This window comes from Pezoporus occidentalis, unplaced genomic scaffold (genome assembly GCF_034315485.1).
Source record: "Pezoporus occidentalis ecotype Australia unplaced genomic scaffold, CSIRO_AGI_Poc_V1 ctg153, whole genome shotgun sequence".
Classification (NCBI taxonomy): domain Eukaryota; kingdom Metazoa; phylum Chordata; class Aves; order Psittaciformes; family Psittacidae; genus Pezoporus; species Pezoporus occidentalis.
The window spans coordinates 1,158,235-1,229,095 of record NW_026913350.1 but is presented as its reverse complement, the minus strand read 5'-3'; the positions used below and the strand labels follow the sequence as shown (position 1 = coordinate 1,229,095).

The following is a 70,861-nucleotide window of genomic DNA, read 5'->3' as shown; positions in this document are numbered from 1 at the left end:
TGTTCATCGAGTAAACTCCTGTCAGCTCCAAACCAGGGACCTGTTGCATCTAAATGCCTTGCTTAAGTGGGTGGATAGGCTGAAATGCACTCCAAATCATTCCTCCTTTTAGCAGGAATTGCTGCTTCTGTCCTCAGTGTCTGGGGGTGGTAGGGTAAGGTGGACAGGACATGCTGTCCTCTGCTCTGTTTGCTTCCATTGTGACTGGTGGTGCCTGGTTGTTAGATCTCATATGGCACTGCCAGGAAGTGGCTTTCTCTAAACACCCCCCAGCATCTTCACCAGTGAGCAGCAAACACCTTGAGGTCCGTCCTCATCCAGGGGAGCAACATTTTCAGTGTTGTGATGGAGCAACAGAACACAAGAGTTCAAACTGGATCACTCCAAAGCTCATGTAACCTACATCATCCATGGAGCAAAATCCCAAGAGCTCCAAAGCACACAGCTCAAATCTGGGGAAGGCTGAATGCTGAAGCCATAGCTTCTCCCCAGCTCTAGAGCATCACCACCACTGTAGAGATGGCTGCAGGCCATGGATCCAAGCACAGCATGGGATAATTCATTAGCCAAGGTTCCCAGTTTGGACAGACACACTTCATGCCTGGCTTCTCACATAAGGCAGGGCCACATCATCACAGCTTTTGGCCAGTGTCTCCTGTTCACTCACTGGAGCAGAGCTAAACAAAACATTGTCAAAAAACAAGGGCCCAGGTGATGCTGGCAAACATCAATTGTCTCTAACATAATGTAAAGCAGCCCAGCATCCCCAGGATGCTTGCTTCTATGTTTTGGCGCTCGCACAGTGACTGAGGGAGAGTAGACAGTATACTAGGAGGTGTAGCTGTTGCTATGGCTCCCTAATTGCCTTCTGGAGGTTACCATAGAGAAAAGCCCAGAGCTGTCTTTAGAAACAATAGTGCTCCAACTTTGTTTACACAGACTTTCCAGTTTCTAAATCAAACTTTACAAGAGCCAGAAATTGAGCCTTCAGCCCACTGCAGAGCAGGGAGGATTTTATCACTGCAGAAACGAAACAAATAGCTCAACATTTGTTTCTCTATTTCATACTGCACTGAAGCAACAGGACTTGGGGGGAGGTTGTTTGGCTGCTGGCTAGTGAATTGGTTTATGGGTTTTATTTTTTCCCATTGAGAAACCAGAGAAGTTGAGAGTTGCATCTAGGAAGAGACAGTAACAGTTTGGGTGATGGGCAGAGACAGTCTCGGCTGCAAGGCTCAGTTATAGAAATGGGAAAGCTCCAATAGAAGTGCATGAGCAAGGTCACACATCCAGAGCAGGTGACATGCTGGCAGCAAGTGCAATTTCCTGGACCACAGAAGATACAAGTGCCATATATATACTGTGTAGAGTCATGACACTGCAGGGTGGCTTTTTTAGTGGAAATAACTTACATTTACTGCATTAAAAATCCTTTTGTACTGCAGAAGGGGCATAAAGAGTTGTAGCACTTCGAAGAGAGAGCCAGGTCCCGTCTCTTAGCAATGGGTGGTTTCATTGTGCAGGTTGTTAGGTTGGAAGGGAATTGAAGTTGCCACTTGGGACCAGATGGCTGTGGAATTCTCCAAAAGGCATGTTGGGATCACTAAGCACCTCATCACCATAGAGGCTGCATCCCCACATCACTGTACCTGTGGGCTGATGCATGTAGGTTTTGAGACTCGCCTTGTCCAAAACCTGGCTGTCTTAAAGGGTTGGCACCAGGATAAGCTAGTCATGCTGTCTCCCCTCACTTCCACACCTCACCCACTGCATGAGAAGGTAGAATGGGTGACCTTCTGAAAGTACTGAGGTTGCACAGCAAGGGGCCTTTCTCCAGTTCCATGTAGATATTTGCAGTGCAGGCTGCTCTGATGCAGATCCGGTTGGGTAGAGTCAGTGCTGCCTGGGGTGTGTTTTATCTTGTCTTGCAATAGATATCTATACTGGTTAGAAGAATTGCTCCTCACAGTGCCTGTCTCTCTTCACTGACTTTGAAAGGAGTCTGTAGGGTCTCTTTCAGCTGGAGCAGCACACTTACAGTGATTTTTGTCTGAGTGAGATGAATCCTATCCTGAAGTGCTACCTTGAATTAATTTGAAGATCTAAAGTGACAGTTCATGTTAGCGATGAGGCAAACATGGAAACCCCACCATTCGACCTCATTATTTGACCTCAGCACTACCACTGACACTGGAAACTGAGGGGTGTACATAGGTTTCAGCGTTCTGAGAACAGCCAGATGGGGGTGGCCACAGAGCTAGTAATGAGCTAAGAATTAAGGACTGATTCCCACAGAGCATCACCTCGTACAAGAGGAAATCCACAAGAACTCCTCCTGCTGGTGCAATGGTCTCTAGAACTTTCACGACGCTGTCAGAAAGACAGAGTCCCATTCCCATTTTTGTTGGCATCAATAATATAATAGTTTATTAATTCTGCAGCAGCACAAGTTAATTGGCTGGGAATGAATTATGACTGTAGCAGGAGGCAGGGAAGGTCTGTATTCCTCTCACAATATTAATACATAGCAAGATAAAAGCAATTGCCATCTGATTCATGGCTCCTGCTTTCCCTGAAGACAAGTGAGGTGGACAAAATTGTCACTTTCTGCTTCAAGACTCAAGTGTTTCCATTAATTCTGCACTTGCTTTCTGTCCTAATGAAGAGAGGACCAACCGTTTCTGCTACCACCCAAACCCAGCCGTAGGTGCTCAGAAAAGCAAGAATCCACTTAGCAATCATGGCATTGCTTTGGGAAAACTTGCTGTAGCATTTTATCTTAGTGGATCCTGTTAGAACAAAGTACAAAATAGTCAGTTAAAATTTCTCTTGTTGGCTTTTTGTATAATCTACATGTTAAAAAAGATGTAAAAAGAGGAGTAAAGCCCTTGGGACACATGGAGCTGACTTAAGGACTGCTGGTGAATAAAAGAGCACCGGCGCTGTTTTAGGCAGTGTGCTGGCATTGAAATGCTAAATAACCTGCAGACAAGTGACACTTGCAAGATGCCCTAATCAGAGAGGCCATTAGCCCTTTTCAGAAATCAAAGGAGCAATTCAATTTGCAAACAAGCTGGAAAAGTTGGAAAGCAGAAGACCAAGGAGATCACAAGGGAAAACCAACAAGCAAGCAGAGTCCTCTCTGCCCAAAGGAATGCATCCTATGGGAGGCACCTTCTTTAAAATGGGGCAGAGATGACAGCAGAAGAGAAGGGATCATTTTCCAGCACTGGAAAAATGAAAAGCTATTCAGGCTTCCCAGAATGGTTTCCAGAGCAGTGGAGGCAGTGCAGGATCACCTGCAGATGGAAGCAGATGTGAGGATATTGGGGGCTGCTGGTGATTCAGCTAGGTCAGGGGTCCTTTTCACCTGGGTTTGATAATAATGCATTCATTTTGCTCATTATTTGAGAGATATGGACCCAAATTAGGTGGTGCTGGCTTACAGTGTGGTAGTATCTGCCTCTGGTAACTGCCCCTGGCAATGAGAATTGCCTCCAAGCTGCTCTGTTCTATTAAGTGAATGTTCCATTTCCCCGTAAGTAGAGAACACTGGCTTTCACCCTGAGAATATTTGCTTTGATTCATACTGTCTATACATCTCCTGTATGCCTCACTGCACCAATGTATCCCTGACTGCAGTGCATAATGATGTGTAGCAGTAGTCCTGGCCACTGAAGGAAAAACGTACGTTGGATGGGAGCAAGAAGGCTCCAGCTCCATCTGTCCTGAGCTCGCTGTTGTAGTTTACACAAGTAAACATGAGAACAAGGGAAACGTGAGTCATTCCCCTCTGATTCAGAAGGGTTTTACACCCTGCCTGCATGAATGGAAATGCCCCCAAAGAGCATCAGACTTAAGGTCTACCAACCAGCCTGCCAGCTATATAAATGCTGGTGTCAGGTTTCTCTCCGTGTGGCTTTTTTTTTGTAATACTTCATCCCAATTTCCTTTTCATAGCTCTGCAATGACCAGTGCTCAAAAGCTAGTCATTTTTTCTCCTAAATGATACCAATTGTTCTAATAGAAGCAATTACTGCTCCCTGCAAACCTTGTCTCTATGGAATCCCTAGACCATCACGGTCAAAGCACCACTACCATTTTCTCCTCTTGCACATCCTTCTTATTAGCACTTTTCCATCATACAGGTGCCTCACCACATTGTCCTCCAGGAGACTTCCAACAGCCCTTATCTGCAGACCTGCCTGCCCCCACTTTCTGCTGGCTCATAGTGTCTCATTCCCTGTCACATTTCTCTCCTGTATAGCCTATGAAAGAGTATGACCTTTTGTACAATATTGCAGACAAAGGCTGCTCCTGTACCTGCACTGTTCCCTCTGTGGAATCCCAGACTGATTAAGGTTCAAAGGGACCATAAAGCTCATTCAGCTCCAGCCCCTGCCATGGGCAGGGACCCCTTCCACTAGAGCAGCTTGCTCCAAGCCCCTGTGTCCAACCTGGCCTTGAACAGTGCCAGGGATGGGGCAGCCACAGCTTCTCTGGGCACCCTGTGCCAGCGCCTCAGCACCCTCACAGGGAAGAGCTTCTGCCTAAGAGCTCATCTCAGTCTCCCCTCGGGCAGGTTAAAGTCATTCTCCTTGGCCTGGCCCTACAGGCCCTTGTCCAAAGCCCCTCTCCAGGTTTCCTGCAGCCCCTTCAGGCACTGGAGCTGCTCTCAGGTCTCCCCTTCAGGAGCCTTCTCTTCTCCAGGCTGACCCAGCCCAGCTCTCTCAGCCTGGCTCCAGAGCAGAGCTGCTCCAGCCCTCGCAGCATCTCCATGGTCTCCTCTGGCCTTGCTCCAACAGCTCCATGTCCCTCTTGTGCTGCTGCCCCAGAGCTGGACCAAGACTGCAGGGGGGCTCTCCCCACAGTGCAGCAGAGGGGCAGGATCCCCTCCCTGAGCTGCTGCTCACGCTCTTGGGGTGCTGCCACTGCTACATTCCCCTCTGGAATTCACAAAGTCCCTTGGTGCCCAGAGGTAAGTGGGCAGCTGCAGTCTCTGCACCAAGGCCACCCAGGGGCAGCAGCATTTGTCTGATTTTACACTTTTCTTTAATCTCATACCAGCAAAGAATGTGCTTTTAGACACAAGATCCCAGCTGCAGCTACTGACACTGGCAGAGGCATTGTTACAATCAAATTCAAAGACATCTGCCCATGCTCACCACATGAGTTTGTTTTATTTTCTTCTAAAACCAGGAATCAGAGCAGTCAATGTTTCTCTGCGGAGCTGTAAATTGGACCTAAAGGGTAGATTGAAAAGGAGCCGCTTGTACTGTATAAACCAGTGACCTTCCTGAAGAACTTTAATGTTGGAAACATCCTAAAATTTGTTTTGAATCAATTCAATATCACCTCAGCACAAGGCAATCTCGAGATGTGGAAAAGGCTGCAAGGAGGAACAAGCTTGTCTAAGCCAGACTGGCAGTGTTGCGGGTTGGATTTTGATTACAGGACTGTAGATACCACTTCTGCTTAATGGGATTGATTAAAAGCTTCAAATGTATTATCCCTTATGTGGGGTCACTTTTAGCTAAGGCTGTGCTTCCCCCGCCCCCCTTCACAGGTGCAGGTTCATCACTTCTGCTGATGCTAATGGAAATCAGACGTTCCTTTTGGCAACAGGGCCACTGAAAGTTACACAAATCCTTTTACCCTCAGGTTGGAAATGGCTTTGTCCAGGATTACAGAATGCATGTATCAGAAAGTGCCTTCATCTAAAGAGGCTCTTGTGGTATGTTGGAGAGAATCCTGTGCTGAAAGAGGCCCGTGGTGATTTAGGGTGAGTCATTTAGCCTTTGCACTGCAGGGGTTTTTACCTGCAAAACTGAACAACCCCTTTTTTTCCCTGCCCCTCTTTTCCTTTTAGCCATTTGTACTGTTCACCACAGGAGTCAGCTCTTTCAAGTGATTTGAATTGTACCTGATGCAAATCTGGGTCTTCCAGCATCTCCACCCTCCAAGAACAAGCAGGACCTGCGCTATTTAGAGTTTTACAGCACAGACTAGTGCTCAGGTATGATTCCTCAGGCATGACACCAGTCCTGAATGGAAAGCTCTGCCTGTCATGCTAATGCCCAGACTAAACTTCCCAATACACAGACAGCAACAGGGGTTTCTGCAGGCCTGTACCAGTGGCTACAGGATGCCATGATGTACATAAACCCTAAACTTGCACTGACACCAGTGAAATGAGCTGATGGCCTGAAGTCACCAGGGCTGTTGCAGATGGACACTGTCCATGTCCCAGATGTCACTTATCCCAGTCACTGGTGAGCTAGCACTGTTTGCAGACCCGGGTGACAACTGTTAAGAGTGGCTGTGCTCCTGTAATTCCCCTCTGCAAAGACAACTTCATGTTTTCCATTTTGCTTGCAGTAAACTGGAGCTGGTTCTCCTCGTCTGCCACGGAACAGTTGGAGATCTTTGATTTCTGACCCTTGCCCATACCTGTATGATTTGTTCTCCCCTTGTACTTCCTGACAGCTTCCTCTTTTTGAGTCTGCTTCTGCTCTAGGCTACATCATTCTCCCCTTGGGCATCTCGGTGCAGAGGTGATGGGGTAGGAATCAGTGATGATTAAACAGATCAGTATGAGCAGTTCTCTCCTTGTTCTTACTCTAGGTACCCCTATAGCTACCACCCTCATGAGCCAGGCATCTTCCATTCCCAGTCAGGCCTGAACTCTGGATGATGGATCACCCCTCCAGGCAGCTAAACAAAGTCCTCCATTAGCTGCCAGAGCCATGGTAGTGGAAGAACTGTCAAACTGAGTCTGTGGTCCCTGAGGCTGCTCTACAGCTAGACTTCACAAGCAGCAAGGCAAGGGATGCCCTTGTGCTTGGAGGATGCTCTCCAGGATGGCAGATGGGGGGGGGGGGGGGTGTTGATTAATTAAAGAAGCAATTCTCACTCCCCCGCTCTCCTCTCATTACTGGCATTTGAAAGCCAGGATTCACATTTCTTCTGAGCTCTGGTGCTGTGTACAGATGTGAAGCTGTGTGTCTCGGGAGTGCTTCTGCCAGCAGAATTCAGATGGGAGGAAATGGGCTGGCGACACCCAGCAGACAATAATCTATTGGAAAGTATCCTCTGCAGATGTGCTTCCTCTTCATCAGCACTTACTACTATCAATAAGATTCCTTCCCTTCTGCCCCACGCTAAAAACTGAATTTTTTTTTTTCTTTTTTTTCCTCTTTTCCCAGGAGGATGAAACAAATGAACAAAAGGAAAGAAAGAAAAAGTATTGTGGGTGGGACTGACTCCCATGCAGTGAAGATGAATGCAGAGACTTCTGGGTCACCCTAGTTCCACTGAAGCCTAGGCCCTAGCTTTGCTAGGAGACATCTCTGTCTCTTCTTGCACTGATCGCAGCTGACTCCTCTCCTTTGCATTTTGTAGCTGCTCTTCTACCACCACCCCTATTTCCAGAGGGATCACCCCAACCTCCTCAAGATGGAGACGATGGCAGAAGGTGCTGGTGAGTGGTTGGGAGCGGCCGCTGCAGCTCTCTAAGGCCCCAACGTGAAGGACACCCATGGGAGAAGACCCCAACGTGGTGCTGATCCTGTGCAGAGGAGCAGAACAGCACCCAGCCCTCTGCAGCCACCTGCTCCACACGCACCAGGCCGGGAGGATGCTGCAGCCACCCCAATAGACAGTAATGGTCCATCCCCACCAAAAAGCAGGCATAGGTAGAAAGAGCCAGAAAGCAGAAATAGGTTATAGCTTAGTATAGGAGTTAGTAGCTATGTTGTTGTAAGTATTGAAATAGGTTATAGGTTAGTATAGGAGTAACTATTTTGTTCTAGGTGTTGGAATAGCTGAGGTCCTGCAGCACAAGACCTGAATTCAGGAGCAATTCACGGTGCTAATCTTTGTAACCAGCTCTCCTTTAGTGTCTGTAAGAAACCTTTACCCTGATAGAGTTGTGGGGAGGATGATGGGCAGAAGGTGGGAAAGGCAGAGCTCTGCTGCCCACGGAGATGCTTGGGCCGTGATAGAGCTCCTCTGCAAACTACCACCTTTCCCACAGAAACCTTTTGTTGGAGATGTTTGAGGTGAGAGGGGTTGTTTTGTTGGACTCTATTTCATTTTATGAAGTGGGAGGAACATGAAACTTTGAGGAAAAAAAAAGAAAAACAAAACTAAAACTGCAAATGGAAACATTTGGCTGTTTTGACACATGGAAATGATGCTTTTTGTTTCTTTCACCCTAATCTGAGAATCTTGAGATGTATTTTTAAAGCAAACCCCATTTTTCTGGGCTAATGTTTGTGCCTGGGGCCTTCCTCCCCACTGTCCTGTATTTACTGTATTTTTGTCTGCAGAAAACTCTGTTTTTCCCATTCCATAATCCCAAAGAAACCAGAATGTTACATTCATTTCAGTCCAGAATTGTTTTCTGATGGTCCTTTTTAGGAAGTGGGGTTTTTGTTTTGTAAAAGAGTTCAAATATTTTCAGGGAAAAAAAATGGCAAAAATTCTTTTTTAATAGAGAGATCTTTTATAGAAATACTTCATTGAAGAAACGTGTCTGGTGTGGTTTTATTTCACTGCATCTAATTTAATGGATTAAACCTCCTGAGCACTGTCTTTCATTTAAATGACCTTTTTTCTTTATTTGATTCAAGGAGGATTAGTGGAAAAAAACCTCCAGATTCTTTTTTGAGGGAAAAACTGCAGGAAAAGGTTTCTTTTTTGAGCAGAAGGAGATTTTGAATGTTCTTCCCCACCCAGGGAGTTCTGGAAAAGCTTTAAAAAGAACCCCAAAACAAAACAGGGAAAGAGCCAATCTCAGCCAGTTGTTTCTGTTTGAAATGGTTTGGTTTGGTTTGGTTTCTTTTGGTTTGGTTTGGTTTGGTTCTCCCCTGAAACAATACCAGGGCTCTGGCTGCCCAGACTACCAGGGCAATCCTCATGTTTACAAATCAGCGCTGTCTCTGACTTTTGGGAGCTCCAGGAACTTGAGGAGGCCACGAAGACATGGAGAGATCCTGGAGGGGAGTGAAGGGATACACTGGCTCCAGCTTTGAGAAGCTGGAAACCCTGGGGGTGCTGCCCAACTGCATCTCCCTTAGGTACCGCATCCCCTTAGGTACCGCAATCCCTTGGGTACCACATCCCCTTGGGTAGCACATTCCTTTGGGTTCTATGCTTCATGCTGGGGAGAGGTAGGGCTTTAAACAGGACCCCACAGTTCTGGGTCCACAGCCCCAGCCTTTCTCCAGGGTTCTTACCTCTGGTACATTCAGCTGAGAGCTGCTCTGCACTTGAGCTCTGGGCCGTTACTTGTTTCACATGGGCCAACAGACATGAACCATGTGCATGAGACCCTGCTTCAAGTGGCCAAGTTACCTGAGACAGCAAATCTGGATTTTCTTCTCCAGTCTTTGTCCTCCTCTAAACCTCTTTACTCCCCTCCTCATCCACCTCAGCTTAAGGCACTTACTTTGGTGCTTCTACCCAAGACCGAGCAGACGATCTCCAGCAAGCTGAGCTCTAGCCTCACCACCATGTAATCCCTAGATGTGAGCCAGACACAGCTGGGTGACCTGGAGGTGAATGAGTTTGAATGCAACCTACGGTGCCAAGGAGCTCTCTCCTGCCTATTGATATTTTCCTACTTCTCATGCTGCTCGGGACGAAACAAAACAAACCAAAATGAGCCAAGCTGCTTGATTCTGCAATCTCCATAGATGTTGGAGGCAGAGACGGACGCAGAATAAAGATATCCTGTTCAGAGGAAATAAATAAGATGTTGATTGGCAAGCTAAATCCTCCACAGTGTCACTGCCTGTATGACTGGAATCCCAAATGAGCCAAACTGCAACATGCTCGATGCTGTTTCTGCACTCCAAATGCGTTTTTCAATCTATTTCCTTAAGCCGGCAGGACCACTGTCTCAACTTCCACATCCCATTTCTCCACTTGGACAGAAACACTAAATACAAGCTCTCCTTAGCGACAGCACCTTTCATTTCATTTCTCAGATTTCTAAGCACATCAGAAGGGTTAGCATGTGTTAACAGAACCATTGTCATGAGATAATGGCCTGCTATTAGAGCATCTTCCCCCCCCCCCCTTCTGATGGCTGTGGGCGATTTTCCTGTGATGTGAGAAATGATGTCTTGCAGTTCCTGGACATATTAGGGGATGAGCCTTGTCACACAGCCCAGTCACTTCTGTGATCTCTCTTTTGAGAGCCAAAGAGGAAAAATGTCCCCCTGGGACATTGTGTGCTAGCATGACAAAACCAGGCCGCTGAGGAGGGAATAGCTGATCCCAGGCTGAATAAACCCCAGGCCTACAGACCAGCATCTGCAAGCAGAGCACTCGGCAAGAGAAGTGGGAAGTCTGCCATGGAGTCACCCTCTGCTTTTAAACAAGAGCCCACGTCCAAGGGATATAAAGCCACTTGCCCTCCTTTGCACAGCCTGGATAAACAGAGCATCAGCCTCTGGTCAAAGTCAAAGGATGAGAACAGGGAAGGAGCTTGTCCCTATGGAGAAAAGAGTCTGTCCAGCAAGAATCCAATCTCTTCCCTTGAGGTCTTTCTTGTGCACTGCCATGAGGGTGCAGACAGGGAGATGAGGAGCCCTCCTGAAGCCTGGGAGGAGAGAATCTGGTTTGGGACCAAAAGCCTGCTGGCCCTGGTTTAGGTCAAGATGCAGTGCCTGCAGGGGATGCTGTAATGCCATTTGTCTTGTGAGGACACGTTGCAGAGTGGTGGCAGCCACTGGGTAACACCAGAATCAGGAACAGAGCCAGGAAGGGGTCTGGAGGAGGGATGCAGGACACAGTGGTTTGGATGCAAGGGCACCTCTGGAGGTCTCTGGGTCTGCACTTTTCTCAGAGCAGGACAAGCACAGAACGGGTTCAAGGCTGTGTCCAGCTGAGCTCTGAAGTGTCCCTCCCCTGGCTCCTGCTGCTGAGCCTCTGAGGACTGAAAACCTCGCATCCATCCTTTACCCACAGCCACCTCATGCTGTTTAGTTTCAGTCCCTCCTTCCCTGATGCAGGCTACATCTCCCTCTGGCCATCTTTGTTTCCTACCTCCAAAACACCTGTGGGGAATTCACACCACTTCTGCTCCTTCCTTTCCCTCACCTGGAGCTAAGATAACCCTGATTAACCCCAGGGTTCATTAACGCCCCTGTAGCATAAAAGGTGGGATGGGAGCTGGTGGTTTGGTTCAGTGCTGTGCTTTTTCAGCAAGGAAACAGCATCTTTTCCTTCCTGTTCCCCCAGGAAGGCAGCAAAGGTAAGAGTCCCATCGGCCTGGTGGTGCACAGAGGGTGTGGGATAGAACAGGGTGCATCAAACCAAAGGAGTAAGGACAACCTCGGTGCAACCTTCCTGTATCCCCACGTTACCCAGAGCTGCTGTGGATTCCTCCTTGGGTGCTGCAGAGGTGCTCGTTTGTTTATTTAGCTGCTCTTTGACGCAAAGGTTAACCAAATCAAACAGCACTGATGCGGTGCAAATGACAGAGGGATAGGTGGTGTCCTCTTTAATCACTGTCGGTGTCAAGGAGAGCACCCGGGTAGCGGGGGTGCGGGTCTGGTTCGATGGGGGATGCCAGCTTGTCATTCATGTTCAGATGGGGCCATCTAGTGGCCGCGAGGGAGTATTGCAAGGGTATGGAGCATCAGCTTGAGCAGATAAATGTTGGGGTCAAAGTCTTAAGGATTTATCAGCTCCGGTTATGGCCTGCACTTGCCTCTCCTTAAGGAAATAAGGCAGCTTAAATGACCTGGAAATATTAAGTGGGAGATAAGCAGCCAGGTAAAACAAGACAGAGGAGGTGGAAAGAGGCTCATGGACACTGAGCATCCCTGCATGGTGTGATGGTTCTCTGGAGACTGGGAAGAAATGGGCTTGCTCCTGGTTCAGTGCAATTGCTATCAGCCCTTGCACCCTAGCGCAGCACTTAGAGGGCTCAGGTAGTCCATTTTAAGCAGATGGAGTTTTGTTGGTTTAATGCCAGTCTCCCCCTTTCTTCCCCTTAATTCTGATTTTGGGGACCCTGAGACATGCAAACCCCCATCTTCCTCTCTGTACTTTTTTATCTGTGAGTTTTCTCACTTATTTCAGTTATTGCTAGAAGGAAATGATGTGTGGGTTTGGGAAGTTTTCATCACTCTCTTACATGGTAAAATGATTGCACTTCAGTTCTGAATAGGCTTCCACTTCTGCTATTGCATCTCACTTCCCACCATCTACCTTAACTTTTCTTTCCCCTTACACCTGCTGCTATCAAGATCTCCTTCATATACGTTTGAAATGAATCCTTTATTTCCCAAAGCAGCCCTTGCCATCGGCTCTAGTGGCGGTGCCAGTAATTGCTTCCTTCCTATTGCTATTAGTTGGTGAGACACCGTGGCTAATTTGTGGGTGCGCTGATATAAACCAGAAGTGTCAGGTGATTGCATTGAAGTTGATGCATGAAAGGTCAGGAAGTGATTTATCCCCCATGGAGGTGCTTTATTAATTGTATGCCTTTCTGATAACATAGCAATAGTCTCTGAGGCTCCTGGATCCCTGACCCATCACCCCAGTGCAACTACTGCCATACCCAGTCGTGTTCCTTGCTGTCTGCAGGTATCCTGTATGCATTAATTCACCAGGAGCTCTGGTGCAGGGCATGCTCATGTTACCTGTTCACAACCATGTAAGGTTGACCTGTGGTGCCAAAGACCCCGTTTCCAGCTGACTGGTGGATGGATGGGGAGAAGTTGCCCCAAACTCCTATACCCATTATACCTGGGGCTTCTTCCCTTGCTGTGCCTGCTTGCAAGGCAGTGGGAAGACCTTGGGCATCCCAAGGCAGGATGGAGAATCAAAGGTGTGTGAGGAGGAAGTAATGCACCTCAGTGCTCAGCTGTAAAATCATTCCTATGCCTTGTCCTTCATGTGCCTCAGGTCAGCCCTGGAGAGCAAGGACTCTCCCTCCCCGTCCCTGAGCACCTTCTACCATGGCCCAAGCATTTCATGATGCTGCCTGTTCTACATCATGAGCATTCACTTTCTCCATCCAGATGAGAGGGAGAGCAATCTGATCCCCACCAAAGAACACACCACCACCTGGTAACAGGTAACCTGATGATAACAGGTAACCTGATGAGCATTTATAGTTATCAGGTTATCTCTAGTCTCATCTACACAGGGTGTAACAGTAGGGATAGGTCACAGAGCAGTAAAACACCACAACAACCGTAAAACGTGCAAACCGCTTCCTGCTGTGATGGGTGATTAAAAGATAAGTAAATCCCAATGACTAGCTGAAGTATAAAACCACTTACAATTTATTGCCAGAGCTCTGATCCTAAGCAAGTCCATCACTAAGGCGATCGCAGGGGGTGGTGTGCTCTGCCTTGGTGAAGCCTCTTCCCAAGTTGAATGTAAAATGACAAATAATAACATGCACACCATCAATTTACCAGCACTTTAAACCTGTCTGTTCGCGGAATTACCTGAGAGCGAGGGGGCTTTTCACAGGGAACAGTAAATTCATAAAGCCCAAGACAGGTTTTGCTGCCTGATGTTGCTTGGAGAAAGATCATAATAATAACTGGTCTGCTACCTACCCATTCATTAGCAGCGATTACGCTGTATTAGTGGTACAATTTGCTATTGGAAGCTGTTACCAAGCCAGAAGCCCTCAGTTTAATTGAAAGCACTTTTTTATTTGATTACTAATGGCCCTGTGTTATAATATCAATGACCTGCATGAGGAAATTGCTTCCCCAGAGGGATCTGCTGCAAGACGGAGCTTCCCTCCTGCCCTTAGGAGCAGTGGAGGTTTTGATCTCCTCATGGAAGCCTCTCAGTACCCAAGGGGAGGCAAGGAAAAAGTGGTCCAGGATTTTTTCCATTCCCAAAGGACAACATTTTGCCAGAAGGGCCAAAGGAACTTGGGAATCGGTGGCAAATGACAGAAGGGCTGGTGATGTGTAGGATGCTGCAGCAAAGAGAGGGTGAAGAAGTTCCAGGTCTATAGAAGGATCATTTTAAAACCTCCAGGAAGGAGGCTTTCACTGTAAGCCATAACTGGGGATGTATGAGTGTTTGGGGGGGCTTCATTGTGTGCAGCAGCTTTTGTTCCCAAGGTAAGGATGTAATTAGGTGAAAGGAAATGTAGAGGGAGGCTCATCACAGACTTCCATCTTGCTGCTGCTGGGGATCCATTAATGAAGTCTAATTAGAAGGCCACAAGCCTGTGTTCTAGCCCAGTGACTGATTGGCTTTGGAGATGCAAAAGCTCTGTTGTTGTTTTAAGCCAGGAGAAGGGAGGAAAATGAACTGTTAATTAGTTTAGTTCTGCTTTATCTGCAGCACAAACCAAAGTATTAGTTACAGCAGCAGTTCTCCGCCTGATGATAGCGCTTGGCCCTCCACCTGCAACAGTCCTGTTGTGTTCCTTATGGAGGGTTCTACTGTGTGAAGTAGGCCTGGAGAAGGCAAAAGGTTGGCTTGGATTGGGGTTTCAATGAGTAAGGACCATAGTGTAGAGAAATACAGAGATTGCTGCTTGACTGATTGGGTGGATGGACAGGAAAGATAGCTTGGGAATTGCAGATACAATGGTATGATCTCCATACAAACTGAAAAGAAGAGCTGCTGTGTCTGCATGCAGGGGCATTTCTTTGCAGCATCCAGGAGTGCTGCTCTCAAACAAGTAACTTGGCGATTTAGACACCGTGTCTCCTAGGTCCTTCCTCAAAGTGGCTTGCTGAGGTTTGAAGGAGCAATACTTGGTGCACCAGCCCTTCACATCCCAGTTTGAGTCACGAAGCCCCTAGGCATAGTCCTACCTGGGTGAGCCTCCCTAGAAAGGGCTGAGGATTGCTTTGCTCCTCAAAGATATGAACAGCACTGAGTTTTATGGGAGTTGTTGGGTTAAAGTGGCAATGGGCAAGGGTAGGCTGAGTGGATCCAGTTTCCTTGTGAAGATCGAGCCCTCGCTTTAGATGAATCTACCCCATTACCAGAAAAAGCCAGGTAAATGGCTTAAACTGCGTAATGACAATAGCAATCCCTTATCATGGAGACATTTCCATGGGTGCCATGACAGGAATTAAAATCCAATCCATCTCTTAGTTCATGAGACTATTAAATTTTACTTTCAAGGCATTTAAAGAATAAATAGGCATGGAAGAAAATGAGCTCCAGGAGCTCATTGCCATCATTGGTGAACTGATTATAACTGGGGGAAAAAAAAACAGGAAAAATAATGCTGTCAGCATCGTATCAGATGGAAGTGAATTGCCTCTGATCAGCTGTTAAATTGAAGAGCCATAGGAAAAAATGGGAAATGGGGAAACCAGAGTGAAGAATAAGCCCAGAAATACATCAGGGAACCTGTGTATTGTATTCCATGAGGACCAGATGAGTGCTAGGCTGATGGAACATGGCACAAACAGCAGCTTCACTGGCCATAAAGCTCTCTTGTCACAAGAGAACCATTTCAGCCTAGCTGAGAGTGACAAATGAGGCTCCTAGCTACCCCCACGGCTTCATCCCCACCTCAGTGTGGAGACGAGCAGCCATCGGTGCGCAGCGAGGTTTCCGTCCCCTGAGCTCTGTTTTCATGGATGCATTCCTCAAAGCCCAGTTGCTTCCTGGATTTTCCTCTGGCCAGGAGTTTTTGTTATCCCTTTTCCTGGCTTTGTCGTGGTGAAAACCCCTCTGACTCTTCCCGGGGCGCATGGTGCTGGGAGGGGTTTTGAGCCCAGTGGAACCATGGGGACAACTGTGAAATATTTCCATCATCTGTGGTGTTTTCTGGGCTATGAACCCTGGCGTCAAACAGGGAGAGACAACAGGATCAACAGCAGGAAGGGTCTCTGGTTTCTCTAGGGACTGAAAGGAAAGGTTATGCCAGAGAGGGGCTGTTCATCAGGGACTGTAGGGACAGGACAAGGGGTGATGGTTTCAGACTGAAACAGGGGAAGTTCAGGTTGGAGATAAGGCAGAAGCTCTTCCCTGTGAGGGTGCTGAGGCGCTGGCACAGGGTGCCCAGAGAAGCTGTGGCTGCCCCATCCCTGGCAGTGTTCAAGGCCAGGTTGGTCACAGGGGCTTGGAGCAAGCTGCTCCAGTGGAAGGTGTCCCTGCCCGTGGCAGGGGGTTGGAGCTGGATGCTGTTAAGGTTCTTTCCAACCCAAACCATTCTATGAAATGAGATGGAGGATTTCCTGCCCACTGTGAAGCCGAAGGGGAGGTGGTGTTGTGAGGCAGCTGCCTCAACGCTTGCACAAAGAAATAAGTTAAATTCCCTTTTACAGCTTTCAGCAGACGTTTATTGCTGACCCGTGCTGTGGTGACAGCTCTGACCAGGCCAAGTCATCCTCAAAAGCTGTTCACGTGGCTCAAGTATAAATATTTTGATACAAAAATAAAGACAAACCCCCTCCAAACCCAAGCCCTTGTGCTTGCCGTCAGCGATGCTCCACGGGGCCATGAATGAACACAGCCTCTTCCCTTCACCCTTAGCCAGGCTACAGCTGTAGGAGACAGGCAGCGTTGGATGCTTCCAGTCCACTTTGCTTTCTTGTCTTGCCAGTGCTGAGAATCCAGGAACAGAAGAAGAGTCTGGAAGCTCTTGAGATGAGCTTACTGGCTTTGAAGGTGCTTAGAGGTGAGGGATGAGGAAGGAGCTAGGGAGCCTCAGGTCAACGCAGTGATGAAGGCACCACATCCACCGGCAGCAGTTCCCTGTGTTTTAGGTGCTCCTGATGCTCTTTAGCTCCAGTTGAGGATGTAGAGACCAGAGAGTTGAAGAGCAGGGGCACGTCTCCTGTGGTTGCTGCTGACAGCACTGCCTTGTGCTATGCAGAGCCATGGCTGCTCGCCCATTGCACGTTATCAGGGCTTACCTAGAACAGTTTTAGCTCGGGTGCCAGCTCTCTGAGACCTTGTGAGGCCATTGGCAAGGGAAGCTGAGCTTTTCTTCTTCTTACATTGTGCAGCAGCTATGGATAAGCCCACCTAGCAGCAGCACCCTACCCTATGTTGTCTGCAATGCACACTCGGAGCTCGTTACTATATTTCACCTACAAATGCATCATGCTTACAATAAGAAGCTGATCAGCGGCTCTGGCATTTTACACTCAGCATCTGAGTTGATTTTAAAGTCACTTTGACTTTTAAATTAAATTATCTCATGCATAGAAACAAAAAATGCAGAAGAACACCGCAAGGATTCACAGAACTCATAATCAAGTACTTATTAACACACATATATATATTAAGCTTTAAATCAAAACCAAGTCTTTCCACTTTTTTCATATATGAATTCTGTATGATATAACACACATCAGCATGGTCTAGCTCTCAGTCACACACAGTGCTCTGCCTGTTATACAATGTCTGCTCTACTGTCCTACTTCTGCCCTTTTAAACAAATACAGGTAGACTAGACTCTTTAAAGGAATAGAAGCTGCCATAGCACCGTGGCTGTGCTGCTGCCCGTTATGACTTGAAGGAGTTCTAGTCTTCATCCGTTAGGAAGAGGGAAATAGAGTGTTTTGGGATCTTAGATGATCTTGTTCTCCAGGGCTTCGATCCTTTTTGACACAGCTTCCAGTGAGCAAGAGTTAAGGGATAAAAAGCACAGTGCACAGCAGTGATTCATTGCTTAAGTCATCCCCTGGCCCGCAGAGCAGGTAACCACTGGAGTTACCTTGCAGGTAGCAGGTAGCACAGGGATGCTGCCATCATCTGCTCTGGTATCTCCAGAGATGATGAGGCTGAACTTTTATTGAAGGTAGAAAAGGTTCCTGTGTGCACAAACACTCACTTGCACCTCTACATCTACTATGGAAGGAGGAGTAAAAATGGTGAGCCTGATTGGAATGTGTTTTGAGTGGCTGACAGAGGATTCCTGACCTTGAGCAGCATGGGTTGGGTGATGAGTGGAGCTTTTCTTAGAGCTCTATGGTGTGTCACAATTTTCTGCTCTTTTCACTAATTGCTGTTCTTGATGTGCCAGGGAGCAGCAACCCACTGGGTGAGAACTACTGATTTACTCTGACCTTTTGCATAACAGAAGTCGTGGTTTTCACTCAATTTGAGTAAAGAGGAGAAAATACACAGAAATGTGTGAATACATTAAAGCATTGCTTTTAAAATCATATTCTTCCCTTATTCTCAGTAATGCAAAATCTCCCCAGCCCTGTGTGAGCCACCCTGAGGGTTCACTAATTCCTTTCCCTGTGAGAACTTAGAATCTCATACTTGTTTAGTGGGAGGTGTCCCTGCCCATGGCAGGGGGGTTGGAACTGGGTGATTTTAAGGTCCTTTCCAACCCTAACTATTCTATGATTCTATACACAATTTTTCCTCTTTTCCTTGTTTCTCTTTCAACCTCTTATTCATGGTCATTGTGCAATGTGACAGGACCCAGCATGCAGAATGCAGCCCCACCAGCTCAGGTCAGATGGGATCCAACTCACCTCACTGGACCTTTCTACCTGCATCTATCCAGACCACCACCAGTCAGAGGTGGTTTGCTGTAGAAAACCCTCTTCCTCTCCAGTGTTGTGCAGGGATTTAGGCAGCCAGCTCAGATGTTTGCCTTGCAGACATTAACCATCATAAACAGGATCCCACCCATGGGGCTTTAATGACTGGGTGATCAGCTGCATGTGTGCACCAGTGGTTGGTCTGCTCACAGCCCAGTGTTAGCTCTCAGCTCTCACATTCCAGCCTGCTTCACAGGACCGGCAGCTTGCAGAGGGAGCAGCAGCATCCCATGTGTGATTAAGCATCTGCCTAGAGCCTGACCTAGGTCTTGGTGCCTACAGCTCATTGCTGCCTTTCAAGGATTTGCCATATTCTCCTTTGGGTCTATTTCTTTTTGGTCTACTTATTCTGTGCCAGAGCATTCACTCTGGTGCAGGGACTCTTCTTGTAGGCATTCATAACCTAAGTGCCTTGTTTCCCAGCTTCCTGAACACGTACCTAACCTCCTTCCTCCATGAGTAGATTTCCCCCACTGGTCCCTGAAAAGGCACATCCCAACCCGCTGAATTCTGACCAAACACAGCTTCCAAAGGATATATTTCCTCTGCAATGAATTTATGAGGTCTTCTACTTTTGTCTGGAACTTCACAATGGATTTACATTCACATGGATCTTCCTCTGTGGATCGCAATATCAAGAAGATAAGTGGCAGAGAAAAGGGCTTAGATCAAAATCACTGAGACATATGAAATAAATCAATTTGTATTTTCTTTATCAGAAGCAGGAAGGAAATCAGAAGGTTATTCCTGTTATTTGGGTGATCACTTCTGGCTTTAAGCTCAGATGACTAGAAAGAGCTCACATTTTCTTGTTATACAGGCCAGAAATATTGCTATATTGTTATGTAGTGCAGAAATCATCCTTCCTGGATTTCCATTTTCCCCAAATCCCACTGAGTTCTACCACTGATGTTTAACGTTTGCCCCCAGCATTTGAATCTGAGCAGACACAGTGCTCAAAGCAACCTCTGTCCTCTCAATAGCATCACCATGCTGGGCCATACCCTTAGTCCTGTTTGCTGTTTGACAGTCGAGACTTGTTTGAGCTTTGCTCTCAGTGCTCCATCTCTTTAGCAGGCAGAGCAATGTGCATGCATTGGTTTGCTAATCTAGGTCAATAATTTACATATGATCTTCAAGGCAAATTAACTTAAACTGGAATAGAAGTAAAAGAGGGTACGGAGATGACTGGGAAAGGAGAGGAGATGTTTACAAGACCACAGTGAGTCAGCTCAACTGCTTAGCAAATGGAAGGGGGAAATAGGAGAAGAACTTCTTGAGGGAAAGGACATGATTTGCACAAAAGCACAACAGGATTAAGCCAGCTATGAGTAAACTAAAGCTGGATATTAAGAGGAGATTTCTAGCCATCTGTTGATAAATACGAGCTGGCACTGGAAATCAAACACACACAAATATTTCCTTTCCTTCCCTTTTTTTAACTCAGATGTTAAGCTCGTCACCCAAACTGATCTTTTGGCAAACAAACGCTTTCCCCAAACTTTATTTGAATTATTTATTCATTTATTTGTTTGGATGCCGAATCTTTGAATGTATTTGCTTCCTCAAAAGACGTTTCAATGCAATATGTTGGGGGTTTTCATTGAGCTCCCATCACCTTGTTCTTGGGTCCACTCCTACTCTTTAAAGTAGCCATGACAAAGCGAGGTTTTATCTTGCAAGCCTGGCTTCCAGGCTCTGCAGACACAGCACCCTGGAGGGAGTTCTCCCTCAGCATTCCCCAGGAAGAAAGGGAGGTCCCGTCTTTAGGGATCTGGAGAACAGGGGATGTGCCCAGCATGACCCAGAACATCTGTAGGGGTGTAAGGAGCAGGATCTGATTTTCCTGAGGCAAAGCCCTCAACTTCCCAAGTGTTTTTTCTCTCTAACATACACCTAAGGACAAACCCGGATGAGTCACCTACTGCTACCCACTAATACTTACATGGATGTCTCTTGGGTTTGGCACAAATAACAATGTTAGAAATAGCAAAAAAAAAGGGGGGGAAAAGGGGAGTAACATTGGGCAATGTTTATCGTTGAATCCGGTTCATGTTGTGGAGTGTCTCCATATCCCATGCCAGCAGCTCATATGGGGCACTCAAGCAGGTCTACCCACTCATGGGAGCTGGAGCTGAGCTTGGCAGAGCTCTCTTGGGAACTGAATGAGCCCCATCAGAGCTGGGTGCAATAAATGTCGTTGGAAACTAGAAGGCAACATTTGCCTTGTGGGATAAAACACTTGGAGCACCTGGACTTGACAAGTGAGTGCCAGCTTCCTGGTGGGCCTGGCAGTAGAGCTCTCAGATGTGCTGCAAGGTATTCAATGCCTGGCATGAAGCTGGGGTGGTTGGGATTCGCTATGATCTGCCTGGTGGAGCAGATGCATTGCAAAGGGCCAATATTTCATAGGAGGCATTTGATTCCTTCAGAACAAAAATATAACTGGTAGTTCTTTTCAAAACCATTTTTAGACTCAAGTTATTTACAGGTCAACACTCCTTAAATGTCAAGTTATTCTTTGCCTTCTCTTGTCATGCCTGGCTCCCACTCACTCCTCCCTCAGCCTTTGTTTCACTAGGCTGTCCAAACGCGAGCAAGGTAGAGTTCATGTTACCCAAATTTATACACCTACAAGTCATGTGGAAGATATTAGGTCTTATTGCAAGTTGAAATGTGTCACCCCTGGGGTGCCTGTTTGACTGCAGAAGCAGCCAGTGGCTGGTGAGCTTCAGCTCAGATGTCCGATTTCGTGATGATCTTCAAATTAAGCTGGAATAAATCAACCCTTAGCTTCTCTTTTAAGAGCATCTCTCCTTTCCTTATGTCGTTTTTGGCTGTTCTCAGGCCCTGGTACATTCTGAATTCATAATTTCTGAGTAAGGTAGAGAGGGGAAGGAAAGGAGAGAAAAAGGGAAGGAGAAGGCAGTTTGTGAGAGGCGGAGATGGTTGAGGTGCATGGTGGCTGTGGTTCAGGTATCCACCTGAACTGTTGATGTCTCATGGTTCCATGTACCCTGCCAACTGTACATCCATCTGAAGAGGCATTTTTGTCCTTCTGCTTCCAGCCTTTCCATGCTGGGACTACCCCCCCCCCCCCCCAGTTCTCCCTAGTCCCCCACTCTCACCAATGCAGATTTCCATTTGTAGCTTCTTCCCGATGTTGCTGATGGTTCTGAAGTCAGCTGTGTAGAAGTAGTGCTCAGCTACTGGTTCTGAAGCGATTTCCCTCAGCTCATCCTCGACGGCATTGCCAACTCCCACAGCAAACATCCTAAAGCCTGGGAGCAATGGGAGCCTGTCAGTTGGACACCTATGGAGCATCTTGCTGCTGTGGTACCCAGTTTGTACATCCTTGCTCACCTTCTGGAACCCTGGTCTCCACAGAGCTCTGCAAATGTTAACTGGAAATCACCCCCTTACCCTCTACTATCATAGACTGCTTTCACCCGGGGTTTCAAAGTAGGTTTGCAGGCAAAGTCCTACCAGAATTATCCGGACAATGACCACTCTCAGCACAAGAACAGTGCTCTGGAGCTATGAGGAAGGACAGATGATCATAACGCCCTGACAGGATCATCCATCCAGCTCACATGGAAGCAATAACACAGCAAAAGTAAAGAGTGGAAGTTTTCAAAGCAGCCTGCAGCCACCATTCATCAGCTCCATCCCCTGTGCCACAGAGACCTTTGGGTCAGCGAAACTGCAGCTGAATCTCCTTCTGAAATTGCAACTTATGGAGTATGTCAAGAGAGACCCAATACTGGGAGGTGAGAACATGCTTCACTGCCAGGAAACTGATTGGCCACCTCTGCCTTAAGCTTGTTTCTGTTGAGCTGAACTGCAGTTTTCCCATTCATTTGAATGGTGATACAGGTTAACCCCTGTTTTGAAATACTTTCTCCACTTGTCCATGTCTAGACACGGGTAATGCTTTCCCCTCCTCCCCTTTTTGCTTTGTTTTTCTGCCTCTGGATATATACAACAGTTGTTTTTTTTTCCCCTACTGTTCTACTTAATGAACATGTTTGGAGTCTTGTTATAAGCATCTTGTTATTTATCCCCCTCAAAGAACTTCTGAACATGTTGGAGATTTCTGTGTAGGAACAGGAGAGGAAGAATCAAGAAGGCATAAAGTTTTATCATCAGGGAGGACTAAATTCTATAGATACAGTTGATAAGGACCTTTTGTTTTATACGAGCTGAACATCCACACAACACACCAGCTTGCTTTGTAAACAGCAGCTTTTCATGAGCTCTCACCTGAGCTTTATTATCACATGCTAGCCCTTAGTCCCATCTAGTGGCGGAGCCCAGAGTTAAAGGGAAAGAAAGGATTTAGCAATTCATGAGCCTGTTCACATAGGCTGCATCCATTTACCACAGAGATATCAAGACTGGGAACTTGCTCAGCAGGTCAGCAAAGGGGCAGATCTCAAGCTATTTATACTTCACTCTGTTTAGACATATACATATATCAATATGTGGCCACTGTGCTCTTTTAGTGCTCCAGCAGAAGCTGGAGAAAGTTCCTTATTAGTGTGCCTGGGATTTGAGCAGGGAGTGCATGGATACCCTCTTAATCCATGTTTCTGCTTTGTTTGTTGTTTCATCTCTTCTTTTCCTTCAGCTGATACAGCTGAGCCACTCTTGGCCCTACAACTCCCATTGTTCTCTAAGGGGTTCTCTGGTGGTTGGCTTAGCCTCACCACGAGTGCCACTGCTGCTGACCTGACTTTCATTACCAACATCAGACAAACCCTCAGCTTCTCCCTGAGGTTTCCTTCACATCTGTGTGAGGCATGCTAGACCAGTCTGCATCCCGTACCAAATGTGTGAAACTCCATCCTGCCCAGCACAGAGACCTCCAGCAGGCTTGCATCGAAGACACAGAGGGGCTCTGGGAACAAAAACAGCTGCTGGCAAATCAAGATCACTCTGAACTGCAGGCAGAGTTGCTCCAAGTTCTATATGAACATGCAACCACAGTCAGGCAGCATCTCAACAAAGTCACTCTATAGTAACATGTTTCTACCCTAAGACATATCTCCAGAGAAAGATGCATACCTAGGATTATGCTAGGTGCAGTACTTGATCCAAGGGAGAATTCAAGACACCTACCTAAGTCTTTGGCTTTCTTAGCAGCATCAGTGATGTAGTCTTGTGACCGTCCATCCGTGAAGACTATGCCCACCTTAGGGACCCCGGGCCTGGCTCCATTGATGATGGAAAAGGAGCTGTCAATGAGATACTTGAGAGCCTGGCCCGTCATCGTTCCTTTCTCCATGTAGGCCATTTTCTTGACTGCTGCTTTGATGTCCTTCTTGTTCTTGAACTGCCCCAGTGGGAACTCCTGTCTGACAGAACTGGAGTACTGAACCAGGCCAACCTGAGCCTGTTTGTCCGACACCTCCAGCGAGTCCACAATTTGGTTGATGAATTTCTTCACCAGCTCAAAGTTCTCAGGCCGCACGCTCTTGGAGCCATCGATGAGGAAAACGAGATCCAGAGCAGATCCTGACCCACCGCTGCAAGCTGAGAAGAGGGCAAAAGGAAACAGCAACCAAGACCCCAATTAATTATGCAGGAAGATGTTACCTGAGTGCCATTTTATTGCTAATGGAATAGGTTTCATGAATCAGAACTCAAACCACAGTTCACACTCAGGGTTTCAAAATAACTCTTGGTTTGCTTTTCTGGGCAGAACACATCTACCATGTCCCAGTCCTGTCCCCACCATGGCATTGCAGATCACAGCTCGGCTCCGTGCGCATGGAAAGGATTACATACCACTGCAGGTCTTCCCGTCGCTGTTCAGTGTGAAACCTTCTTTACAGGCACAAGTGTATGCTCCTGGGGTGCTGACGCAGATCTGCTCACAGTCGTGGTCTCCAGTGGCGCACAGGTCTGACACCACTGTAAGCAAAGGTGGAGATTAAAATCAGAGGCTATGCCAAGGCTTCTCAACCCAGCTCCTGCACAAAGCATGGTGTTTGTCCCGTGCACCAAGCGTAACTCAATCCATTCTGCAGCAAGACAAGACAGCAGAGGATAGTGACCGAGATACAAGGAGAAGTTTACACAAGGCTCAAAGGCACAGCCAGGACTCCATTCTGAGGGCAAAACCCATCTGTCTGTTGAGCGCATCACAATATACTTCACTCTCCAGAGCTACTGGATGAGGTTTGCTACCTTCTGGGCTGGCCAATACCCACGTTTTCCAGCTATGTCATACAAATATGACTGGTGAGATCAGCCCCATGTACACTTGTCTTTCCTGGCTGGGATCCACATGCATTCACTTCAGAGCCCCCCTCACGTGCAGCTTTCAGATTCACTCTACAAACACTTCTCCTGCTGATCTCAACCTGGATCCGACTCCTGAGATGCTGAGCAAGCAGAAGCTGGATCGCAGCAGTTTGAGCCAGCAGCATTCTGTGAGTGACAACACTGTCACGGCTACAGCCATGGCGATGGAAAACGAACTCAGCAGTAAACAGGCCTGGTTGAAGCAAGTTCATTTACAACTACCAGGGAAATCTGTGCGGAAAACCAAGCATTGAGGCCTATCAAAAGTCAAGGGGCTTCCATTTGCTATTTCAAGTTGTTTGTGTTTTGCTCTGAATGCGTTTTGTACTTCTGGCCTTCCCAATCCACATGTCTGCAGATTGTGCCAGGGCTGGTAGATCATTCCAGCATATACGGAGCTCGTATCATTGGGAATATCACTAACCATGCAGCTGGCTGTAACACTGGACTCTCAGGTTGAGTTCTCTGAAGCCTACAGTGATCTTATTAGTCAAGCTAGTGGTTAGATTGTCCCTTTTCCCATGTGTTTTCTGAGCACTATGGGAAACAGCTCGGACACCGCAGCACAGTCCTTCCTGCTGTCAGTACCCACAAACTGTGCTTTGCAATAGCAGGTGGAGTTTGGGTGCATCTCTAAGGATGGTTTCATGCAGCTGCTTGCATAGCACGATAACAGCCCACTTGGCAGCTAATGTGCTGCTCTTCTCTGTTAGCTGTAATAATCCTTAGTGCAGCGCTTCCCTTGGATGCACCTCTGAGGGTTCGTACCATGGGGAGCACTTTGTCATCTGCATGTTAGGAATTGGAAGAGCAAGGCACAGAAAGGGGCTTTTTCCTCTTTATCTTTTGGAATGGCATCAGTGCCAGAGCTTCAAAATGCTTTGTCAGCCCTCTCTGTGTCAGGCTGACTCCAGGGCAGCCAACACCAACTCCCGCAAGCATGGCCTGGATCCCACCTACTGAAACCTTATCTCTATCCCTTTAGCATGAAGTATTTGCTCCCCTCTTTCATGAGCTTCTGGTGCAGTGACACCTGATTACAACACAGGTTGTATAAGCAGGATTTTCCTCCTTCCTGCAGAGGAGGACATTTTCCTCCACAAGAAGCTGCTCTTCCCCCCATCATTTCCAGCCTAAGTCATGAAATCTTACACCTCTGGAAGGAACTGGAGTTTCACAGGTCCATCTGTATGTGTTTGCAATGCCTTGCCATAGGCACCGCGGTGTATCACACCTTTTAAAAGGTGTTGCCGCACGAGATGGGCGCGTGATCTCCCCCAGGCCTCTCTTGCTGACACAGTAAATGGATATTTATAGGCCACCTCCTACAGCCTTGTGGGTACGTTTGAAAGTAATAAAGCTTTCTCACTCCATTCACTGGTTTATGTAGGAGTATGTGTTTGCAGGAGAGACAGGCTCTTTATATGCCGTGCAGAAAGGCGTTGGATACCGCAGCAGCTGGGAGAGCCTCCTGCCTCACAAGGCTTGCAAAGCCAATAGCGTAGTCAGCAAAGGCAGTTCAGCCTCTAGCAGGGTAATGAAACCATTCCTTGCTGAAGTGGGAATTCCAAGGACAATACTGGTGGGGGAAATTACAAAACCAGATTCTCAGAACTGCCCAGATAGGCTTAAACATAAGGCCAATTATTTTTACTCTATAAAGAACATGTTTTCCAGGTTCTCTTTCAAGGCCTCAAGGAGCACGTAGGTCAAGTTTACAAACTGGAGACTTCCTTAACTGAACCAGGCAATTCCCTAACCCAAACTTGAAATACTTCAAAGGCAACTTCAGAGGTCATCCGTCTTTCATACTGCTTCATGCTCCTGCAGACCCAAGTCCTTGGAACGAGGAAGCGGATGGATGAAGGATGCTCACATCTACAACACCCATGTGAAAAGCTTGCAGCCCCTCGCAGCTCTTGGCTAGGACCCCACGGGTTGTGTGGCGAGGACTTACCACAGAAGGCTTCTTGAAACTTGTGGGTCAGCTTCTCTATGACGCTGTAGCTCTCCACGTAGTCCACGTGGTCATCCTGGGGCTGGCTGGCTATTTGCCGCAGCGTGTGCATGTCCACCCGGCCGACCCCGATGGCAAAGATCTCGATGCCGGCTGCTCTGGCCCTCGCTGCCACATCCCTCACTCCATCCTGGGGACGCCCATCGGTCACAACGATCGCCACCTATGCAGAGGAGGGCAGATGCAAGGTGGGTGCTCGAGCAGGTGTCGGTGGCACTGTTGCTTGTGGAGCAGGCAGGGTTAGGAAAGAAGGTTTGTGTTTCTAAAATGAAGGAGGAAGGAAATGCCACCCTCTCCTCCTCCTCCTCTTCCAGTTCTGCCTGAGATCACACAAGTCATTCTTTTATGTGGGATTTGTTTCTTTTTGAGCTGGAAAGGTTAAGCTGCCAGGGACCCAGCTGATTTAGTCAAGGGATAACTGGTGCATCTCGCCCCTAAGGAAACTAAAGTAAAGGTTATGTTCTGCAATGGCAAACTAACGCTCAAGCCAAACTCAAACTATGTTCGTGAACCCCCTGCTGACGTAAGGACAACTTTAACTCAGAGCGGGACTTTAAGGAGGAAATGTCATGGAAGCATCATGAGATGAGGACTTTTCCCTATTTTATACATGGAGAAGCTGAAGCAGGTGAAGGGGAAGAGATCTGCTGAAGGTCCTGCTGTGTGTCAGTGCCCAGTTACCTTGTTCTGCAATAAACAGCAGAGATGGAATCCTACCTCTACTAACATCAGCATTAAAGTGACAGCTGATTTAAGTGGAAACTGGTTTTCACCTTGGATTAGATGGAGCCCTGAACCGGTGGAAAACCTCCAAGAGTCCTGCTTGTTTGTCCATTTTCCTCTTTATTTTTCTTCTGGTAGGTGACATTGTCACAAAACCTTAATTTTTGTTCTTTGCCTATTCTTCTGCTCCTGCCCCTTTTCCTTACAGCTGTTTTATTGTGACACCGCTGCCAACTCCAAAGGCAGTGATTGGGTTGTAATGCAGTGTGGAGAAATACAACCAGCAGGAGCAGGTGAGCTGCTAAGCAAAAAAAAAAAGCTCCACATACCAGGCAAATGCCCTCAGAAATACAGGAAGTAAAGAAAGATGAGATGAAAAATCCAACTGGCAGCAACGGTGAGTTCAAATGAGCCATCATCTGGTCATTAAGGCAGTATTTGCTGTTCTCCTCTATCTAAATCAGACCCACCAGCTGCTCAGTGTGATGGCTATTATACATCCTCAGATGGATGGTCAGGAGTGGGGTTCCCTGCCCTACTCATCCAAGGGCTGCTGACCATGCAGATGAAGTGGCCTCTTTCCCTCTCTGCCTACCCTTCTGCTGAGGGAGTGATGGATGGATGGATGGATGGATGGATGGGTGGGTGGGTGGATGGATGGATGCTGCAATCATCTGTCCCAGAGTAGCACTGCAATACTAATCTGTTGCCCTGTTCAGAGCTTTCCTTCTATGAAAAACTTGGGTGAAACAGGAATAATGTAGAGCTTTTCATTCTGGTGCAGGACTGTAAGTTCAGGTGTGTATCTGTGCTTCCTAAGGGCTACGAAATCAAAAATTCCTGGTAGCATCACAGTTCTGTAACCGCCTGATTCCAAGGGAATCAAGAAATAAATTCAAGTATTTCCCTTCTGCTTGTGGCCAAAATAAGGAGAAGCGTCACCTGTGGCAGATGTGAGTGTGTGATGTAAAGGTGGAACGAACATGAGAATCAGAGACCAGAAGAAGCCCTGGGGTTGATCCTGGACCACCGGCCAAGCCAGGGAGCAGAGCCAGCCGTGCAATCATGCTTTCTGCCAGGAGAGAGAGCCCTCGACTCAGCAGCTCTGCTTCCTGCATGCACCCAGCAGCTCCGAGAGAGGAGCTGCCAATTAGAGCTTATCAAAAGCCAGCCTGTCAGGACACAAGATGTATTATCAAGCAGCTTCTGCGAGCAACACCACCCTGTGAGCAGGTTTCTGTCAGGAGCTGCGTGTCTTCCTTGTGGTGTTTGTCACAGGATGAGGTGTTGCGTGTCCTTCTGGTGTTCCTCTGTCTAAACAAAGTGATTCTCCAGGTTTAACCAGTTCCTTTCATTCTTCCCATCAGGGTGGCATCTTGGCATAGGTGTGAGCCTCAGGTATGACCCAGGGGTCTGCTAGCAGACGTGCATCGGATGGAAAAGATCTTCATTATTCATCTATGTGAAAATCTGCTATCGAACACCCAGAATTCATGTTGCTGTTGGGGAAAAGAAAACTTCTGGGTGCAGAGAGTCTGGACCAGGCATCAGGAATTCATCAGTGAACCCCTGGCTATAATGAATGGAATAGTGATGCAGAGCAAGCACCAACCAGCCAGGGAGCCTGTCTGTGACCAGGCCCGGGTGCTTACAGAGTAAGGAACAGAACAAGGACAACGTGATCTTGCTGTAGTAATCTTGATAACCAGGAAATCCTGATTTTCCCCTTGCATTCCCCCTCCAGACGCCTGCCCTCCCTGCCAGCCTGAGGCAGGGAGTTCTAGTGTGGAAACCCCCAGCATCCTGGGGGTTTTTAACCTACCTCCGCATCATTTGCGGTCACAGGATTTGTGTAGTTCTCTCTGTTGTGACCTTGTCTCATTTAAAAAGCTGGGAGTCCTGGAATGTGCCTTGTTTGGTAAAGAGAAAAGGAGCAACCGCTGCACCCTGGAGAGGCTGACACTGCTCTGCTTGTGCTGGCCTCAGCAGGAAGCCATGGGAGAAGAATCAAGAAAGGGTGAACACATTTGCTCCCTCAAAGGGCTGAACAGGATCTTCAGTTTTTCCCTAAGGGAACTCAGAGCATTTTGCTTTCCAAGGTCAAAACTTTGCTCACGTTAACCACCACCTTTCCACTTCCCTTCAATCCCTATCTGGATCCTTCATGTGTTACTTCTGGCATAGAGAAATCCCCCCTGGTCTCATGACACAATTTATTCTTGGTTAACTAAGACACCAGAGTATTCCTAGGCATCCCTAGGTATTCATATTTCAGGGTAGGCAACCCTGCAGCTAATGAGCTAGCTGTGTCTCATTATGCAGTGGGTAATGTGAATGGTGCAGCAGCACTGAAAGGAGAGCTGGGCAGAAAGTTGAATAAGGCCTTGATTTTCTCAGCAGTTTGACAATCTATTTGCTGTTCTTCCTAAAGAAAGATAAAAGTATTTGGGCACCCCTGTAGTTTTTGATGAGAGTGTAAACAGACTCTGCTCTGAGCTCCTGCGGAGGGAAATGGTGCTTTTCCTTGTCCTGGGGTGACATTGGCCGCACAGAACCCAGCAAGATCAGATGAGGATCTTGTGATGTTTTGACTGGTGTCCCACATGGTTGCAAACATAGCACAGATTTTCACAAGGTCTTGCTGCATTTCTGCTGTGTGAAGGAGCAAGAACCGTGTCCAATGCTTCTGGAAGCTTCATCTCCCTCAATTACTGCATGACCCCAGGCAGGCAACTGAGTCACCTTGGGCAGCATGAGGATGACAGAGGGAAAAGTTTGCTGGACTTCAAGACATCATAGGAAAAGGCAAAAAATAAGCAGGGAACCAAGGAATGCAAGTGGTTGTGGAGGCTTCCACCTTGGAGATACTCAAAAGCCATCTCAGCATCTAGTTGGCCCTGCTTGAGTATGGTCACGATGACTTTGGAGGTCCCTTTCTGTGATTCTGCCTCTTGGATCAACTCCAAAGTGGAAGGGAAGAGGGAGAAGCAGATGGTGATTTTATTTGCTTCTTTTTTAATACCAGAGATAAATAAACCCCCACTATTCTGCTTTTTTTGGATGTCCAGGAAGTAAGGTTTTAGGGAGGCAAAGCAACTTCAGAGGGCTTTGTACCACCGTCCCCACAAGCAATTGATGCTTTAGCCATCCACAGAATAAATGAGATTTGCTTTTTAAGAGTTCAAATACTTAAGCTAAAGGCTTGTTTAATATGTTAGTAGGACATAGCAGCTCTTATGTGCATTGAGATGACAGGAAACAGCAAGGATTGCAGGAGCATGTTGGATGAGTTGTCTGGCAGCCCAGCTGCGGAGTAGACAAGAGCAGGAAGACAGTCCATGAGGAAATGGTTACTTAAATGGTGTGGAAGAGATGAGTTGGACAAAGATCCAGGCATTTGCACAGATGGCTCAGTGAAAATGTCTCTTCAGTCTACAGTAATGGTCAGTGCTGCATGGAAGGGGTCAGACTGTAGTAAGAAAAGAAGTATTAAAAGAGTATTGTATAAATCAGGGCTGTGCCCAGTCCTGACCTAAACGTGATTTCCTGGTCTTAAAATGGACATTGGGAAAATAGGTGGAGACAGGAGAGGATAAAGAAATATGGTGAGAGGGGCATGAATGGATTGCATAGTGGTCTTAAAAGAAACTGAACCAAAAAGATCCCATTTGAAGGATAAACAGTAAGAAAACCAGAGAAGTCAATGGGAGCAACAGGACTGGAAGTCAGGCCCCTCCTTTAGGATCCTTCATTCATAACCCACGTACCATCCTAGGTGCAATGACTGGCCACAGGTTTCCCATTTCTTGACTTCTCTCATCTACTGATTTAGGGTATCAGCTTAGTTGAGGGTTCTGGGGGTGCTGCAGGAGCTGAGTCAGGGTTGTGATTGATGCTGGATGACTGCTGCCAGGGAGGCCACTGGAGTTACTGGAATACTGAAAAGAACAGCTGGTTTTCCCTACAGGTAAATCTATTGGATGGATGAGGGTGGAAGGGATGGAGCCTGGGAAAGAACTACCTGGAGGTGTCAGATCCCACTTACTGGCAAATTAGCAACTGCCTGAGATTTCTGCTGGTGTGCAGTCCTGCGACAACTCCCTGCTTCTGGAGTAAAGCCTTTGTGCACTAATTGGCACCCTTCAAGCACCTTTATCCACTGATTTCTTTCAGTGAACCTCAAAGAATTTGACTGAACAACTCAACGTTGCTCCTTTTGAATAAAACCCGTGGCAATTAGGTCTGAGTTCCCCTGCAAGAGCTGAGCTGGTAGGTTCTGCACCAGGTGACTCCTAAGCTAATGCTGTGATCGTGATGGCTCCTCAGAAGAGCTTATCTTTCTGGACCTGATTGTCAGTGAGACTTAGTAGAAGTTTCTTGGAGTGTATTTTTCTTCTATTATTACTCTTGGTTTTCTTTCTATTGCATCAAACCAGATTCAGGCTAAAATTCAGAGAATTTCCCCCACTGTGAGCTCTGCAATAAGAGACCATATGAGGACGGAATCATTCGTATTTGGAAGTTGCTGATAGTTCAACACGGTGAGGGGGCACACAAGACCTAGTATAGTGTGAGGTGTCCCTGCCCGTGGCAGGGAGGTTGGAACTGGGTGTTCTTAAGGTCCTTTCCAACCTTAACCCTTCTGTGATTCTAAGAAGTGCATTGATAACCCTGCATGTTCATGGTTAGCTTCTCCCCCAGGGAATGTTGAGCTTGGTTTTCAAGAAGAGTTGGGAGGTTTCCACCTTCCAAAGGTTTTCCACCTCTGTCAGGTACCCCCCCTCTTGTCCCCACACAACCAAAGCACAGAGAAAAACTCCTTTCCCCAGCTGCTCCACGATGAGGCACAATCAGAAAGGAGCTTCCAAGAAACAGATCATCTTCTCACCTTATTAAAATTGGGAGACCTCACCCTGGCCCCTTCGGAGTCACTAAAAGCCCGGCTGATGGCAAACTGGATAGCCAGGCCAGTCATAGTCCCAGTGGAGAGCGGCTCTATCCTTCGGACCGCCTGCAGGAGCGCGGCTTTGGTTTGGTAGGTCTTGAGGGAGAACTCGTTCTTGACGGCACTGGCGTAGTTGATGACACCCACCCGAGTGGAGTTGGGGCCCACGTCCAGCCCCTCAATCACTCGGGACATGAAGACTTTGACCTTCTCAAACTCGTGCGGGCGCACGCTGCGGGAGCTGTCGATGATGAACACCAGGTCGGTGGGTTTGGTTCTGCACAGGGTGCCTGGAAAGGATAAGGAGGGAGGAGAAAAATGAAAGAAAAAAGAAGAGGAAAGGATCCCATGGGGGAAAGAATGGTGTTGTTAGAGGGTAGAGGACCTGCGAGCTTCAATCCTTTCTCTGCCTGTCTCAGAGAGGCCACTTTAACCTAATAATCCTAAATGTTCTTTTTCCTGTCATAGAAAAGCATCTGTAAGGAAAGCACGGTGACTGGTTGACAACGTGTGCTTCTGAGGGAGCGAGGTGATGAGACACTGGCACTGCACTTGCGGGAGAAGGTTACCCGCTTGTCACCCCAGGCCATTGCTAATGTCTACATGAAACTTAATTCACTTACAGCAGCACGGAGGGAGGAATAAAGCTGTGAACTGAAGCCCGTGTGTGCACTTTGGCATCAAACAGCGTCTAAAAAGGAGCTATCACATTGCAGACATGGATAAGCAATCCCCATGGATATTAATTAATGAGATTATATCTTCATCATGCATGACCAGAAGCAGGCATGGAACTCAGCAGTTCAGATTCGGCTGTGGATTGAGGTACCCAGATTAACTAACCACCATACCATGAACCGGTCTCATGCTGTTCAGCTGTGGACTAGCAAATACTGTAGCATAGCAAAGACCAGCACTGTTTTGTTTCTGTGAGCTGGTGAGGGACAATACAATAGAGAGACGTAGAACCATGTAATTGATAGTTAATCTCTGCAACCCCATAATAAGACTGTAAAAAGTAAATGGCACAAACAGGAAGCATTAGCATTGCAAAAAGCTGAGTGCTTTTATATTGGTTTTAATTTCTCATTTTCATGCTGTTTCCATCTTAATTTTCAACTGTGGCAAAACATAAAAAGGACTGGTGTTTTTTATGGTTTTCTAAATGAATTGCCCCATTCCCCCCCCCCCCCCCCCGATCTATAGCATTCTGTTCTTTTTATTTCTTTCTGTCATTTAGCTTGTCTCTGTAGGGGCATCAAGGGTTCTGTTACTATTTGATTTCTGCAGAGAGGGACGATATAGGTTAGATCATAAAGGAGATTTCTGCGGACAGATTTTTAAATGTGAGCTTTTGGGCCAACAAATCTGTTCCAAATGATGACATAAATATTACAGCTGGTCCTCGGTGTGAGATGTAATGGAGCTTTCGGTCTTTCAGACAGATAAAAATAAATACCCTGTGATAGATCCATAAAGGATATAATCAGGTTAGTTTCCTGAGAGACACTAACGCCGAATGTGCTTCTGGCTCCCAGAAAGGTCTCTCTCAAAGATGCTGTGTGGGGAAGGGATGCAGGCAATGCTTACTTCGTCAGATGCTCTAGTTGCCCCTAAAATTCAATATAACCTTTTCCCATGCGGGTGACTTCCACTTTGCCACCATAATTCATTGCAGGGGAAGGAAAAACTCAGTTGGCAATCTATCTGCAGCATTGCAAATCCCTTTACCAAAGGTTGCTTATGCCTATTTTACAGGTGAGAAATGAAGGTACAAAGAAAGGCTCAAAGTCTTGCAATCAGTTCTGTCAGAAATAAAGGGCAGATTCCCCTTTGCCACTGTAACTAATGAATCTCCTCTGGTTTTAGTGACAAACCCAGTAAGAAAAGTTGTTTTTTTTTTCCTAGAAGCATTTGGATCCAATAGAAGTTTTCTAGATTTATTATTTTTCTTTACGGAAGCTCAGTGATTTTGCCTTAAATAACTTTTTTTAACCTCTTTTTATGAGAGTGAAGTATATCTCAGGGCAATGAAGAGAAAAGAAGAGATATCAGATGGGAGCTTTGGGATTTCAGCCTGCCTGTTCAGAGCCCCAGTGCACACATCAGGTCTGCAGGACAGGCCTTGGTTATCTCCAGGAGGTGACAGTCTTGCTCTGATTGACATCTTGACTCAGCAGAGTTGATCTTAAAGTTGAATTAAACCAGAAAGAAAATGCTCCTCTGTTTTTAACAATGTCCACACTTGGAGTAATTCAGGAGTAACTGAATTCCATGCGCTGATTTAGCAGAAAATCTCTCCTAGGGCATCTTTGCCATATTCATTAAAAGAACAGGAAACCTGCCTAGTAAGTCAGAAGGTGCTTATTCTAGCAGCAGTGATTGCCCACGGTAGGGCTGACTTGAATGACTGGCCTGTTTAGTTTCCTGCCTTCCGTAGTGCTTAATGGCTCTGCAGCAGAGATAACTCTCCCTTTCCAAATTAGTGAGGAGAAACTGCTCAGTATGTCAGAAAACTCCCCTTCGTGAGCATCAGCTAACGCCGCGGTCCCTGTCATGCCTGTTTTACAGTTGTCAAGCTGCCCAGGTATATGCATTATGCATCATCATAAGATCATTCAAACAGTTTTAGAACCCAGCAGTAACTTTTGCCTTGGCCACCTCTCCTCCACTGAGTTCCCCAGGCTGGCTGGAGCGCCAGCAGCATCCTGCTCCTGGCAGAAGGGAGATGCTTCCTCACCACCAGACCCTCCAGCCTTTCCCTTTGTGTTTGGCACTTGCTGACACTAATTGCAGACTAGGAGTCAGAGACCGTGCAAACTAAAGAGCAGGCAGCTCCTCTCCCATCTGGCTGCTCCACACCCTGCTTGGAAAGGTGAACAGAGCAGGACTGTGCTCAAGAACGGATGAGGGGAAAGCCTCGGAAAGGCCCATCCTCAGCATCCTGACCCAGACCTTCCTGCTCAGCGAGGTTAACCAGAGCCTGGGATGTCTGGCCTCAAGCTCCAGGCAAAACCAGCCCTCTGCAGAGCTGTGTGGAGGAGAAGCAGTTTTGGAAGGCAGAGGAGAGCCCTTCTCCTGTCTAAGCCTCCTACAGCTCAGAGACTGCTGCTATGCTGGGGGCTAAGGCTGACCTGCTGCCACCTTTGCTGTGCCTCTGCATAGACCTCCCACTGTATCCCTAAAGCAGTGTAAGGGGCAGAATCAAACCCATCTCCAGCCTTTGCTGCCTTGGGAAAGCACTTGAGAAAGCTCCTTTGCTTCCTTGACTGATGTTGGGTGTTTCTTCTTCCTTCCCCTCCTTCTCTGTCCCAAAGCAGGCTGGTGGCAAGGAGGGAGAGGACTCACACCAAGCATCCCGCTGCTGAGCTCCCCACTTACCTCTCGGCTGTGGAGGTGTCCCACAAACTCCATAGCTCTGGAGGAGAAGCAGCAAAGAGAGCAGCAAGGCAGAGAAAATCCTGTCCATGGCTGCGGAGGAGCCAGTGCCTGGATGCAGAGTAGCAAGCACGAGCCTTGGCCCAGAGGTATTAACCTGCCCTTCCTCGGGGAGGCATGGGGCCAGCCCCTGACACGTGTGAAGGGCTGGGGGGGCACCGAGGGGAGAGGGACAAGCAAGGAGGGCTAGGAAATATTGCATGAAGATGGGGAAAGGGGGGGGGGGGGATGTCCAGCTCTGCCGGCCCCCATCCCCTCCACAATGGCTTCATTGCTGGTGAAGGGGATGGGAAGCTATAAAGAGACCCGCAACAGTATGGTATGTGGGGAATCTGGGACCGTAACAGTGGGAGCAGTGAAACCAGCCCTGGGGAGCTGGGGTTAACCTGTCAATCACCAGCTCCCGCCTGCAAACCCTAGGCTTTGCCACTGTAAGCAAACTGCAGTGTGTCAGGCTCGTGTCCTTCCTCCGGCAGAGCCCAGGGAGGGGTGATGGTGGGAAAGGGGGGGCACGGGAATAGCATCACACAAATCATCCCTTTGCCAAGCGCAGGGCTGGAAACCAGCCTGAGGGACCAGGGGACTTCGCTGCCTTGGCGTAGTTTGCAGGCAAATGGTTGTAGGAGAAGGGGAGAGGAAGAGGAGAGCAAGGCTTGGGGAGGAGGAATGAGCAACAGCATCGGATGCAGAGCAAATTCCTTCCTGCGGGAAACAGTTGCTTCTCTATGAGGCTGTGCCCCTGTGCAGCAGAGGAGGGAGGGAAAGAAAGAACTCAGTAGCCTAAACTAGATAAATAGACAAGAAACTCAGCATAGACAAACGGATTAGAAGTTTGATTTATTTCTTACAGTGTAGCTTTTGGGTCTCTGCACATGAGGGAGATGCAGCTCCTGCCACAGAAAGCCAATAATCTAAACCAACAAATAAGACTGATGATGCTGCAAGTGAGCAGAAATCCAATGTTTTCTTTATGGCAGAGCAGCAGGGAGATTTGGTACCAGAGGAAGGGGAACTTAATGATGGGTTCGTCACAAAGCAGTGCATCTGTTTTTTTCCTAAGTACCATATTACAGTATTGTCAGTTGATTGAAGCCCTTCCAAAGATGGATTAGTCTTTGCTCACCTTTCCAGTCACACACCCTTGGAACACTCATCCATTTAATCTGCATTGTGTTAGTGCAGGGATGTGGCAAACTACCTTTAATTCAAAGCCCAGTTTCTCTTTCCTTATCCAGATTCCCTCTTTACTCCCAAAGTGCTTCAACAGAGACTGAGAGCTCCTGTGGAGAAAAGCCCTTTGATTAGGAAAAAAAGGGACCTGTCCTTAGTGAAGCTGCCAGGTATTCTTAACTCTTTTAACATTAAAAGTGTTAATGAAAATATAAAATGTAGCTATGGTCTCATGCAAAATCAGCGCAGATTTGCCCCACTGCTGTCTTCCCAGGTACCCACCATCAATCGCAGGCCTTCATCCTTCTCTGGAGCTAGCTGGACATTTTTAGCCAGAAGGAGAAAATGGTCCAGATAAGGTTTTTTGCTCCCATTTCACCTCTTTCTGTCTTTGAGCCCCTTTTCCCAAGCTTTGTGACATCTTATTTATTTGCTTATTATTTCAGACCCCTGGGATTAAAAGGGCTGCCACGAATGATGTGAAAATCGCAACTATGGTCACGGGGTAGTATAGAACACACACACACACCTTCACATATACCTGTGCATGCACAAAGAAAGAGCTCAGTGCAAAAACTTTGTCTATAAATGCTTATGCCTGTGAATGGATGCATAAATATATACACATGTGACCATACATGCACGTAAACATGATTGCATATGTGTTTCTGTATATAAATATGTATGTGTGCACATACATGAAGACATATAACTCTCCTCTATACATGCTTTTCATGGATGTGTTTCTACATGCATGGATGCAGACTGGTGCTAAGATGTATAAATACTATTCACTGATATCCTTGTGTGCTTATATGCACATAGATGCGTTTGCTCCCCCAGTACCTAGAACAGCCACACTGGTGCATTTACAACTCTTAGGAAACAACATGAACCAAAACCATAAAATCAGGGAGATTTTACCTCCAGCCCTGTCTGCGATGGGGTTTCTCCTGTTGCTCTGCCATGTATACAAGGATCTATTGGTGCAGACAGTACTCGCTCGCCATGAATAGGGATCATTCAGAGCTCTCCATAAATGAAGTCTCTATGGCTGTTCTCGCGGAGGAAAATATAAAGTTTCTCTGTGTCATTTTGCTGTTAATTAGCAAAGGAAGATAAATACATTTCAGGTGAATATTTTCACTAGCAGAGCTTGTGGCACACAAGCAACATTAAAGCTTTGAGAAGGCGGCGAGAGGCAAAGGTGTGCTGGATCCCAGAGCCCTGCATTTATGCCTCTGTAAAAGCCCTGTTTGTTTTGAAAATATGAAACATAATTTTTCCCCAGGCCTCCAAAAATGAAAACACCGAATTCAATATTTCGAGAGGAAAATATGCATTTAAAGCTCTTCCCGAGCCTGCTTGCGCCGTAAACAGACAAACCGTTAACGGCTGATGCTGGCCCCAGAGCAGCCCTGTCATTCTGCAGAGCCACTATTGCTGGCTTCACATGCCCTGGCACAAGGAGGGTCTGCCTTTCCCTCCAGCACAGTCACATCCATGCCTCCTTACTAAAAAAAGGGCTTGTTGTAAATACCAGATCCTCTTTTGATTCCACAGCAGGATGGTCAGCAGATGCAAGGAAGGACAGGACGAGGGGAACGGCTTTAACCTGCCCAAGGGGAGACTGAGATGAGCTCTTAGGCACCAGCTCTTCACTGTAATGGTGGTAAGGTGCTGGCACAGGGTGCCCAGAGAAGCTGTGGCTGCCTCATCCCTGGCAGTGTTCAAGGCCAGGTTGGACACAGGGGCTTGGAGCAAGCTGCTCTAGTGGAAGGTGTCCCTGCCTGTGGCAGGGGTTGGAGCTGGAGGAGCTTTAAGGTCCCTTCCAACCCATATGGCTATTTCTGACCTGGGTTTGCACCCACAAATTATGACCACTGAGACCATTCTCAGGATGGAGCTGACAAATACCATTTTTGGAGACACCTCCTGCACACACTGTGATGATCTGCTCTGCTCTACCAACACTATGGGTAAAAAACCTTTGCCGATGGCTGCAGCCTCTCTGCTCCCACCGGCAGGAGCTGCTGGAGCCATCTCCTTGCTGCTGTTGTGAGACCATGGTGCTGATGCCTTTGTTGGCCAGTTCGGATGAATGAGCTTGGCTGCAGGGTCTGGATGTCACAGCACGAATGAGACACGTTTAACAGCATGGCAGCATGAAACTCACTGTCGAGTGCTTAAACTGCTGGGAGTCTTCAGCTGGAATGTAATATCATAAGTGCTTAGCAGGGCTGGAGAGCCTTTGCACTGCCCTAACCACCAACACACCTAACAGCAGCCAGAGCTTTTGCTTGTGGGTGAGGGACTGTATTAAAACAAAGAGCTTTCCAAATGCAGACGAGTCCAGCAGAAGACTCCACTGTGAAGCCACTAGATGCAGTTTATCCTCCCCAGCATGACCAGTTGGGGAAGCAGCATCCGTTGCCATCTGAGCAAGAGAGAGGTTTTCCTTGCTTACTGTGCTGCATCCTTCCTTGTCTTTCTAAAACCTTTTCCTGGTTTGTAATATCCCGATGTTAAAATGCCACTCTGCTGGATGCCTTCATTTCATGGATAATCGAATCTGCCAGCCTTGGGATGGGCCAGGAAAGAGCAAAGCCCAGTTTAAGTGTTAAAAGTACTAAAAATCAAGCACATCCATAATACGCATTACAACTGGGAGAGGTGGTAACTTCTCATGTGTCATAAACCAAGCAAGTCTGATAGCATAAACTGTATAAATAGAGCTTATTTCTCTATCACTACGTGCATAACATCTCACAGGAATCAGATGGGAAAAGCCAAGAGAAATGACATTTTAATTTCAACAGTGCAGACATGCTTTGTTTTCATTTGGCATTTTCCTTTTCCAATTTGCTTTGCTCGAGTTTTATTTTAAACCAGTGTATTTGGTTTATATTTACATATTTCCAATGAACATGTCATTATTCCATTTAATAGCTTAGGCTACATTTCACACTGCAACTCAAATGATAACATCAAAATGAATCAGTCCCTCCGGCACATCCATGTAAATGACCCAGAAGAATGTGAAGGTTTTCTGGGGAAAAAAGGGAAATCAAACTTCAGAGGTCTCAAGACTTTTCCAGACTTCCAATAGAGCTCAAAATGAAGCACAGTGCTTGTATCCATGGACCGTTCTTAGAAGCGATGGGAAGATGCTGGCCACGTTACACCAGTTGAGGCAGCAGAGCAAGAAGAGGTTTGGCATGGGACAAGCAGCCAAACGCTAGTAGTTTGCTACTGTGTAAGATGTGTATTTCATTCTAAACACACCTGGTATAGCTCTAACAGCTTCCTCACCCTCCAGCCACCATCAAACTCCAGAGTTTAGCAAAATGCTCAGTAACTTTCTTGTCTTTCTCTTTGATGTTCCCAGGTGGGTGTTTTGGAGCTGGATTCGCAGCCTCCATTCGTCAAATGCTCAGAGAAATGGTGACAAAAGCTGCCATTTAGTCAAAGCTCCAATTCTCATATTTTATCCCCACGGTATTTCTATTTCAGGTTGTTACAGGGAGTGCAGGAGTCCCTTCCCGCCTGCTTCATTACCAGAAATTATATTTACTGCAGCACCACCATGTAGCAAAAGTGATATTTACAGCAGTGGGATCAGTGCAAAGCATAAAAGAAATGATGTAAAGGGAGAAAGACTGGGGAGGAATGAATGGCTTTAAGTATAACCTTTTTGACAACTCAGGATCAAAAGAACTGCTGTTTATCCTTTGAGCTGCAAATGGCTGGCAAATATCCTTGCGCTTTGATGCTGTAAATAGTAAATGCTGTTTATGGGTAGTCAATGTTTATGCATTTTATGGGTCACATTTATTTCAGAGGGATCATTTTTTATTTGCTGTGTTAACCTTGCCCACATCTTCCCCTTGGGACTGAGTTGCCTCCTGGACACTATTCCTGGCTCTCCTGCTGACCACCTGCAAAACCTTGGGCAGCTCATGTCCTCCTTCTGTGTCTTGATTTCTCCACCAGCAACGTTGGCCTGGACCAGAAGTCCCTAAGGTTACATCTAACTTACTAAACTGCTTGAATGAAACATCAGTATAAGGATTGCCACTTGTAAAGATCCTGGGATCACAGTATCATAGAATGGCTGTGGTTGGAAGGGACCTTAAAGATGATCCCTTGATTCCATCAAGAGATGAAGGTCACTATGCGGGCTGCTCTTTTCTCTAAGGTGAATGAGCCAACATACCTGCTGGATGTAGGCAGCCATACAAAAAGGGGTATGAGTAGGAAGATGCAGCAAGAAAGACTCTGGAATCATCCAAGAAGAGAACTTCTTCGTAAAATTGCTTCCACGAGCAGAAATGCTACAGGAATCCTGTGGGCAGACACAGGGATGAGAGATCCACAGCTGGAGTCCGCGGGGGCATCTGGCCTGATGGATGGGTGTGCAGATGGAAAGCAAACAGGAACAAAAGGATTTGGGCTGATGCATGACCACCCTGCCAGTTTCTGTCATTCTGGGCTCACCACTGGGAACAGCGGTTGCAGTGACTTCATTTGAGTGGTACAAGTGAATAATCATCTTAATGAAGATGTCTGCAGGAGAGCTGAAATAAAACATGTCTTTTTTAATGATGTTTGATTTGTGCATTTATCATGGTGCCTGTCCCGGGCTCCAGGCACAGAATCCTGGAAGGTTTATAGGTGTCATTCAAACCAGCAGGAACCAAGGCAGGAGTCAAACCAAGAAAGGCAGCACGGTCCCTGTGGTGCAGGACAGCCTGCAGTGACAGGCTCCTGGAGCAACGCCACACATCCATCACCCGGGATTCCCTCTGCTGCTCCAGGGCCAGTCGGGATGTTGGCTTACGTCAGCTCAAGAAGATGCCAGGGAATGCTGCCAAGTTGCTGTCTTTGCCCTCTTCAAAGTCTATTTATACCCGGTCATGGACATCAGAATACCCTAGGGGTAGGAGAGACCTTTCCATCATAGTGGACGCTATGACTTGATCTGCCTGGTTTCGAGCACTGTTGCATTATGCATTCTTTTTGCCAAGTTGCCAGCAGCTCCATCATGTTTCTGGATGCCATTTCAAAGTCTGATAGAAGCCGGCACCAGAAAAATGCTTCCTATCCTCTCCGGGCTTTACTGACACTGTTCTCTGCCAGCTTCGGGGCTGTTTAACATCCAGGAAGATTTGTAGAATAAGGAATTTTACGGAGTTTCCATGTCAAAAAGTGTCTTACAAAAAGGTGTGTCCCGGGTTGCTGGAGCAATCCATGCTGGTTACCTCCACCAGGAAACGTTGCCCATCAGTGGACAGGTTTATCTAACAGTTGACTAAAAGGCTGTGAATGGTGCACGGGAGCACTTCCAGCATGTAACTGGGGTTTGTAGCATTGCCCAAGGCTGAGGGAAGGAGCCTCAAGGAGGCTCTCCTGTGTCAATAAAATGGAACACTGCTGCAATGGCACAGAGCAAAACTCCATCTCATCCAGGTATGAGGACTACCTGCCAGTCCCTGGGGATTTACTTAGACCTTCAGAGGTTTTTCTTGCCTGGTTTTGAGACAAGACCAGGATCATTCTCACCATTTGTGCCATTTCCTTCCCTTCTTTGACCGGTTCCATGATATTCCATGAGTTATTTCCTTTTTCTTCATGCCTCAGTTTCCCTTCATCAAAGAATAGCTGCTCATTTCTCATCTGCATTGCAAAAGTAAAAGCAATGTGTGGACCAGCATTAGGCATATTTGTGTGAATTGGTTTTCAGCCTGTAGTGGAGAAACTCACATCAGTAAATCAGTTTAGAGAAGAGAAAACAGTATAACAGTAGCATATTAAAAGAGTCTTTTATCAGTCTCAAAACCAGCATTGATAGCACCATCGTCTGACTTATTAACAGGCTTGGAACAGCTTGTGCTCAGTTTGTGTTGGCCAAAGCATCTAACATAGCAGAAAACCAAAACCACTTCCCGTCTAGAACTCGGCCCCTGACCTGGCTGGAAACTCACAATAAATCTATACATTTTATCGGATTTCAAGGGGTTTTGAGCCAAACTTCCACAGCAAACTGTTCTGAGTCCTGGAGAGAAAACACTGCAAGAAGCAGAAGGATCGTCTGGCTTAAGAAACACGAAACATCAGGTTCATTTAGAAGATCAGGTGTGTACCCGAAGGCTTGACTCCTCATACACATTGAAACAAACCCCATCACTGCAAGCCATGTGTTGAAAGTACTTTAGCTGTATTATCATAGTCAATTAAAACAAGAGGCTTAAGGAATGTTTAACCCTGCTGCAGTAACTAAATAGCCAAGAGCATTATTAATGGGAATTTAATAGGGGGTAGAATTTGAACCATTTATAAGAGAGGGAAATTGATTTTAAACACAATTCAATTGGCTTACATGGAGTAACCCTCTTCTGGTTAGAGGTGAACTAGATGCCCTCTAAGGTCCCTTTCAACCCAAACCTGCCTATGATTCTAAGGCAGCATCATTCAGAAATCACACAGCAAAGCATCGAAGCCATTAACTTCTTTTTAATTAAAACCCATCTTTCAAGTCACACTAAAAGCAAAAAAAAAAAAGGCAAACACTCAGGTATAAAATGGCAGAGCAATACTGTGACAATCCCAGCTCGCTGTTGTGTACTCTGGAGTACACACTATTAATCACCATCATAAGCAGACAGGATGAGAGCTGCATCATCATTCATTTGAAATCTTCATTCTTCAGCTGATCCATTTCCCATAGGGTCCTCATTAAAGGATGCTGGTTAGCGTAGCTTCAGGGTAGGACTGTCTCAGTGAAAAGCTTCTTGCTTGTTTTCCCCCCATTACACATCTTAAATGTCTCAGCTGCTGATTTAGATGTGAGACAGATGAGAAACAGCATCTTGCTGTCATAAAGTAAGCCTGATGAGGGATTCAGGCCAGTGCCTACACTTCACATTAGCCAGATGTCAGAGGCCAGTGATGGGAACCCCTGTGGTGCCTGGTGCCAAGTTAGTTAAAATTAGCACTGCAACTTGATAGTACCAAAAGTCGAAACTGCCAGTGTAGAACAAGTCACCAACTCCAGTGGGTCACCACCACTGTAGGCTCATAAAGAGAGCTGGACTGTAATAAGCATGATATTGCTATAAAGTGAGGACTTTTCAATGAGACTATCTGACAGAAGGGGTAAGGGCCACCAATAGCAATGCAGATGTCATCTTCTCCTCATGAGTGAAGCTTAGATTGCTACGTAGGGTGGTGGGGATTCCTTGGAAGGCAGCTCTAAGGCTTCCTCATACGATGGCAGCACAACCTGAAAGAGAAGACCGTTAGTTATGGGGATCACATGAAGGGATTCAACAAGTGATATATTCCCATTTATCTGCCTTGCCTGAAGCCTGAGTTTCAGGTTCCTGCAGATACCATTGGCACTGAAAGATCTTATACAAAAGTTAAAGGAATATAATACATTTGGAAAAGTAAACCTATTAATGCACATTTGAAGGGCTGAACAATCTCCCAGGCAGCTAAAGAAGCAAAAGTAAGGACCATCATGTATTTCATCAGCCTAAACCGTGCCCTTTCATCATGTAGATCTGAAGCAGTCTTTACTCACCTTTTCAATTGCTTGAGGGTCAACTTTTACCTCCTCTCTCTTGCTGGCTTTAATATACTTAAAGCAGCTCAGGACACATTTGAACATACAGGCCTGGAAAGGAAAGGGAAGTCTGCCATCACATTGCACATCAATAAGAGCATTTCTACTTTGGCCATCAGCCTGCTATTGTCCTGCTCTCTTCTCTGGAGGTAGAAGCATGGGACCATGTGTCTCAGGACCTTAAGAGAGTTTCTCTTCATCCTTCATTAGAAGGGTGACAACTCCATCTATTCAGAACAATACACTGGTGTGGGAAGTCGAGAGGACTGGTAATACCATTAAGTATAAAGCACATGCTTAAGACCTCAAGGAGTGCAATGTCATCACATAGGAAAGGAAAGCATGTCTTTCATGTTATTTGGATGTCTCAGAAAGGCACCTTGGGCACGACATCCACTTCCCAGAGATCCAAGGCTCCCTGGTCAACTAAGACTGACGTGAAAGGTCAGCTCATTCAACAAAATCCTCTATATATATCCTACCTTATACTTGCAATAGTTACACTTTCCTGACAAGGCTGCTTTACACCTCCCTGATGCAATAAATAGAGCTTTTCTGGGAGAAATGAATCGATTGACAGGTTGTGGTAGAAGAAAATAAGCCAGGCTTGTGAAACACACCATATTAAATAAATATTTTCCCTACTCTGTGCAGCGAGGCAGAGTCGTGTGCCTCTTGTTTTCATTGGCCTAAGAGCCTGCTTTAAAAACAGTTGGCATTTTCAAAGGAACACAGGGAGTTATATGCCCCAAGAGCAAGCCATAAAGCTTAGGACTTCTTAGAACAATGAGGACTGTTTGTCTTGACACAAAGCCAAGATAAAGAATGAGAATAAGGAATGAAGTATCTGAGTTGAAGGAATCCGTCTCTCAAACAAACTTCCAGAGATAAGGAGGCAAATTCAAGCTTTGACCCCCACTAGGGAATACTGCAGAATCCTTCCTGTTCCAAAAGCCTCCCTATACAGAGAGCGAGCTATTTCAGAAGTAATTATGCTAAAGCCTTACTTTAATTTCTCATCAGAAAATGTTTTATTCCCCTTGGTTTCTGCATTCTTACCACCATGGAGGGGCGTGGGTTTATGATACTCAAATGAGATAAGGATAATTTGTGAATACAGAGATCAGAAAGGGAAACTGCCCTGAAGGTGCTTTGTAAGCATCACTCCATCACTCTCTCTGCCCTTTGAATACTTTGCATGTCCAAGGAGCTTAGACTTGAACAACTGATTGTATCACCATTGGGGGTCTACAAGTATATATACACCCAGCTACCACACTGGTAAGGAGCTGTGAAGTTGCATGGAGAGACTTCCACTTTGCAAAAAGGGTGGTGTTACATGAAAGAAACGAGGAAGAGGAGCATTACCATCCCTCTAGCATCATCAGAGAATCTTCTTCTAAACGGGACAGCCAAGCCTTGCAGGTCTCATACAAGGTCACTGGCAGGGGTGCTCAGTGAGTCAGGTGCCCCATCACTTCTCCATCTGACAGACCACCTTCTAGCTGGATTATGCTATGGTACTGGATGCAGAGAACTATTTGGGGACAGTAATTGCCACTTGGCAGGCAAACAGCACCAGATACACAGAAACAGCAATTTAGTGTTAGAGCAATAAATGCTTGTGATAGGTCATTAAGCAAGTCAATTTATGCAAAGAGATCCTGGGCTAGTCCAACATATTTACATACCACCTTGGTGTGGGCATTGAATTGAAACCAATGTGCCCTAAATTGGCCAAATGGCCTTTTTAGGTCTCAAAATCTTTATCACTTGGAAGGAACTCTCCAATGAAAATGGTTTTGCTACACATGGAAGAGGGGAGGAATTGTCATTGAATTTAAGGGATGGGGTTCCTAATGACTTGTTTGAGGGAGCATTTATGCTTGTCCATTGTTTCTTTTATTATCCTCCCCTCATCCCTTCTCCTGCAAACTCCAGCACAAGAAGCCGTTGCGAATTAAGCAGTCTTGTAGCTAATGCTGTGGAAAATGCAAATCAACCAATTTGCCAGGTCAGAGAGATTTGTGCTGAAGACCCGTGGTGCCAGCTGGGTTTCAGGGTTATCTCCACTCCTATTGCGCAGTTTATGCAAATATTAAAAGATGCTAAAGTAATGTCTGCAGTGCAATCATGCAAGACATTCCACTCCACCCTGCCTTGTCCGACCACCTGGGAAGAGTCTGAATAAAACTGCTTTCCAACTAACAAGTAGCATTTTTCACTGTGACAGAATCTGCTCAAGTACCTGGAAAGATCTGGTTTTCTTACCTGGTTTGAAAGCCCTCAGTGAAAACCCTGTTCTCTGACCCACTGAAGCAAGAAGAATAGAAACCATTTCACCAGTGGAGTTTTCAGAGGTGTAAGCAGAAGTCAGCAGCTCATGGGTTTTAATTAAATTTCAGGGTATCAGTGTGCATAACTCTGCTTACATCAGTGCGGAAACAGCGACTTATCCAAGTGGAAGATCTAACCTGCTGCTTAATGATCTAACTTATTTTGGCACATGACAGCAGAAGAGTTTCTTATATTTGTTTTCAAACATCCTTTTAGAGATGAATGGATGGGAACTTGCATCTGCAGAAGCATAAAACCAGTGATTTGAATATTAGACCTGCCTCACATAATATGCTGAGGCATAGCTCCTATTATACCCAGGGAGAGACCGACAAGGCTTTCCAATGCCCTGGTAGATTTAAGAGAGAAGAAAGACCAGTTCTTCCTATCCCCCAGGCAAGAGAGCTTCATTTCAGCCTCACCAGACCCTGCAGCCATTTACCTTCAGGAAGAGGACAGCAATGAATGCAACGGTGAAGGTGACCATCACTTTGGCATATTCCTCTGTTGGTGACTTCTCCACAGCTGGCAATAAGCTCTGTGAAAAGAAGGAGAGGGACTCAGTAATGAATGCTTGCTCCCTCTACCAGGGTTACACAACGTGGTGGAGGTCTCAGCAGGTTTCTCAGCCTGCCTCTCAGAAAGGTGGGACAGGCCACCTTCTTTTCCTCATTGGAAAAAGCAGGGATGTTTTTTATCTCCTGCTGTTCACACTCCTTTGGCAAAGGTTTTCAGGAGACTATTTAAATGAGAACTCAAAGTATGACTGTTTAATAAAGATGAAAAGTTTATGCATTTTCAATGCGGGCTTGCGGGCTCCATCCAAATCATTTTGCTCTGCAATTTGCATCCATAAGATTCTTAAGAGAAAAACAAGGTGTACTTTTAAGAAACACCGGCATAAGCAAGCTGTCAGTCAAGAACACGGTGTTGGTGAGAATATACAGAAAAATCCTCTTTTGTCACCAAACAGAGCAGTTCTGGGTATACCGTTTAGATCAGAGAAAGTTTACCCTGTCTTCACAGCCGCTGAAAGGAGCTTCATAGGAGGTCTCAGCATGAAAACCCAGCTGAGCTTGCTCCTAACCTACCCCATTGTCTGAAGACTTGAGGCTGAGATAGGTGGGGACCTCCATGTAAGAGCTGCAGAGAGTGAGAATACTCAGGCAGAAGTCCAGCAGCTGCAGAGCCAGGAAAGGGATCTTCGAGTGTCCCTGCTGCAAGAAGGGAACAGGAATTTGGTTATCACTACGAGACTGTGACACTTCTATAGATCCTCCACATTTTACACAGGGCCTGTTCTTTGTTCACATTGAGCCTAAGCTATTTAATTTACCCAAAATGATGGGCTGATTGACGCAAGCTCCACAGGAGAGGCCTCTAGCTGGGTGGTGATAATCCCTTCTTAGCATGGGCACATCCAGAACGACCTTCCCAAAGCCATGAGACAGACAATAAAATCATCAGGAAGATCCCCAGACATGGGAAGCTGAACAATGTCCCAGCTGGCACTAGCTCTCCTTATGCACCCTGGAGCCCCCAAGGACTGAATCCTGCCTCCAGCCAGTATAGAAACTACCTTGCCGTGAAGAGCCATGGCCCAAGGTAATGATCCTTCATCCCTACATTATGCATTAGCTTCCATCTAATAGAGGACAGAGGAAACCACCCCAGAAGTGAGCTGTTACCTACCGCATGGCTAAGGGAGGACACAGAAATGATTGCAGGGACTTGTATGTAGGAACTGAACATTGTTAGGAGGCTGAGGAGAAAGTCCATGACTTGTAGAGCAAGGAATGGGATCAGGAGACGTTCCCTCTTCTGAGACAGAAAAGCAATGCCAGTTATTTCTATTCTGAATAGGAGAATGAGACCAGCTATCAATAAGTGAAAGGACATATATATTAAGGTACTCCAAAAATAAAGTTTCCTGGAATTCTGCACCTAATCCCACATACTGTGGTGGCAACAGACTAGGAAAAACTGAAGGCCACCAACACTGAATTTTTTAATCCCCTTGGAGAGTTTCTGTGAATTTTCGCTGTATGACATTAGCAATCGATCCCATCAGCTGTCATTCAGCTGTCCCCAAAGTTTACTATGACAGAGAAGGCTGGGTTCCTACACCAGTGCAGGGTTGTTTCTTCTCCTGACATGGGGAAGGAATCCCCAGTGCGATCGGGGAGTTAGAGTGCTCCTGAAGGATCCAACTTGGATCTTGACAGCAAGGAAATGAGGCAATAAAGCGTCACTTCGAAATCATAACATTTCCATTCCTTAATGTGAAAAATAATCTTGATGGAAGCATCACTGAGATGTGGTCAATCTGGCAGCTAGCAGCCTTGTAGAGGAGCTTGAGACTGCAAACCAGCCACCTTCCCCCTCTATAAGAGAGCAGATATATTACTTGCTTTTCTGATCATTCTTCAGCATTTCCATTGAGCATCCTCTAGTCCCCTCCTCTAACACCTCCTCCCTCAAAGAGCCCTCAGCCAGCAGCTAAATGCCATTGTGGAGAACATACCTTCACCACACCGAGCAGGAGGTTGAAGCTGATGATAAACAGCATGATGATCAACAGGAAACTGGTGAGAACATCAGCTAAAAGTAATAAAAGCGATTAGCACATCACTAAAAGCTTATTATGACAATTTTACCACTAAGGAAGAGCTAAAGCATGCTTGCATATGGAATCCTAGAATGGTTTGTGTTGGAAGGGACCTTAAAGCTCATCCAGTTCCAATCCCTCTGCCATGGGCAGGGACACCTTCCACTAGAGCAGGTTGCCCAAGCTTCCTCCTGAAGAGTTCCCAGGAGGCAGTTATCCCTCTTAGTATTGCAGACTGCCCCGATGATGACTACCAAAGCCTTGCGTGCACTGTGCTGTATGCATACACATTTGGTCTTTGTAGGGGCCTAGACAGTGTGAGGAGTATTGTAAAGTTGGTTTGCTGCTTAAGAAAAGGGAGCAGCTCACACCAAAGGCAAAATACTGCTATTTTCTTTATCTGTCTCTGCAGAGCATCGAGTCTGTCGCAGTGCCTCCTCCAGCTCGCTCTCCAATTTATTTCTTATTGCTTTACCTGAGCTTAAAATAGCAACTTGGGGGTCTCCAACTCTCAAGTGCTTGAATAAAGAGTATAATTTTATTAGAAAAAGAGCCAAGTTTTTAGCTTTTCTGATATTTTTTAAGGCAACCGATGCCTTCCATAGGTACATTTCTCAAACATCAGAAATATTTGATTACTTGGCATTACTCTCCCTCCCTGCCAGTTTATCCCATGGCTATTAAACAAATCTAGTGCCTGTTTTGTCCATTACCCCTTTCACATGCTTTCATAAAGAAATTGTGCTTTAGCCTGTCGGGTCCCTGACCTATTCCAGCTGCTCTGGTATCCTTCAGTGCTCCGCATTGCCCATTTTTTCCCCATGAAAATGCCCCTCATTTCCCCAGCTTTGAGTGAGCACAAGAAGCCTCTTCCTTTCTGGGGCTCAAGGGAAAACCCCTTTGAGGAGGCTGCATCCTTCAAAGAGGATAGAGAACAGCTTATCTCAAGAGAGGGAGCAGCACTGCATGAGTTGCTGCACATGGAGGTGTCAGACATTCAAGACTTAAGGGAGGACCAAAAGTACCCAACACTTGACATACATCAGGAAAAAAGAGACTAGAAAATAGCTTGTACTTATAACCCCCACAAATACAGGATCCATTTAGCACAAAATAATGAGAATTGAAATGCAGGAGTGGAAGAACTCTTGGGCCACAGCAAAGAAAGAAACCCCAAATCCAGCAACCCCTGAATGAGAACAGAGAGGGCAACAGAGAGAGGGCTTTGTGGCAGAAGAGGCTGCTTTGCAGCTCATGGGGGTCATGGGAAGAGCCTGTTTCAAGGCAGACAAACCAAACCCACCTTTCAGAAGCAGGAGGGTAGAGGCAAGGCTGAGATCTGGCTCACAAAACCCCAAAGTTTAGTTACTCAAAATAAAAACAGAGCTTACAAAGACAGACCCAGCCTTTGTAGGAACCGCTATAAAGAGAAACACTCCCATTAAACCCCAAACTGCCCAAAGCCATTTTCCCTGCTTTTCCTCCCAGAACCAACCAGCAGAAGCTTGCCCATGAGGGGATTTATCTCTTTAGCACAGTGTTTCCTCCAATTCAAGGCAGCTGTGTTTCTCTGCCTCTTCCTGCATGCTCTCCTGCTCCAGCTCTCTAGGCAGGCTTGCTAATTAATAGGGCAACAGGCTGTTGCTTCTGGAGGCTAATTGCAGCAGAACCCAGCTGAACTGTCCAAGCAGAACCTACATTAACCCCCCCCAACCAAGCTAACAAAGAAACAAAAGCCCACAGCCCTTCAGACACAAAGGGATGGGGACAAAAGGAAAACCAAGGGCAAACAACTTTCCACGCTCTCTCTACCCCCATGAGTTCACAGCAACCACTGCCAGCCTTTCCGCTGGGATGTTCCGTTCCAGGGATGTTTTAGTACCAATGGGTCTGATCTCAATAATCAAAGATTTCACTGAAACATAATGACTTCTTCCTTTGTGGGAGCACAGTCAGCAGATGGGCTAGAAGGGGTGACCCCCTTCCATAGTGGGACCTTCTGGCTCTTTGCTCAAGCCTCCATGAGATGGGAATACAGTCCATGTTCTAGAGAGGCCAAATGCATACGTTTCAAGGGCTGGCAAAGTGGCAAGAAAGCTTCAAGAACCAGCAGTGCTCCCTAAAGTGGGAGGCCACAGCAGACCCTAGAGACTAGTACTGTGACTAACGGGCTCTTTCCATGCCCAGCATCTGCTGTTCAAATATATAAGAACTTAATTTTTAAGTCTCTTCAGTATTTCCTTTCATGCTTAGTTGGCCTTTGTAGGATGAATGTTTCTCTCTTTTGGACTTAAAAACCCCCAGATAAGAGCAAAATTTAGGAATATGGAACCGAGCTTGAGCACCTGTATGATCTCAAACACAGGGGCATCATCCCACTGTTTTCCCCTCTGTTCTTCCTGCACATCCATCTGGGTTCCTGTCTCAGGATTTTTTCTTCTAGAACACCTTAAAAAGTACCAGAGTATTCAGGGTTTGTCTTTGTATAAGGGGTGTGTGCTCCTTAAGGGCTGTTATTTCAAGACAAGAGGCAATTGTTAGAATAAAGGAAATTCGACATAGACGGAAGGAAAAATCATACAGTAATGATGCGGTCTTGAGCAGGGATGCAGAAAGGTTGTGGAATTCCAATTTGGAAGAATCTGCAAACCTCAACTGGACAAAGCCTTGAGCAAACTGCCCCAGCTTTGGAGTCAACCCTGTTTCAAGCAGGAGGTTGGACTGGAGATCCCCAGAGATCCACCTTGCCTTTGCTCAGTGATTATTGGACCAGGCAGGGAGGAAGCATTGCTCCTCACAAGGCCTGTTTCACTCCCATAGCCCTGGAATTTCCTACCTACGAGAACAGTTCTGTTCCACAGCCCCCTCCATGCTGGCAGTGGTACTTTACTGCTGGCAGTGTGTGGTGAGATGTAGCCCTCTTTGAGGTGCACCTTTTCCTAAAAGCTTATAGGAATAAACAGGAGCAACAAATAAAGAAAGATGCTGGTTCTTAGGCTTTTTCTTACCCAATTCCTCTGAGACTACCTGAGGCTCCCAGGGAATTTAATGAGAGGAACACAGATGTGCTGTGAAGTAAATGCCGTTTTCCTTGGGGAGGTGGTGTAACCAGAATAGGGGCATATGACAGAGGCTCCGCAGAGCTGCACTAGACACTTGCAATGCTAGCAAGTAGTCCCCAAAAAACCCACCCATCCAACAGGAAAAGAGAGCATTTATTTGCCAAATGTCTATTTTTTATTAACTTCACACCAGGGTTTTTGCCCTGACTGTAGCCAGGAGGGACACTGAATGAGTTCTAGTATTTCTGATGAATGCAAAGAAACCCTTTCTGTTTTATAGCCCAATAAACTGGCATGGGGAATACAAACAGGGCTCATAAAGCTGCGGTATAACAGTTGCATTCACAGATTGTCAAGCATGGCAGCGTCTGATTCAGTGCTGCTGATAAGCTGCAGGGAGTTATTTCTGGACAGCCGCATTCAAAGGATGGGCAGGACCAGCAAGGGAATGAAGCATCCCAGTCCCTTCAACCAGATTTGGTTTTCAGCAGAGAAGGAGGCAATATCTTTTGCATAGGCAATGGTATGCATAGGATATGGTGTATGCTGTGCACACAGGTCTTCAGGCATAACTGAGGTGTTGTTCTTGGCTGGCTGGGCAGAAACTGGAACAACTTTTCCAGTTGTACTTTGTCCACAGCCTCTATTTTTATAGTCATTAATGAAAAATAAAAGTGATTAACATTGTGCATGGGCATGAATTGAAGACATCCTAAAGATCTGACCTACGGCAAGCAGTGGGGTGTAACGTTTTCAAGGCAGAAACCCATTCACATTAGCAGCTTAGAACTGGTAAGGAGGTGTTACTTGAAGTGTTTTTAAGGGGATTGCTTTTGGGGTTTATTTTTTCAGCAGGAAAAACTAGTCTGTCAAAGCTCAGGGGCTTTAGGAATGAAGCACTGCCAGGAAGGCTTTTGCTACGAAGACTTCTCACCTTCTCAGGATGGGATTTCTAATGGGCTGGAAATGGGGGAGGCTGCATGGCAAATGCTCATCCAAATTCCTGCTGTACATGAGATACAGCGTAGAGATGTGAACTGAATGCTTTCGGATTGCAACAGAATGCCCCCGGTTACCATGCAGCAGAGTCTGCCTCCTGCTCTCTCTGCCTGGCCAAACTAATCTTGTGTTATTTCTTAAACAGCAGTTAGCTAATAAATTCAGATCAACTTTAGGTCAGACAGCACCTTGGCATTGACCCCACGAGGGGTGGGTAAATCATCTTCAAGGCTCCCAGAGACAAAGAAGAACATGGGTCATCTTCCCAATTTAATCCAGCTTTTGCAGCAGGCCTTATGTTCATTTCTTGGTCAACTTTCATTGAGAAGCAGATTTCAGAGGAGCACTCTCAGTCCTGTGCTGCCTACGGCATCTTGTAAGCCAAGACGTGAGGAGAAGCAGGCTGCAAGAGACAGAGCATCCCTCTTCTGCTCTTCCAGTCACCCTTCCCATTACCCCAGCAATCCCAAAAACCTACAGTCCCAATTCTCCTTCCCATCCCTGACCATACCTGTGGAAGTCGAGGCGCATCCCATACCCTCTTTTAAAGGCAGCAAAACTTACTGCTGAGAAATCTTGAGGGAGCTCTGATTCCTTATAAAGAACTCCCACATGTATTCTTTCCCTACTGTATCACGTGCAAAGCATTTTCCCACAAACCTTATCTTGTTTATGCTCCTGGGCCATGATTACAGTGTTAGCATTCTATATTCTGAGAGGTGCTTTAATCTGGCAGGAGCTACAAATAGAGCAGCAGATGCTGAGGGCATCGACAGAACCTCTCCCCGAATTGTTCTCCAACTCATCCATCTGGGTTTTGAAGTCAAATTGAACTTTTTCTACTGATTTGCTGTATTGCCTCCCTGCTAGCTGCTGGAAATAGAAGGGTTGCACTGTGCTTATTCCAGCTATAATCAGAAAATACAATCTCCCGAGCAGAGCCTTTTGAAATGCTTGGGAAGAGAAGCCAAGTGGAAGTGCTGGGGATTTCATTAGAAAATGTTCCTTGTTGTGTAGGAGGCAATGGAAGAGGGGGAGGGGGAAGACCTGTCATTTTGATTGTGTGGGAAGGGGGGGGTGTGTGTTTAAAAATGAGGCCAATTTCATTCCCAACAGTTTTATTCTTAAAGAAAACCTTCCAGATTCACACGTCTTGCTTAGAAAGAGCGTAATGGATTTGTATGGAAATGATCTGAAAAATCTGTCTCAACAATTGGGTTTCTTTTTAGTTTAAAGAAGATTTTACTCAGATACCTACAGAAAAGTGAAAATTATTGCCCTTGGATGATCTTTCTGCAGAAAAATAATGAAAAACAATTGTCATTTTTACATAACTGCTTCTGTGGGCAAGTAGACTGATTTGCAAATGTAATGGCTGGTTTTCAGCAGTTCAGATCAGTGCAGTAGTCAGAATGCACGTGCAGACTCCACCACCAGGAAAAACTATTTCCAGCTATGCCCATGGCCCAGTCAGGTACCAGCAAAAAGCCAACCCCAAAAGAAGGGAGGAAGACCTCAAGGTCCCATTTGAATCATGTTCTTCGGTTTTCATCTGTAAAATTCAAACTAGAAATGTATTTTACAGGAATGGAAAAGTGGGTTCTCTGATGTTGTGATGATTCCAGATACCCAGAAAACAGCCAGGTTCTAGAGCATGTTGCATGTGTTGCATGTGTTGCATGTTGCCCTAATGGGAATGCCCCATAGAAAGCATTTTCCAAAGCAGTCATCGTGGCTGCTGAGTTGAGCCACAGCTGCAGAAGGACCTCTGTGGACCGCACCTAAGCAAAGTAACCTCCAGCCCACCCAGACTGGAATACTTTGGATGAAATGCCCCATGTGAAAGATGACAGCAGATCCTTGCTTGCTGTCCTACTAGGAGGACTCACCCAGATTTCCATCTTCTGCTCACTGTTGATGCCTTTAGAAACAGCCTTGGTGGATCACAGTGGTGCCTCCTAAAACCCAGCTGGGCTCTTTGTGAACCCATCTGTTAGCAATAACATCACCCAGACAGTGCCTGGTTTGGTTCTTTCTGCTATATCTAACTCCTACCCTGCGGACAAGTGAGATCTGCTGTTCTTGGTTTCCTTTTCCTCCACTTACAGGTCTCTTTGTGCATCCTGAAAGCCTGGGGAAGAACACACTGAGAAAGCAGGGAACAGGCAAGTCTTTGCTGCTGTGAGTTGCATTTTTCTCTATGAGCCTTCTCTGCAGGGCAGAGACAATGCAGGGTGTGGGAGCCTGGTTTCCTCCTTCCTGCACTCAGCAGAGAAGGGTTGTCTCAACTTGTGGTTTTATACTGAAAAGTGACTCAGAAAAGGGAAAAGTACCCCGTGTTTGTTGCTTCCAAGCAGCCTCACGCAGAATTAGCCTGCTTGAGTAATATTTGAGGTCTGGGGAGTTATGTTATTTTAAATGGCACCCCACGTGAGCTATCTGCCAGGTCTGTGAAAGCTAAGCTAGATCCTTCCAAACTCAAGCCATAGGAATTCAATCAACCATGAAGAATGTGATGCCTGTGAGTGTTTATGGGCTATGAAACAGCCTGGCTGCTCCATTCAGACAAGCAACGCTCTGCAAAAACACCAGGGGCTGGGAAAATCTGGGATGGGAGCCAAAGGGACAAGGGGGAAAAGGAGGTGGGTTGGTGGCATTCTCTGAAGTGCCTTCAGCTGTGAGGTGGGAGACCCCTGCATGGCATGATGGATGAGAGGATGGCTCTATGGCATAGAGGGCAGGGCAGTGGCAACATCAGGCAGCCCATTCACCTATGGGATGTAGTGTGGGGCTGTGATTTCTCCTCACTCCAGGACTCTTGGGTCACTGGTCAGACTCAGACCATTGAGGAGCTGGTCAGAAACTTCAGTGTTTTGCTGGAAAACGCCCAATATGTGAAGGAAGCCATCAGTGTGTGCAAGGCTTAAATGGTCTACAGTTGGTGAAAAGAAAGAGAAGGGAAAATAAAGATTGTCAGGTTAATGCAAAATGCATTGCAGAGAGAGTGGGAAACTGAAGGAGTATGAGGATACTGGAGAGTTTGGCGTCAGGACCTGATCCACTGAATGAAAGACACCTCCTCTGGGCTCCACATTGGTCTCCAAAAAGCCAACACAGCCAAAGCCTAAAACAAAATCCAGGTCTTTACAGCCTAAATTTTGTCTCTGGGTCTGAGCTTTTGCCCATCTATTGTGAAGAGCAGTTTACAATTTTCTTTGATGAAAGAGGGACCAACGCAGGACCTTGGGTTCCCTCTCAACCCCACAGACCCTTGCTGCTTTCCAGCATCCCAGTGACCTACCAATTCTGTAGTAATCCTTGTCCAGGTCTTTGCAAAAGCCTTTTCCACTCGCCACCTCCAGGGAGTACTCAATCAGCAGCAAAACACTCATAACCTAGGAGGACAAAAGCAAAAGACACAATTCAGTGGGCCTTGGGCCAGCTTCCTATCATCAGGTTTGTTTCCAGGGAGCATGCGGTGGCCACAGTCCTAAATGCAGGATGGGTTTCCAAGTGAGGCAGACACGAAGGGTTTCAAATCCTGTACAAGAAAATATTGAGGCAAAAGTTATCAGGTTATGAATGGTTTGGTTTAACTGTCTTTTTCTGCCAGCTTCTGAATGAGAAAATACAGAGTTAATGAGCTTTGCTTCAACATTTCATATCCAGAAAGTCCTGGGTTTACATTTTGAACATGCATTTTGCTTCAGAATTGAACTAAATGTAACATTAGTATTTTAAAGTGTAAAAAGAAACAAAAAGAATGAAGATCTCTCTAAGGTTAGCCATGCATTGACAAAAATATAATCCTCCTTCTTTTCTTTATTTGAGAAAAATCTCCAAATGTGCTTTTTTTTTTTTTTCACATTGAGCCACAATGATTTCCTCCAAGTTTCTGATTTGGACAATCAAACCCAGACCCAGTTCATTCCATGCTGAGTTTAGCAAGCTGTGAGATGGAGTGAGATAGAGCTGTGGTCTCAGTCCTAGCACTGGAGCTGCTCTAAGGTCTCCCCTTCAGGAGCCTTCTCTTCTCCAGGCTGACCCAGCCCAGCTCTCTCAGCCTGGCTCCAGAGCAGAGCTGCTCCAGCCCTTGCAGCATCTCCATGGCCTCCTCTGGACTCACTCCAACAGCTCCATGTCCTCACCAACACCAGGACCAGCACTGGGAGAACCCTTTCTGCAGATTACCAGGGACAGGAGCCACCAACAGAAGTACCATCAACAAACAAGAGGTTGTTGTGAAGAGATGAATGAGAGAAGCCATTTCATCTGGACTGCACAACCTCTGTTTGTGCGTCATCTGAACCCCACACTGATGGAGGAAGCAAGTTTGTGTCTGCCACTAAGATCAACACAAGCGCAGGTACCACAGAACTGAAGCCACTTTCCCACAACAGCTACATCAGCTTTTCATTTCAACAACCGCTTAAAGAAGTGACGCAGGCAAGCAGGAACTGGAACTGTTGTGGTCTGTGCTTGTGTTTGCACTCCTTCTGTATGGGAAACAGCATCTGTGGGGAGATGAGGCAAACCTGGCTGAGAAGGGAGCAGAAGAGAGAATGGCTCTCATCTCTGGATGGAGATGCCTACGAGATCCAGACAGAGCTCAGGAAGGAGTAATGTATAGTCAGATGTGCTGAGGCTGACATTGCATGCAAACAAAAAACATAGAGGCATGGAAAGGAAGGTTTTGCATTGCCCCAGAAATGAGGAAGCATGGCTGGGACTGCAGCAAAGACAGGAACTGAATGCAGACTCTCCCACTGTCTCTGTGTGAGCTGCAGAAGTCCTAGAAACTGTTTTTGTCACCAAATTGATGGACTTTCTGCACCATGAGCTGCAAGTACAGCTTCCAAAAGAGCTGTAGCACATCCCTCAGAGCCCTTTGCTTCTAGGCTATCATCCACCAAACCACACTCTTGCTGCAATGGCGACTGGGACCGTGTCCCACCATGAGCCTTCCCTTTGAGCTTTAAGTCATGCTTTCTCCTGGCCTGTCTGGTACCAGGTTGTTCAACAGCTACATGACACACACAGCTTTTGGTTTTCATTTATTTGCCATGCAGTAAATGAACTTGGCAATCTCTAGATCTCATTACATAGGGACACAGGAAACTTAAAGGGGATTTAGTTTAATGTAACAGCATTTAAAGCCCCATGGAAACACTGAAACTTGTCAAGGATGAAATTGTATTGATCTGAAGTTTCCTTACACCTGATGGACACCCCCGGGGATGTGAAGGATCTCTTAACTAACTCCACATGGAGATCACATGCTGACTTCAAGTGCTCTAACTCATCTGAGAGATTTCATGTACAGGCTCCCAGAGAGATTTCACTTCCCTTGTGGCTGTTGTTGGTCAAATCCCTCAATTTGCAACATGGAGAAATATAGGAAGAAATTGCTTTTTCAGGTTTCTGTTAAACGGAGGCCTGAGCCAAAGGGATGATATGAGCACTAAATACCAGTTTCATTCCTGAAAGACAAGTGAGTTAAAGTAGGGTATCAGATCACAAATAATCCCAGGTTTACAGCCAGAGGCTAAACTTCAGTATTAAGAACCCCTCTAGTATCTTATCAAAGAGGGGAACAGCAGAATAAAAGAGGCTGTGGTTTCCTTGCAGGTGTTGAAATGAGCCACACAACCAGACCCTCTGCAGTCACACAGAATAAGTACACATCAGATAGAAAACCCAAGCCTCAACTGAAATTTAGGGAGAAGGCTTTTAAAGTGATAGCTGGGGTTTAAACTTGCTGTTTAAAAGAGTTTTTGCATGGAAAGGATGAGCCACTGAACTGCAACAAGACAAAACAGGCAACGATCTCTGGGCCTTTCCCTTGGCTCTCCATCACAAGCGCCACGTGAGGACATCTCCATCACCTGCCTTTGCCTTTGACGTGCTGCTGCCTGGCACGTGACAATCTCATTTATTCCTGCAGAGAACAGACATGCGAGGTGATGAAACCTCTGCGGTGGGCTGCTCACCTCAATGTGAGAAGAAGGTAGAGGAAGATTGATGTGCTGATTGCTCCGCAAGGCTGTGTAAATTCTCACTCAAGATTCACCCTTCAGCTCCAGAAGAAACTGAAAAGTTCACATGTCAGAGACAGGACTGCTCAGACAAGCATCCAGTTCCCTTTCTTATTGCTATGTCACGACAGGGGAGAGGCAGGTTTAGGATTGGAAGTTTCACCTCCCAGCTAGCCCTTATTTTATCCCCTACAGCCACAACTTTTGAAGGACACCTCTCATCTTGTAGCTGCCTCTATGTAAAATGAGTGCTTCACATTTATTGATAAAAGATCTGTAACACCAGAAAATGGTGTAGGACTGAGGTAGTCATTAAATCAAGGCTGCTGCACTGGAGGTGTCTTGCAAAGCAGACTCTTACCAGCATGATGCATGCAGCCCCTGTTCCCTGGTGAGTAACTGCTGCAGCTGCAGTAGGGTTAAACTGCTCTTAGTGATCCTCCTGTGCTTTTTGCTCTCTGAAATATGTGCAGCTTGACTAATCCAAATAATTTCTCTTTATGCACATGGCCTTGGTTCTTCTTTCTTTTTCCTCTGCAAGAAGAGCTTGTAACCACAAGGAGCAGGGGTCATCTGGGACAGTGACACGCTGCTCTGGCAGTGCATTGCGGTGCTGTGAAGGTTTCTGACAGCGGTCCACGCTGACAGGTAACATCCAGCACTCTAAGGGCAAACAGCACCACAGATAAATGCTGGTACTTTGAGAGCTTAGTTTAATTTACAAGCGGTTGTTGTGGCAGGGTAGGATGAAGTGAGGAGTGCTTTTAGCTCCCAGTTGGTTTCCTTTCAAAACATTTTATCTTTTCCTGCCCGCTGCCTCCTTCTCCCTGCCTTGTTTGTGCCACAGAGATGCTCCAGGAGGATGAGGGAGCAGCACAAGGTGTTCTGAACATCTTGGGCCAGTCACAGCCTGGTGAAATCGCAATGTATTGCAGCTCTGTAACAACACGAGTCACATCCACAGGTGAGGACTGGACCTGAGGAACGTCCCAGAGATGAGACTGCTTTCCCAGACCTCCTCTGGCTCTAAGCAAGGACTGGTAGCAAATGAATTGCAGGTTTTCCACCCATTCTGTATGCACAGAAGCAACTTTCCAGCCTAATTCTTGAAGCTAATGTCACATAACCTGAGGTCTGTCTGTGCCTGGGAGGAGCTGATAAGCAGAAAGACAAGGTCCTCTATGCTTTCTCTGAAGTCACCTCACAACACCCAGTGAAGCTTTGCTGAGCACACAACTCTCTCCTGCACATTCACTTCCTTCGCCTCCCTGTTTGAGAATGCCCACAATTTACTTCAACTGTCTATGGAGAGATCAGCAGTGAGACAAATCTAATTTATAGGAGGACAAGACATCGCCACAAAGCCCCAGAGCTTCTGTTTGATGGTATTACTATCACCCAGCATCACTATGATTCATCCCTAGGACCCACAGCAATAACTTACACTGATACAAACCAACACTATTGATACAACAAATCACCCAAGTCACTGCCCAGTTATAAATCCCCTTCTCTTTTCACTCCCCCTGCCCAGTTGCAGCTACATGATCAAAAACATGGAGAAGATGCAGGGGAAAAAGTGGTTGCTATTCTGTGTCATCTCTTAAAGAAAAGACAATCTTCTCCAAAAATGAATCCGTTTTCCAAGGGGTTCTGTGTGAAAGAAGCCCACAGAGATGTTAAACTACAATTTGCCAAACATGGAAAGAAATGTTTAAGAAGGAAATGGGAGCAGAACAGAGCTGGAGGTTATTAAACACCACGAACACGAGAGTGTTCATGTAACCTCAAGCTCAAGAAGTCCTGACTGCAGGGGATGCACAGGCCAGGGATCATTTGGTGCCTGTCCTACTCCCAATATCTTCTTCTCTGAGCACCTACTGATGGCTGCTGTTGGAAACAGGCTGGGATGTTGGGGCTGACTCAGGACATCCATCCTATGACTTCTGCCTTCACCATCTTGCAGAGACAAGCAGCTTTTCTTGCCCACCTCAGTGGACCTCTAAACCTCCTCTGCAGGCTCTTTCCCGTGAGCACTGTGAAGGCTCACTCCAAGGCTCTCTGCCTTTTGCTGTTCAACACTCACCTGGTGCCTTCCACAGACCCACAAACCCTTGAATAACACATCCTTCATGCGATGTCACTGGTAATGAGGCATTCCCTGCTGGCCACCAGCACTGAACGGAGGTGTCTCACCCTCCTCCATCACACCCTGGTGCAAATCAGGAATCTCCACTGTTACTGGCATCACAGTGGAAGAAAAATGTGCCTCAGTTCAAAGCATTTACTGACTTCTGAGGAAGACAAAGGAGGCTGTTTTATGATCCACCCTCCCAGCTAGGAAAAACCATATTCATTTTCTGTCCTTCTGTCTCACCACTGATAACACATCGCTCACATCGCATGGCGCGCTCATAGCTCCCTGGAGACAACGCGTTGTAGTTCCATGTCTTGTGTTTCCCACCTTTGCACAGCCCTTTAATTTTGCCAGCGCCTCTTCAGATCTTGGCAATAATTCCTCCCAGGGTTCCATTTCTGAACAGCTCATGAGCATCCCTCTGTGATAGGTGTATGTTTAATTGCTTGTCAGGAATTGCTTGTGCTTGTGCAGAAATCAGCTTTGATCTGATTGATTTTTTTTGTATCTTGGGGTCATAAGAATGCACAAGAAAGGCAGCAATTTCTCTTTCTTTAAAGCACTGAGATGGTAAGATGTGAGCTCGTGGCAAAAGAGGTCTAGCCTGCCTAGGGTGTAATCTAGATGCTCAAAAAGCAGAAGGCAAAAAAAACTATAAAATTGCATGATTCTTTTAACCAACCTTATAATGTTTTTGAGGTCCCCAAATGATTGAAATATGGCATGGAAATGCTACTGCAGGGCCTGGCTTTCAGGTAATGCCAGGGCAAAGATGGTGGTGGTTACATTGCATGAAGATGCAGCGCAGACCCATGTTTCTCTCTTCTGCTCTGGGCTGGCATAGGACCATTTCCTATGGCGATGCAGAGAGGCTGCATTGTGCTCAAGCACAGCCACCTGCCTGGGTCACTGCCTCCAGCAGCTCACAGTGCTGCTGATTCCTGGTGTGCTCATGAAATCCTGTCATTCATGGGATACTTTCCCTTTATCTAACTACCCCCCCAAAAGCAACCAGCCGATCTTCAGATTTCTTTGCCTTTCTTTTCATGAGCTGAATCCTCCACCAACGTATGCAGGCAATGGCATCACGGAATCCAAACCCATTAAACCAGAGGGTCACATTGCTGCCTTGGCTTTGTGTGACTGAGATGGGGGCTATGGTGCAACAGGGGTTGCTTGGATGGCTCCTGCTGCCCCAGGAATCAGACTGATACTGCAGGGAGACCACGGCATGTCCTACCCATGCATGGCATGGCTGTTACGGCTGCCATGCTCAGCATGTATTTGCAGGCTACAGCTCCACTTCTCCCATACAAGGAGTGGATTGGGAGCCCCTGTTAACGTTATCACCCTGCAGCCTCCCAACCCATGACTCTGCACGCTGAGCGTAACACATGGGGTTATTTTAAGTGCCTCTGCTGTGCGAGAAACCACATCCTCAGCGTGACTTAAAGCCACCTGAAAGCAACCAGGCGGTGTGGAAGAAACGTCCCCCATGCTCCTCTGCCTCTGCTTGATGCCATCTGTGCCCACCCCAGAGCGGTTACACCAGCTGCCTGGCTGCTGAACACAGCCACGAGCTGCAAATGGAAACCGAAATGGTGCATATAGTGTCCAGAAATGAGGCAGCTTCATCGACCCACCCTTTGCTTGCCTGGAGCCCAAATCCCTCCTCCCTGCAGTGATTCCTAATTGCAGTTCTCCCATTGCCGATGTGCTGCCCAGTTTTGTAACGACAGGTCCAGGGAGCCACGCTGAGCCCTGGCCAAGCTGCACACCCCTGCGTGGGTAAGAGCTCCTGCATTTAGCTGCGAGGGAAAAACAGGAAGCAGAGTGAATTTCCATGAGCTCCAGTTGGTAGAGCCAGGGAAAAAGCAGTTGAAAAGCCCTCCCAGTGCAATAGATTTCTTCCTGCTCCCCCTTTCCAGCACCTCTTTTGCCCATCCCTCTGCAATCGTTGTGTTTTCTCTTTTGGGAACACAGAAAAGTCAACAGCCAGGAAACCTTGTGCTCTGCAGTGAAGACACCTTCTGCAAAGCTCACACCTCCGCCTCTCTTTTCTTGTCTCCCTCTTCCTATGCCCCCCCTTTCAGTCCTATGACTTACCATGTGGAAGATCCCTAGAGCCACTGTTGCTGTCTTGATGTTGAAGAAGCAACATTTGGGGGGCTCGGTGGTCGTTTGGGCACTCATTTTCTGCTCCCTCTGCACAGCTGTGAGTTAAGGAGGTTGAACTCGCAGCAACCGCCCCACAGAAAAGCGAAGCGAGTTGTTCAGCTCCACTTCCTTCCTGGTCTATAAATGTGTTAAGTCATCTACAAAGTCACATGAGGGCTTTGATTTCTCAATAATAAAGCAAGCAAAATCATGTTGCTTTTCTAACAGATCTTTAACTGCTTGCATAGTCCAGATGGCAAATACAAGCACAAACGCTGCTTTGGGCAGGTGGTGTCCAGCAAGTGAGGTATAGGGGCAGAGGAGGGATCTGAAGCAGGACATAGCTTTGTCCTACAAAAATCATCAGAAACAAAAGCAGGGGGCCAAGAATCTCACCTTAAACTTGACCCGCTGTGTTTGCAGAGCAGCATCCAAGTGCCTCAGCTTGAAGCAGCTTGTTCCCTGCCAGCAAAGTCACCATTCCTTGGAATTGCTCCTGGGAGCTGCTGCTTGAGCAGCTCCGGACTCTGGGACTGGAAGAATGGTGAAGGGTTGTTGGCTGAGGCATGTGCAGTTTTGCTCCTGGTTCATGAGACAGCTGATGTGATTTATGTCCATCAGCTCCTGGAAAAGAAGCACCAGAGAGATGTGAGCCTGGTGACTTGGCCACTGTGTAAGGTGTCAGACTGTCTACCCCTGCTTGAACCCCCTGAAATCTGCTCCTTGCTACATATTAATGGCCATTCTCATAAACCCCATGCTTCCTGGGAAAGGTCTGGAATGCCACAGCAGGGTGAAGGCTCTCCAGCAGCCAGGTAAATGTGATGAGAGTGCTGGACACACTCAAACAAGCTCTCAGGCGACTTGTGTGCCAGCATACCTGGTCTCAGCCTCCCAGACGTACTCACTGAGTTGCTTCATGCTTCCAGGACGCTTCCCAGCTAACATGAGAGCCCTGCAGTGTTTAGGCAGAGAGTTTTCTTGGTTGTCCTCATCAAACTAAATGCACGAGTTCTACCTCGATGCCAGGAACTGGCTGTTCTGTAGCCCTCCAAATCGGCACCGAGCACTCCATGTCCAGCTATGTTATGGGAGCGTGCTGGAAAGCTTCAGTCTGGCTGAGTGATGTTCCCAAATGCCACAGAACTTCCATAGGGATGTGCTTTTAGAGAAAGTCAGGAGTTCTGGGCAGCAATGGTAGGAAACAGAAGTAACTGAAAGCCCCTGGAGACACTGCAGCCAAGACAGGGTCAACTTGTGACTTAAATCCACAAGAGATTGGCCATGCCTTTATGTCCAGGATGCCCTTCCAGAGCCAGGGATCTCTGCAGCACAGCCGTTTCACAGCAGAGCAAGGTCAGTGCAGTTGGGTCCTGTTGCATATTCCCATGGTTTTCTTTGGAATCTCACCAAATCCGACAGTTTATTACTGAAGTCCCAAGTTGTGGAGTCACATGGTTCTCTCTCTTTATTTTTTCTCCCTTTAAGGATGCCTTTGTGTTTTTCAGTCTTGGATTTCTGGGAAACTGTTTGCAAACAAGAGCAAAGAGTAGCTGAACAGAAGAAGATAAGGGATTCTCTCCCTTTTTATTGCACTGTTTGGCGATTTCACTGCATTTTAGCCAATCTCATAACAAGCTAGGGAAGAAGATGGACTCATATGCTTCAAAACCCTGAGGACAGCAGTACAACTCCTGCCCTGTGGTGGGCAGGAGGCTGAAAGCAGCTTGAGGAAGGAATGGGAGATAAATGATGAACAGTTGTTGTAAGTTTTAGTGGACTTCAGACTAGGTTTAGATTAAATCCTACCACTTTGGGGTCACTTCTGCACCAAATCAGGTCACTTTTGAACCAAATCACTCGCGGCTTATGACTGGTAAAATTCTGACATCACTGTTGGTTGCTACCTTTATGACCTGCGCTTTTCAGGCAGAAAATGAGGTGGGGTCAGCACATTATTCAACATAGCCTCTAACTACTATTAAAAACCATAAACCAGCTGCAAAAGTTCACTGGTGGATCCATAGTAAAACATGGAATTGAAACCTCTTCTCAAGCAGGGAAAGCACAAAGCCATAGACGAGCACTAAAGGCAGCACAAGTGATAAGCCCTGCATCTATCAAGACCCCTGGGGTAGCTAGAGCTACATCACGCCACAATAACCATAGACTCCCAGACTGGTTTGGGTTGGAAAGGACATTAAGATCATGCAGTTCCAACCCCCTGCCATGGGCAGGGACACCTCCCACTAGACCAGGTTGCTCAAGGCCCTGTTCGACCTGGTCTTGAGCACTGCAAGTCTGGAGCACCTTTAACAGGGTTAAAAATAATATATGGTTTTAGAAACCGATCGGTTTAAGCATCTTTCATTTACAAATCTCTTGCAAATACAGGTTTTGCTTTACCTTCTCCACATGAAATGTGCTTTCTTTGGGGTTTGCTTCCCCTCAAAGCCATGTTGTGGACCCAGCCCGATGAAGGTGCAGGGGGATCAAGTATTTCCTGCTAATATGAAAAGCTGGTTTATAATTTGAACCTGATTTGCTTGGAAAGTGTACTTTCCCTTTGCAATCCCCCCTGTCCTTTTAGAGGCAGACAGAAGCTTGCTTGTGCGAGCGTACCATACCCAAACTTAGCTCACAACATGTAAAAACAAATAGAAAGTGTGGCCCAGGCTGGGCTGTTGGCTTCAAATAGACCTGTGCTGCCTGAATGCCACTGCGTATTTGCCTGACAGCATTATCCTGAGTGGCCCCTTTCAGTGGTCTGCATACCAGCCTCTTCAGACACCCAGACCGTTGCTGAAAGATCAGCGTTGTAGGAAGTTGGTCGGCTCTAAGGAACACAGCCTGGGCTTTTTCATGAAGCTATGGGCATGTATTTTATATGCAGAGCCTTGCCCTGATTCCTTCCTGGAAGCAATCCCATGTGGGACCCATGGTGTTTGAGGGGTGTTGGTCCTTCAGCTTGATTCACAGCGTGCTGCCATTGGAAGGCATCTCCCATCAAGACACCTCCTTCAAAGAAAGCCCAAGGAGAGGCTGGAATGAGCCATGTACTGCTCTCCTTTGCATCCGCAGCAGCAAAATGCTTCCTGGGTTTGGGTGTGCTGCTCCTTGAGGAAAGCAGAGTTGAATGGGAGTGTAGGACAGCCACTGTGAATAAATCAGAGCTGCCAAATTGCCTGCGTTGCTCAGAAGGGTATTAACACAGCTGTATGCTCCCTGTCTAAATCGTTATGCCTAATTCCAACATCATTTCAGGCATGCGCTGTTCTATAGAGGGACAAATATGGAAGAGGTTGGGTTAGGAAGACAAAGCTTTTAGTCCGAAAAGCCTGTGCTGACTTCACAGATGAGGAAACAAAGTACAAGGAAATTAAGGAGCTTTCCCCAGAGAAACAACCAGCCAAGAACAGAGCTGACTTGTGCTTAAGCTTCCTGCACACAAACTTCTAACACCCTCCTTGTAACTGGCTCCCAGTTTCCATGCAGCCCTGATCCTGCTTAGTCCCAGGTCTGGCCCCCGCCAGTGGGAAATGTTGCTTCTGTCCTTCCTAATTGGCTTCCTCCAAAGCATTGCTTCATGTATTTGCACTTCAGAAGAAGCCAAACAACAATGTGAGAGCCTTAATGAGGGAAGTGCTGCATGCCAGCAGAGCAATAAATCTCTGGCAGAGGCTGGCATTGGGTCTGCTACCGCAAATTCCTGTTGCAAACCAGTTGGGCTCAGGCATTGGCTGCTGCCAGGAAAAAGGGAGAGTTTGGTTAAGTGGCTGACAAATGGCTTCTGCTTCTGGAGTCTCCTAATTAAACTGAATGCACTTGCCTGTCAAATGCATTTACAAAGGGAGGTTTGTAAAGATGCAGCCACTAAAGGATGAAACAGAAGCGAGAACACGTGCACTCATTGAATCCTCACTGCCTCGTGCCAGATCACATATGAAAGCCCGCATAGGAGCACATAGGGCTTTCTCCACAAGTCAGTGGGTCATGGGCATTTGCACTTGCTTGTGAGATGTGATGAGAGCTCTGTGTCATGGGGTCCTGCCTTGGGTTTAGGTGAAGAGTCCTTGTAAGCCAAAGTACTCCTCAATCAGTGCGTTTTACAGGCCAGTGCTTTGTTATCATCTCTACCTCAGTCCATTCATCTGAACCCCACTGCAGCCCCATTGAACTCTCTGTAGCAGGGGGTTGGAACTGGATGAGCTTTAAGGTCCCTTCCGAAACAAACCATTCTATGAGTCTCACAGAGGGGCTGTTTTGTGCTTTCCAGAGGCAATCACTTGGGTTCCTCTGTTCCCCCTGTAAAGCCTGCTGTCTCCAAACAGCAGTGAAAAGGTGAAACCTTGAATTCAAAAACAGTCATGATACAACATGGGAATTACATCACCATGAGTCAAAAAAATACTTTCAAATATGGTTTCAAACAAAGGTAAAAACCAATATTCCAGAGAAACTTAGCCCATGATGCTCTCTCTTGAGCTGACTGCTTCAGCAGGGGTATTTTGGGGAGGAAGTGCAAGTGGGTACCAAGGAGACGCGGCTGTGGATGGGGTTATTGCAATAGCAGCACAGCTGGGTTTTGTGATACTCCCAGCCTCACTCCCCCAGGATCTGAGGGCCATGCTGACCGGTCTTTCTCCTGCGTCTCCAGCCTATGCCTCCTTCATGCAAACCCTCACCAAGCCCAACAAGGAAGGTTTTCAACCTGCCAGCATTTTAGACTTGATGATAATAGTGAAAAGTGTCAGAAATGATTATTTTCTGAGTATGAAAACTAAAAATCCCCTCCTCATAGCCCTGTGCAGTCAGAAGCTCTCTAAGGGCTCAGAAGAGGAAAAATGATCATTTTGCTTATTCTGAGTGACAAGAGCAATCTATTCATTAATGTGAGTTTTGACCATCAGTTCATAATGCTTTATGTCTATGCTGATGTGTGTTTTGCCATTTGCTACTTCTTTTATTGCCATTATGTGACGTGCTTTATTCATTGCACTGGGATTTATATCTGCCCTGTTACCTGGTTTATTCCTTCATTATATTTTATATCAGGTTTCCTATGCTTGATGTCCATACAGCCTCACTCTAGATATGCTTTACTGTATTTTATACATTACTTTACATGCCTGCTGCTTTACTCAGACATAAAAAATAATAATCTGGAGTATATTTAAGTGCTCACAAAGGTAAAAGACTGTTGTTTTCATTCAGCCGGGTAGAGGAAGCTGCTGTGTTAGCTTTTACTCACAAAGCTAAGCAAGAACAAGGCTTTGGTGTAAAATAAGGCAGCATTTTCATCTAAATAGTCATCCGACAAGGATAAATTCATAAACCACTACTTCTGTTTAATTTTATGCATATGAATGGTTCATGGATAAAATGGTTAATGGTCCCACTTTGACCTAGCCTTGGAAAATTAAACATGGAATTAAATTTCCCATTAAGACGCTTAAAATTAGGTGTCTACTTGTGTGCGCAGTATCTAACTTGCCAATACATTTCCTGCAGATCTGGCCCACCAATGGAATCTGGAAGCTCTTTAGGTCACCTTAGAGCAGACACACATAAAGGATCAGCTCCATCCCCCTCTTGGCTCTGAGGGCCACAGATCCACTGCTTCTCCTAACAACTTCCACCATCAGTGCCCAGAGATATCCCCATCTAACACCAAAATGCTGCTCTCTAACCTGGAGCTAGATCCCATCCTGGGTATCCAGTCTGAGATACGTGAGATGATTCCCTCTCCTGAATGGAAGGGGCTGGATAAGCAACTTAGACTAGGTACCTTGCTCATAAATAGCTTGTTACCAGAGAGGAATCCTTTTAGCAAGGCAGCTGGAGCTGCCTCCACATCATTGAGGAAACCATGACCCACATGGACTCCAAAGCGGGGTACACAAGGACTTTGAGGTGTCCTACAAAGAACTTGAGTCCTACAAAGCCCTCTTGCCTTAGAGCTCCTGTGGCTTTGGGAGGTTGTGCTTGAGAGGTGGCTGAGGCATGGGGGATCCACCTTACGTGCAGGTACAAGCACCAGCAATGTGCCACTGGAGCAACACGTCTCTAGACTCCTGCATCATCAGCAGCATACGTACCTGTGAGTGTCCATTGAACTCCAAAGGACTGAAGGTGCTGGTAAGTGCTGGTCCTCTTCCAACGCAGAGGCCAACCCAGGACCAGGTCAGGCCAGGAGAGAGAGGCACACTCCACAAGAGCAGTTCACATCCAGAGCCAAATTCACCTTATTTGAGGGCAAAGGAGAGCCCTGTCCCACAGTTCAGACCTGGACCCTGCCCATTGCAAACCATGGGAGATTTGCCCTGTTAGCTGCTTGGCACAACAGAAAAACAGCATATTTCTGCAACTTAGTCACCATATCTTACCCCTTTCACATTCTCCACCCCCAGGTTTGTTCAGAACCTGCTCACTGTGAGCATCTGCAATTACATTTTTTGTCCCTAGGCCGGATTTACTCAGGAAACAACAAAGCCCCCAAGCAAACAACAGATTATTTAGTTGCAAAAGGACCGCCTGCTGCTACATGTGCAAACCCAACAGATTTATTAGGAGACACCCAAAAAAGGTGAGTGTTTTCTGCACAAAGCTTGGCAGAACATGCTGTATGAGTAACTGGATGACCTTTCAAATATTTACATGTGCACAGGAGCCTGTATGGAGGCTGCTTCTGCTCCTTCACCCCCTCTCAAGCTTTCCACCCAAACTGACTTGCAGCAGATAGAGAAATGCTGAATATGGGTTGTTTTTTAACA

At 46.6% G+C, this 70,861-nt stretch overlaps 2 protein-coding genes across 2 annotated transcripts; both read right to left on the bottom strand.

The window, feature by feature from the left end:
- Window positions 1-17,536: 17,536 nt before the first annotated feature.
- MATN1 (matrilin 1) lies at window positions 17,537-38,629 on the bottom strand. The gene is made up of 9 exons (XM_062611526.1): window positions 38,051-38,629; window positions 37,080-37,236; window positions 32,462-32,808; window positions 26,791-27,013; window positions 24,315-24,440; window positions 23,646-24,059; window positions 21,653-21,805; window positions 18,964-19,143; window positions 17,537-17,580 (listed from the first exon to the last, which is right to left on the bottom strand). Exons 2-9 carry the CDS (start codon window positions 37,123-37,125, stop codon window positions 17,537-17,539), a joined length of 1,533 nt encoding a protein of 510 aa, XP_062467510.1. The 5' UTR covers window positions 37,126-37,236; window positions 38,051-38,629.
- A 4,992-nt stretch (window positions 38,630-43,621) lies between these two features.
- LAPTM5 (lysosomal protein transmembrane 5) lies at window positions 43,622-64,220 on the bottom strand. Its single transcript, XM_062611432.1, has 8 exons — window positions 64,038-64,220; window positions 57,061-57,154; window positions 49,615-49,691; window positions 48,783-48,911; window positions 48,182-48,307; window positions 47,533-47,628; window positions 44,712-44,804; window positions 43,622-44,408 (listed from the first exon to the last, which is right to left on the bottom strand). The coding sequence occupies exons 1-8, from the start codon at window positions 64,122-64,124 to the stop codon at window positions 44,334-44,336; spliced, it is 777 nt and encodes a 258-aa protein (XP_062467416.1). The 5' UTR covers window positions 64,125-64,220; the 3' UTR covers window positions 43,622-44,333.
- Window positions 64,221-70,861: the final 6,641 nt, after the last annotated feature.

Coding starts and splice junctions, on each gene's coding strand:
- MATN1 (XM_062611526.1), bottom strand. CDS start 37,125: ATGCAGATTAAATGGATGAGTGTTCCAAGGGTGTGTGACTGGAAAG. Junction 24,441..26,790: donor GTTTCAAGAAGCCTTCTGTG/GTAAGTCCTCGC, acceptor CTTTGCTTACAG/TGGTGTCAGACCTGTGCGCC. Junction 24,060..24,314: donor CGACGGGAAGACCTGCAGTG/GTATGTAATCCT, acceptor CCCTCTTCTCAG/CTTGCAGCGGTGGGTCAGGA.
- LAPTM5 (XM_062611432.1), bottom strand. CDS start 64,124: ATGAGTGCCCAAACGACCACCGAGCCCCCCAAATGTTGCTTCTTCAAC. Junction 48,912..49,614: donor TCCTGCTCGGTGTGGTGAAG/GTATGTTCTCCA, acceptor TTTCTGTCTCAG/AAGAGGGAACGTCTCCTGAT. Junction 44,409..44,711: donor ACCCTCAAGCAATTGAAAAG/GTGAGTAAAGAC, acceptor CTTCTCTTTCAG/GTTGTGCTGCCATCGTATGA.